General features: G+C 39.6%; 2 protein-coding genes and 2 long non-coding RNA genes across 4 annotated transcripts; 1 reads left to right on the top strand and 3 right to left on the bottom strand.

The window, feature by feature from the left end:
• Nucleotides 1-721: 721 nt before the first annotated feature.
• LOC124279480 (mucin-2-like) lies at nucleotides 722-15,395 on the bottom strand. The gene is made up of 6 exons (XM_046715300.1): nucleotides 15,168-15,395; nucleotides 14,779-14,807; nucleotides 5,342-6,206; nucleotides 4,973-5,063; nucleotides 1,351-1,679; nucleotides 722-799 (listed from the first exon to the last, which is right to left on the bottom strand). The coding sequence occupies exons 1-6, from the start codon at nucleotides 15,393-15,395 to the stop codon at nucleotides 722-724; spliced, it is 1,620 nt and encodes a 539-aa protein (XP_046571256.1).
• A 37,661-nt stretch (nucleotides 15,396-53,056) lies between these two features.
• Nucleotides 53,057-53,786, top strand: LOC124279479 (postacrosomal sheath WW domain-binding protein-like). The gene is made up of 2 exons (XM_046715299.1): nucleotides 53,057-53,393; nucleotides 53,656-53,786. Exons 1-2 carry the CDS (start codon nucleotides 53,057-53,059, stop codon nucleotides 53,784-53,786), a joined length of 468 nt encoding a protein of 155 aa, XP_046571255.1.
• A 7,477-nt stretch (nucleotides 53,787-61,263) lies between these two features.
• LOC124279466 lies at nucleotides 61,264-65,092 on the bottom strand. The gene is made up of 3 exons (XR_006899382.1): nucleotides 64,899-65,092; nucleotides 62,338-62,340; nucleotides 61,264-61,293 (listed from the first exon to the last, which is right to left on the bottom strand). It is a non-coding gene; the product is annotated as an uncharacterized LOC124279466 (long non-coding RNA).
• Nucleotides 65,093-66,179: 1,087 nt separating this feature from the next.
• LOC124279465 lies at nucleotides 66,180-70,008 on the bottom strand. Its single transcript, XR_006899381.1, has 3 exons — nucleotides 69,815-70,008; nucleotides 67,254-67,256; nucleotides 66,180-66,209 (listed from the first exon to the last, which is right to left on the bottom strand). It is a non-coding gene; the product is annotated as an uncharacterized LOC124279465 (long non-coding RNA).
• Between the last annotated feature and the right edge of the window lie 2,081 nt (nucleotides 70,009-72,089).

The following is a 72,089-nucleotide window of genomic DNA, read 5'->3' as shown; positions in this document are numbered from 1 at the left end:
CGCGGTCTATAAATAATCGAGCCTGGAACAGACAATCCAGTGATCAACAGCATGAGCATCGGTCTACGCAAATGAGATGCGATGACATGTGTCAACCAAGTCAACAGGCATGACCATCCGATCCCGTTAGTCGCCTCTTACGACAAGCATGGGTTAGTAAAGTTGAATCGTAACCCGGATCGTAACATAAAGGGACCATCCTCAACTGGGACACTTTTCAGTCTGACGTCTATATGTGACGTCTTTGTCCGTCTGTCCATAGCAGCATTGTTTTTATCACAAGTGAAATTAGGGTTATTGTTACTGACACATTAGTCGTTAGTGTGAGTTCAGTCGCTCACTGTATAAAGCTGATTGTGAGTTTTTTTACATTTAGCAATCATGATTATGAAAAGACAAAATACTGAACTAATACAATAACTTCCTCTTGATAGTTGATACTTCTAAGCAGTATATGAGTGTTACCCTCCTAAATATTCATTGTATATATGCTCAACGGCTGTGTTCCCATTTGTTGTCTTAAGTCTAAGCGTTATAGGAAATGATTGGACTTAAGTGAACAATATGTAATTTATTTTGCCCTCTGCTAATATGATCACTAAAGTTGATATTTATAATAGAATTTGGGTTTTAGAGCATAAAAAGGGGTTTGAATGGAAACTGGATGTGTTAAGGCTAGCAATACTAAGTGGTTACTAAGCCTCACGTATTACAGTTAATATCAAGATGTATCAGATTCATGTGGAACTAAAGCCAAAGGTGATGTTGATGTTGATGTTGATGCTGATGTTGATGTTGATGTTGATGTTTACCACTTTGATGAAACCCACGATCATAGGTGTGGTGCTGACAGCACAGAAGCATATTCAATACCATTTTTATAACATCTTGGAACCCAGACCGACAAAGCGAACTGCAAGGCCATACTCGCAGCCAAACCCTAAACCCACCCAAAGCATCAACACTACCCAAAAACTTGTTCTAGTTCCACATAACACATCATAGGTGTGTTTTAATCGCAGATACATGGCTAACCTTCCATACAATCGCTAACTGAAGGGGCGGTTTAACCCCAGTTAGAGTCCATGCCGGTAGCAAACACACCGTCCCAATGGTCTCTAGCATGGTGATCTACCTTCAGTTGTTGGCCATCTATATCCCGTTTTTATATTTTTGTGGTTTCGTACTAGCTGTAAAAGAAATTTTGTGATATCTAGTGATTTACTGTCTTTCATTGACAGGTATTTTTTTAAATCTAAGTTGGCCTTTATCAATAGATATATATTGTTTATGGCTGACATAACTCACTCACTCACTCACTCACTCACTCACTCATAATAAGTGTGATACAAATAACGCGTGCGTACCATAGTCACCGAAGTCAGGGGAGTCACGACCATAGTCTCCGTAACCATCATTTCCATAGCCTCCATATTGTCGTCGGCCTCCCATTCGGCCGTATCCATTGTCGTAGCCGTCATTACCACCGTCATAACCACCGTCGTAGCCACCGTCGAAACCGTAGCCACCGCGATGTCTACCCATGCCCAGGCGACGAGATCTGAGCATTCCGGGGAGCATCATTGGACGGCGCAGACCGAGGAAGGCGTCACAGGTAGTTATGGCAATAAGACAAAGGGCGACAATCACTGTTGTTTTCATGGTTGATAGTACTTGATCTGAAATAGAAGGTCACAGAAAATGATAGGAGCATATGATTCTAAGATGGATGTGAAGGACGAGATTTCTTTGCCGTTTAACGTCGCATAAGCACAATTCCAGATTTTATGATGGAAGACTGTAAGCCTTATTGATATCCTGAGAATTCATCTACGCAATTTGGATACAATAATATTCATCAAATACGTCAGCGAGCCTGACCACCCGATGGGTTACTGAAGATCAATTCGTTGGCAGGATTAGTCATATTATATAGTTACTGAAAACTTTAAAATGTTGGCATTACCAAGCACATGTCATTACTTAGTGTAAGACTATCAAATAAATTGTAATTCTCATTAATAATATGATATTGACTTCCATATTGAGACAAGAAAATATAATTTGATGTAACTGATCAAAACGATGTCATGAAAAAGTACTATGGGTTTAAATAATTTGTACTAAATAAGATTCTCCATCTAACTAAGCTGCCCCATAATGATTTTCATTCGTCAGCGTGATCGTGAACATACCATATTTTTTTTAAATTGTAACTGGCCAAAATTTGCATAGTCTAAACGTTACTTGGCTGAAAACAACTGGTAAAATCACACTTATTGTAGACATGAGAAAAGTATCATCATTTGGTAACAATTTCTATGTTCTTCATAAGACACCCTCAAAATTTGGCGCATTTGATTGTAGTCATAGGCAAAGGTTTTACGACGGACGAATATTAGGGTCAACGCCTAGGTAAAGCGGAATGGCCACATATTGTTTATGAATAATTAAGGATGATGTGTTTGAGCATAATATCAAGATATTTGGAGGCTCGAAGAACCAAGGCTGATCTTGTACACTGGCTTTAACACAGAGGCATTATTTTCAGCTATTTCCATTGAATGAGGACAATTGTGATCATTTTTCAGTTGTTAGGTTTTACCAAATACCATTTCGGAAACGCTATTCTGCTATAAACATAATATATCCAGTGTCTTCATTCTACTAAATCTGGCTCAGATATCCTTGAAAATTGACACGCAAAGTAACTTTACTGGAATTCACATACTCCTGTAGGTATTACTACCATCAATCTGATTCTACTTACCTTCCGATGTGTGTCTTCAACGAACGAACAGTACAGATATGATGGTATCAGCAAATTTTGCCTTTATTTATACAAGATTTTCACCAGAAATAGGTAACATGATTGTCGTCACAGGTGTCAATAATTGGGAAAGCAATAACTCTCTGAGTGACAGTGTATTGTGTACCTGTGAGATGAACCCGTGTTCCTTGATTGATGACAGTCAGGTGCCCTCAGGCGCCTGGTCACAGACTACCTTATGTGTGACATCATAGCATCCAAGTCACGATAAATAATATTTAGCTTTAGTATGTGTGCCAATCGTATGTAAGATAGACAGACAGACAGACAAAGACATGCCTACAAATGCACATTTCTAAAGTATAGTTGTGTCCATTTTGAATGTCTGGTATATTAAGTGCTAATTAGCATTTAATATCGGCATTTGTGTATTTACGTTTTCGTGTCATCAAATGAAGTGTCGAAGAATCACAACTTAGTGATCCTAAATGGAAAATACAACATTGTCCAAGTCGAAGAAGGTATTACAACGTACGTATATAGTTTATTTCTGTCAAAGAGGCCACAGACCCATAGGACAATACAATTGTAAAATATGTAACATATGTTTTACAAAAGCATCATATAAACACTTGTCCCAAACTTGAATAGACGTATACTGATATATATGTACAAAGCATATTATAAATACATCTTCTTACAACTGTTACAATTACCTATGTAGTGTACCATAAAGTTTAAAGGCAAAATATATATTTACCAAGATTTAAAATAGTTAATTGACAATTTGAGTTCATTAAGTTAGTAAAAGATTCCTGTGATGGATTTACAATATAGTTACATTTAATACCTTTTCCGTTAATCGGTAAATGCTGTACATACCAATAAATTAAGTGAAATTTATTTTCAATATAATGTAATCCGTAACATGAACAGTGAGTACATAATCTACATTTAATATCAATACCAATTCTACGTCCTTCTTCTACCATTAACTTATGGTTATCACATGTAAAACAACTTGGCGATAAACTTGCACCTGTATATTAATGAGATAGGGTTCCACATTTAATAATGACTTGAACATGACGTTGAACCTAGTCTTGAATTAAATAATAGTGCACCACTGTTGCATGTCGATATCCTTGATGCGTTGTTTGACTTCTGATTAAAGTTTTCACGGCTTCCTTCAACATTGTCCGTGTAAGTCGAAGAAAGTATGTTCAACGTACGTGAGGGTTGAAATGTCCTCTGTGCATGCCATACAATATGACGTTACGGGTTGTTTTGTCTATTTTACAAATTAGTGTTTTCTGATTCCATGTCATGACAAAATTAATAATCGACACAGAAATTATTTCATACTTATCCTCCTTACGTTGATTCTTTCTTTTAGCTATACGTTTAATTTGTGGAATTTCTGCTATGTGTATACGGTATACAAGAAGAACATACTCGGATGTTTACCTGTGAATGAAAATCGCTCAAGTTAAATAAACATATGTATTTTATATACAAGTGATTTATTCAGGTGCATACGCATTAAATATGAAAATATCCAGATATTTGTGCTCGTAAAAACTCCTTTACGCAGACAAGATCAACCATTCACCCATCAAGTCTTGGTGTTGAGCAGCGAAAGATGTATGTGTGTGTAGGTAGGTAGGTACGTACTCAGGTACGTACGTATGTATGTTCTTAAGTATTCTGTCGTTTTAGAATGCAGGAAACGGACATGAGACGGACATGAGTAATCCCTTGGGAAAAGCGTAAGTGTCTTCCATCAGAAGAAAACTAAACCACGTGCTCCAATTGCATTTCGTGCCTTACATTTACAAGCAGAACAATGCCAAGTATTGCGAGGTTGTAATGTATTGTTGTTGACTGTGTCACCTGCAGTCAATCGATTACGTTTGTCACCATTGTATTTGTAACAACTGGAATGTGCGATACATGCCTGAGGGACATGTTAACAGGGCTCCCAGCCACCGGCTGCGGGAACCCAGCAAGCGTGTGTTATGTATGTAGAAGGATTTCCGTTTGATGTATGTCTTACTTGCTTATTTGGAGAAGCTGTACAATAGGTGGTGGTGTTGATGGTGGTGTGGATGATGGTGTTGATGGTTTTATTGATGGTGTTGTTGTTTTTGATGTGGATATTAGTGTTGATGGTGGTATGGGTGTTGGTGTGGATAATCGAGCTGATGGTGGTGTTGATGGTGGTGCTGACTGTGGTGTTGGTGTTGATGGTGGTGCTGACTGTGGTGTTGGTGTTGATGGTGGTGCTGACTGTGGTGGTGTTGTTGATGTTGGTGCTGACTGTGGTGTTGATGGTGTTGTTGACGGTGTTGGTGGTGGTGTTGATGGTGTTGATGGTGGTGTTGATGGTATTGTGGATTGTGGAATTGATGGTTGGGCTAATGGTGGTGTGGATGGTTGGTCTGATGGTGGTGTGGATGGTTGGGCTAATGGTGGTGTGGATGGTTGGGCTGATGGTGGTGTGGATGGTTGGGCTGATGGTGGTGTGAATGGTTGGGCTGATGGTGGTGTGGATGGTTGGGCTGGTGGTGCCGTTGATGGTTGGTCTGATGGTGGTGTGGATGGTTGGGCTAATGGTGGTGTGGATGGTTGGGCTAATGGTGGTGTGGATGGTGTGGATGGTTGGTCTGATGGTGGTGTGGATGGTTGGTCTGATGGTGGTGTGTATGGTTGGTCTGATGGTGGTGTGGATGGTTGGTCTGATGGTGGTGTGGATGGTTGGGCTGATGGTGGATGGATGGCTGGGCTGGTGGTGCCGTTGATGGTTGGTCTGATGGTGGTGTGGATGGTTGGAGCTAATGGTGTGTGGATGGTTGGGCTAATGATGGTGGATGGTGTGGATGGTTGGTCTGATGGTGGTGTGGATGGTTGGTCTGATGTTGGTGTGTATGGTTGGTCTGATGGTGGTGTGGATGGTTGGTCTGATGGTGGTGTGGATGGTTGGGCTGATGGTGGTGTGGATGGGCTAATGGTGGTGTGGATGGTTGGGCTGATGGTGGTGTGGATGGTTGGTCTGATGGTGGTGTGGATGGTTGGGCTGATGGTGGTGTGGATGGTTGGGCTGATGGTGGTGAGGCTGGTAATGTGGAAGGTGCTGATGGTGGTGTGGATGGTTGGGCTGATGGTGGTGTGGATGGTTGGTCTGATGGTGGTGTGGATGGTTGGGCTAATGGTGGTGTGGATGGTTGGGCTGATGGTGGTGTGGATGGTTGGGCTGATGGTGGTGTGGATGGTTGGGCTGATGGTGGTGAGGCTGGTAATGTGGAAGGTGCTGATGGTGGTGTAGATGTTGGTGTGAATGTTGGCAACGATTGTAGTGTGAATGGTGATGATGATGATGTTGGTGCTGATGGCGGTGTGTATGATGGTGGTGATGATGGTGGTGTTGATGGTGTCGCTGTAGGCGGTTTAGATGGTGGTGTTGATGGCCGTGTAAATGGTTTCGAGGATGGTGGTGTGGATGGTGGGGAGGATGGTGGTTTAGATCATGGTATTGTTGATAGTAGTGTAGATGGTCTCGAGGATGGTGGTGAGGATGTTGCCATTGATGATACGCTGATGCTGGTGTGGGTGATGGTGTGGGTGATGGCGATGGTGCTGCTTTAGTTGCTGCTGTGAATGACAGTGTGGATTCTGGTGAGTCTACCCGTGAAGGTCCGGGTTAGAATATTGATCTTCAGTAACCCATGCTTGTCGTAAGAGGCGACAAACGGGATCGGGTGGTCAGGCTCGCTGATTTGGTTGACACATGTCATCGGTTCCCAATTGCGCAGATCAATGCTCATGCTGTAGATCACTGGATTGTCTGGATTGTTATATCCGTATTAGGAAGCGAACTAGGGTGACAAATAAGCTGTACTACAAGCTGGCATTTCTATTATGCACTTGAACTCTCTGCACTGAGATGCACCCGAAGCATATAAGCATGCTCGCGTATATTATCTCGTGTGTTATATTATTCGGAGCTGACGCCGTTTAGTTACTATTGCGATGACAATAGAATAAAACAGCAGTTTTATGTCATTCGTAATTTTTATTTCAAAACAAAACGTGTCAATACAAAACAGTGAACTTCCACAAAAATGATTATGAGTGCATCGTTGTTGTTTCGTTAAGAAAATCACTCCAGCATTGTCCGTGCGTACCTGTCACGATGATGATCTGTTGAATAAAGCGGAAAACGTTAATGAACGAAAACGTATATAGGTCGGTGGTTTTTCAAGGTGATTATTGGAATTAGCCTTCATGCTTTGTATTGAATACTCTTTTGGAAACTGGGGCAGTGGGGGTAGCCTAGTGGTTAAAGCGTTTCCTCGTCACGCCGAAGACCAGGGTTCGATTGCCCACATGGGTAAAATGTGTGAAGCCCATGTCTGGTGTTCCCCGCCATGATATTGATGGATCGAGTGAGTTTGGTTTTACGCCGCATTTAGCAAAATTTTACAGCAATATCACGGCGGGGGACACCAGAAATGGTGGGGAATCGAAACCGGGTCTTCGGCGTGACAGGCGAACGCTTTAACCGCCCCAGATATTTCTGGAATATTGCTAAAGTGGCGTCAAACCATACTCACTCACTCCTTTGGAAACATGAGCGGATGGGTATCTAATGCGTAGTGCAGTAACCAGAGGAGTTTAGGCGTTTTTAGACCTGTTGCTTCAAGGACACATTGCATCCCCTCGAAATTACATGTTTTGAGCAACTGGGGATATTGACATCCCTCACCGCCTTCCTCCTACCCATCGTACACAAGTTCATCATTGTATTTGATTATTGAAAAAATCCCTAGGCCTTTTAGCATAATGCTAGTGCTTAGTTCAAGTTCGACTGCGTTAGTGGTCTTTGCACACATTTTTGCACACACTTTTGCGTCAGTGTGCACGTGTATCACGTACAGTTCATGGACGATGTGACATTCCATTGTGATAATATTGAAAACTGCGTTCAGATGCAACGATCCAAAACTTTTCTGAACGACCGTCATATTTATAGGTACATTCAAATCAATAGTCGTCTGTACATAATTCATTAATTATTCAATTTGTTTTGACGCTTGTAAAATAGGCACAAAGCCATCGACTTATAGCACTTACAAACATGTATATAGAGAGCCCAACTGACTATATTCATAATTTGATATAACCTTCCAAACTATTTGGCTAAGATGTTTACATAACATGCAAAATTGGTTACCGTTGTCAGCCTTCATTCTAATATCTGCCATCGTTTCACCACCGCCCTCTGGCAAAGCGACGTCCTAGACCAATGTCATGTCCGGAGCCCGACAAATCTAGACCAGAGTTGTATCCGTTTCGATACCCGAGACGATCGTCATAACTATTGTAACCGTTGTACCCATGACTTCGTCCATGTCCATTCAGATAACTGTTGCCTGTGTACAGATGAGGAACCCGATCTGTGATGGTGTGCCTCCGTCCGTTATGGTAACCTGTTCGCGTGTCATAGTCATAGTGATTGAGGCCGACTCCGTGAGAAACGCGGGCATGAGGATCACCGTGGCGGCCATGGTTGTATCTCGAGTTGTATATTTGACATGTTGCTCCGGCAACAAGGAACGCTAGAGCAAAGGTGACAGTCTTCATATTTTGGTCTGAAAAGAAGGATGATGAAAATAATTATACATGTTTCTACAGTCATTTCCATACTCGTAAATATACACGAAGAACTAAGTTAAGCACCCTCCTGATATACGATTGAATGAGCTGAGATCTTAACCTTTTGCAGCATATGTGGGACATGATTGGTGGTCTGTGTGCAACAAAGGGATCCTGTTGTACAGAACCAGGCTCATGACATTTGCATAAAGCTGCCTCTCCTCATGGCCTGATCGTGCACACATCAGGGTAGATGGTGAGTGAGTAAGTTTAGTTTTACGCCGCACTCAGTAATATTCCAGCTATATGGCGGCGACGGGTAGATGGTTGATGTGCGTGCGTGCGTGCGTGTGTGTGTCTCTCTCTCTCTCTCTGTGTCTGTTTGTGTGTCTGTCAGTGTATCTCTGTGTGTGAATAACATAGTATTTGCAGCTCGAGTGAATAGTTCAGTATATCTAAAATGTAAAACAAAACACAACGCTCAATACTTCCTCAGACATGCCCCTGAATACCTTTTCTCACATGTTTTATTAGTAACGTCGGAGGTTAACGTTGATGGTAAAAATGAGTCAGATTGGCAGAGAGTGAGTGAGTGAGTTTAGTTTTACGCCGTACTCAACAGTATTCCAGCAATAAGGGGGCAGCCTGTAAATAATCAAGTCTGGACCAGGCAATCCAGTGATCAACAGCATGAGCATCAATCTACGCAATTTGGATACGATGACATGTGCCAACCAAGTCAGCGAGCCTGTCCACCCGATCCCGTTATTTGCCTCTTACGACAAGCATGGGTTACTGAAGATCAGTTCTAACCCGGATCTTCACGGGTCTATTGGCAGAGAAACAATAATAATATAATATATAAATATTAATATAGATGTATGAATGCAAGCATATTTAGATGCGACCTTGAAAGAGACACAATAACCTGAGTTAACATTTCCATAGACCCACGGTTTTACAAATGTAAATGAATGACAACATAAATTATTTTTTAAAAAGCATATTGCTACCATAACAACTTAGCGTTATGGAAAGACTATACAACAGTCTTCCTTGTCAAGTACCGATGGTCAAGTTTTTACCTATGGTCAAGCACAGAAATACGTGTTTCCAAAAAACTATTCTGTTGCCATACTTACGTGTGGTTTCTCTGCAGTCCAGTGTCCAACTGAATTGTTTGTGATCATGATGCTATTTATGTTAGAAATTCTGTACATTTACGTGCGTGAGACGTCATTGCTAATGTCAAAATTATCACCGCCGGAGTTTTTGTGACAATTACAAGACAGTAACCAATCTCTGTTGACAAGAGACCTTGGATTTTATTGTAATGGAGTGCTCAGCGTTTAACTATTGACCTGAAAAGCAAGCTCATCAGTCACTATTTTACCGGTGAGTTGCTTCCGCTCAGCATATAAGAAACGGATTGGCAGACAAGACAACGATATATCAGCTAAGGAATTACACGTCAAAACCTACATCAGAAATTAGTGAAAAAAGGTTAGGGTTATTGCCAGTGAATATATTTTGCAAGTTTCATATCTCTGAAGAATTTAGGGAACAAAAATGAAATTACTATATTTAAACCATATGTTTCTTTGTCATCCTTTCGGATTGTATCTGGCAGTGTTGTGTTCTGTGCTGTGCTCAGATGACATTTACAATGATAAGTAAGTACGTAAGTTATGGTGTGTTATGCAATGATAGCTTATGCCCATCATATGCTTTCTCGGTTTGTTTAAAAATGTCTATATCCCCTATTTTCAACCATCTGTCGTAAATACAAAACTACTGTACAATATGCCGGTCATGTACATTGACTTTTCATCATTGAAAGTTGTGTTTATTGATAACCTGCATTCATTTTCTCGAATAAAATTGCATAAAATGTTTTGGTGGAAATTGTCCTCACTATTATAGTAAAAAACCTGGATGGCAATTATCCTAGTTGGCAATTCTCCGGGTGGCAATTGTCAGGGTGCAATTGTCCTGCTCCCATTACACATAACATGGGTCAAAGGGGCTGATTATAATGTTTATATTACAATGTTCAACCAGAGACAAGGAGATTTAGGTGAAGGCACTACAGACCTGTGGAAAACTAGAGGCATCAGTATTCACTACTTGTCACAGCGATACAACGCTTACAACGCTCTTACCGTTTTGTTTTGGGCATATCATATATTTTAGCATTTAAATCTTACAAAAAAAAACTTTCCTATCATTTTCTATACAACATTACGGATGTCCCCCATCCCTATAAAATATAACGTGCAGTGAACATGGACAAAGTACTGTGACTATGTGTCCCAGTCCTCCCAGCTGTGAATGGGTACCTCGTAAGGATGAGAAAGCCACAATAACTCGGTGCGCCTAGTGGCTGCAAGAGTTGTATACTCCCCAGGGAGTTGAGATTGATAATGCGATGTGCCGTTGAGATTGACATCCAATGATCGAGGGAAAAAATACCAGCGCCTTGAGCATGCACTAGTGCGTGGATATGTGCGCTATATAAATATCCAATAATAAAAAATAATAATAATAATAACTCACCTCATACCATCTCAGTTTGAGATCAAAATGAAAGTGTTGACCTGAGCTAAGATGACAGATTCACTTTCTTTATTCGACACATGAATTAGAAGAAGATGACTCAGAAAAAGGAAAATAGAATAAAAAAGGAAGATTCTATTGTGGAACAATTTATCTGCAAAAATAGGAAATTGTAATTCACTATCAAAAATCAAATCGAGCATAAAAACATCCTGTAACTCTGCTCCATTGTACTTTTCCTACGGTATAAGGACATTACTACATACGCAAATACGTCATAGAGCTAGTAGATTAAGTTACGATCTTTACAGAGTAGGGCTAATCACAGATCCATCATGCGCATGTGGTAACCCGTGCGAAAATGCTCATCATTATTACTTAGATTGTTCATTATGCAATCAAAATCGACAGATCATCTTTCAAGCTATTCTTTTGCCGTATCATTGCAGATCTGACAAATAATATTAATGCTCATCAGTATATTCCAGTAGCTTTCTGTACACCTTTTGTATCATAATATTTCCCTTGAGCTGTCAACCTTCCTCTATGTTTGTTTCCTATAATTGCTTGTGCAGAATTTTGTTATTATAAATATCTTTCGAGAGGCTTTCATAATTTTCTAACTTGTCCCAATTCTTTTCACTTTTTGAATAAAATATGTTTTAACTAAACTAAGGACTATGATGAAATACGAGACAAACGTCGAGAAGACGAATCGATACAATAGAGTAAAAGAATAGAAGGAAAAGAAAAGGATGACCAAAAGTAAAAAGGAGGGGGAAAACAATAGAAAGCAGAAATTTGATTTAGTTTGACAGATACATATGTGTCACATTAATGTATTTTCATGTTTAAGTATAAACAGCGAACTCCCTCTAAACCGACATCCCTCTAATCTGACATTACCTCTAAACCGACATATGAATTTGGTCCCGAATTTGTCCCTACATAATATCATATAAGAAACTCCCTCTAATCCGACATCCCTCTATTTCGAATTCCGACACTCAAATCCGGTCCCAAAGCATGTCTTTTGTGCAGATTGACTCTATTTAAACCGACATTGTAATTTCACAAGTTGTATAAGTTGTAAAAAGCGGAAACTGTTCTTAAATGCCCACAGTTGAATGGAAAAGAGGCACGTCAGCATGGAATAGCTCCTGAGCCATTATTGATACAAATGTGTGTAAAGCTAACTGGGTTTTACTGACTTGTTTCGTGAGAATTCATCGAAACATGAATCTTCACAGAACGAGGGCAACGCAGCAGGATCGTCATAAGGTTGACAATTGTTGATCTTCATTCCATTTATGAAGGAAACATTGTGTTTGACGCGGGACGTTACTTAAAATTGATCATGCTGTTATACATGGACTATACTTAAGTATATTCCCATCTTGTACTATTATCCAAATATTTCTCGGAATGTCCGACTTCGAACAGAGACGCATCAGTGACCAAGAACAGAGACGACAGGAAAGGAAAGAACGCGCGAACTCTACCCCCTAGTCTGGTCCAGCCACTGGCATGTCCTGCCCACACTGCAACAGATAATTTCGAGCGAGAATTGGCCTCATAAGCCATCTACACACTCATTCCCAACCCTAGACCATGGTCATCTTCGCCAGTGAAGGACGAACATCATCATCATACTTAAGTATGCACGTCTCAGCATTCCATATCTGAATATAACACACATGTAATAGTAACTACAGATCTATCTTTCAGGGATAATGCAGACGTATCAATCATGGACTATAAACATCTTGAACATGTGTTTTACGTGAACATTATTTGTTATTGCATATGATTTTTGAATGTTTTTCGTTATAAGACATTCTTTTGTCTGGAGCATACAAGTCATTGCACACGTATCATACATGATGCAGTTGTCACAAAAAGTGGTGGCCAAGGGTACACTTACATGTCAATCTCCAAACGTTCAGAGCTTTAGCTTGAATTTATTTTATTCATGAAAGAAAAGGAATGGGTACAAGTTGTCGATCGTTCCCAGCAGTTAAATAAATATTTGCAGTATATAAACACAGGCAAAGAAACAGAAACAGGCAAAGTAGAGACGGTAAAGAATAAAGGGATACTTTACAATCACTTTACAATCAGATAATTATTTAGCTTTGTTTATATATATATGGACACATATATTCTGATTCTCACTGATATAGACACCTGCATTGTCACGTAAAATGAGATTTGGTTTAAGGGTACTCTTTTGGGTGCATGTTCTTTATTACATAGCATCCCTCTATGGAATGTATACTGGACATTCAAAAAATTAATGTACACCATTTTCACGTAAAGAAACACACTGACATTATTCTGTATAAGTCACAGTTAAGGGTGCTGGTCATATGTCTTAGTCTGGTATGAAGACATATAATTTTCTAATACCATTCGCAAAATAAAGTGACACATTTGAGCTTTAAATGCTTTAACAGACCAACAGTTCTTAACCTCAAATGGTATATTGTTCCACAATGTAATTGTTGAAGAAACAAATCGTTCATTATAGAATGCCTTATTCTTGTGGATGGTTGAGAGAGATTATGGGAGTTTTGTAAGTTAATCGTTCAAGGTTGCGTTTCACAAACGGAACTCAGCACTAAGACGAAGCTAACTCCCCTCCTTAAATATAGATTAGCGCTGAGCACTGTCTAGAATGGAATCTTAGCAGAAATGTACAAAACGAAAGGAAATGCCATTAGACGTTTACTGAGAAAATTTTAACTTCCTCATAGATGGCATCTGTGTATAATCAAGACAAAGACATTTAGGCGGACAGTAGGCATCCCCAATTTGACAGCTACTGTACTACTGTCCTTGCCTATGTGCTTCCTTATCAATATCAAGCGAAGCTTTTGCTCGGTTTGATACAATCATAAAGCCTTAATTTGGTCAAGAGTCAATAACATGAGCATCAGGTTTATGCTTGATTTCTTATCGTGCAATACTTTTCAAATAGCAAATTCCCTTCCACTAATTTATCGATATGTGTACTATGCCTGTTAATAATAGAATACTGACATATTATTCTTGAGAATGGCCGTCTCTTGATTAGTTGCTGATACTGACTGTAGCATCCCAACCCAACGTAGTATGATAAAACAATGTTACAGAGCTTGTCATCCAGATCCTTGTCAGGCGTGTCATTTCCACATTGTCTTCGCTATTGCATACATTTGGAGATCCGGAAATTGTACAAGATGTGTCCCAAGTCAATGCTCTCATCAAAGAGTCCGTCTCCGTTGTGAAGTGGTTAGACCGTCCGCCCGGAGAGAAAAAAGATCGCGGGTTCGATCCCGCGTCATACCAAAAGACGTTATGAAACTTGTTGGTCCCTGCCTGGCGCTCAGCATTATTGGGTACAACGAGGACTAGTCGGCTCGGAGTCAGTTTAATGTGTCTGAGTGGGGTATTCATGCGTCACTGAGGCATGGTATCTCAGTGAGCCTGCACTATAAAAACAGCTTAAGTCTTGGCTAGTACAAGCAGTCACATGTACACACGCATGCATGTCGTCATATGAGCGAAATAATTTTGAGTACGACGTGAAACTCCATTTCACCTCACCTCACCATCTAATAAAAGACCTGCTTCCGTGACCTCACTCACTGACTAATAGTGTAGATACAACACAAAGAATAATAGATCCCAAGAATACATATATAGATATATTTATTACTACTCTCACACAGAACCGCATTATTGACACGACCGACCGAATGGGGTACACTTTGCATGAAACGTGTTTCCATCGCATTATTGTGCTTCCTCCTGACTTGGAAACGTGTTCCTCAGGGATGGTGACCTGTAATACAAAATCAATGGCGGATTACACATAGAATATATGACTCCTTTCTGTTCCTATTAACGCATATCAGCTTAATGAAATCTTCGTAAACATGAAGTTAAAAATGCAGAAGATAATTAGTTCCAGTGACAATGTTGTGTAAAACTGATGTAAATACATAGATGGATTGATGTCTTTGTAGATTTAGCGTTGTTCAGCAATGATAGTTCATAATATTGACTAACAGGCGGACAATGTATTATTTGGCATTGACGATTTAAAATTATTACAGTTATTAAGTACTGTACATGCAGAGTGTGAAGCAAAGATGTAGTAAAGATGAATGCGATATTGAAAGTACACTATTGACAAACATACCGTGATCGAAATGATGGCCCATCGAACGCTGATATACTCCAGGACGTGTTTGGACAAACTCGGTGCCGACGTTTCCATGTTCATGTCCATATGCTCCAGAAACACTTCCAAAATGATGACTTCCAATACCATCATGTCCAGCCCCATGTCCGCCAAATCCAGGAGTATGCCCATGACTGTGGTTTTCAATCCCATGTCCACCAAATCTAGGATTAATTTCGTGCCCATGGTTACCAAGACCATGTCCACCAAATCTATGATTAACGCCGTGTCCATGAGTTATCAAGTCCATGTCCGCCAAATCTAGGATTAATTCCGTGTCCAAGGTTACCAACCCCATGTCCGCCAAATCTGGGATTAATTCCGTGTCCAAGGTTACCAACCCTAGATCCGCCAAATCCAGAATTAATTCCGTGTCCATGGTTACCAACCCTAGGTCCCCCATATCCAGAATTAATTCCGTGTCCAAGGTTACCAAGTCCAGGTCCACCAAATCTAGGATTAACTCCATGCCTAAAGTTCCCAACCCCGGGTCCGCCAAATCCCGGACCAATTCCAGATCCATGATTGCCATGTCCAATTCCACCGTGAATTCCATTGCCTGTATAAACATGTGGCACCTTTCTTGTGATAGTGTCGATATGATCGCCGTGTCTGACGTGGGTCACTTCCACGTCTACGTGATTAACACCCACACCAGGGCTGACATTAACCTGTCCAGATCCAGGGCCAGGACCAGGACCATAGTTCATTCCTCGTCCACGGAACCTCCTGTTTCCATATCCACCTCCTGTAAACTGGCATGTAGTGCCGACAACCATGACTGCTAGAATAACGGCGAAATTCCTCATCTTACTGCTGTATAATAGACGAAGTTTAGGATTATGCAACATTTGTAAAACCTAAATAGTAGAAATAACCTCAATTTTTATTTAATGTCTTCAAAATACATGAAAAATGTGAATTGTTGTTTTTCCAAAAGGTACATATTCTTTGAAAATGTAAAATTTCCTTGAAAATATACAATTTACATAAATCAAATGTTATAAATGCCATTATGTCAGCAGTTATCTTTATCAAACACAATTTTCATCAGATTTGTAATAGTTTCAATCTAGCAAATGCTCTGTCGGTCAAATGACTACAACTATATTTTGTTCATTTCTGGGCCACGTGTCCTAATTACTAAAAACATCCTTGTCTTGATATTTCGTTTCACATAGTGACATCCTCTGTACTTCTAATAACCTACAATCAAGTTTTGAACACCTCACTTATACTTCCAGAGTTGTAAACACCTGATATGATCTTCGGGTATTCCCACATACAGCTTGTGCACAGTGATAAACCACCCTGATATAATAATGTTATAATAGGCGTAAAAACCTAACACGGTTCCCACTCTTACGACCAGTATGGAACCTATGATACATGTTTTTCGAATGCATTATGAACACTCTGCTAAAACTCACCTTTTGACAAAATCGTTATTTCGAATGCATCTTCTGTTTGCAACAGCCAGTACTTATATACCCAACAGTTAGCTTGGATATTGCACACGTATAAACGACGTCATTGTCCATTACAACATTACTTCCTGGGGTCAAATACAAGCCAGAAGACCACAATGGTCCTGTCTACAGATTACCCCAGGGTAGTGACACAGCATGAACTGCTAATCTTGCATATATCACTGTGGCTCAGTGTCATCTGTCAATAGGCTACTGTCAATAACGACATAAAGATGAAGTAAACTTATTGCCTGACTATGTCAATGATTGAACAGTGTCAAGGTAAACTTTTCATAAAATTCTTGAACTTGTTTAAAGATTTTAAAAGAACACGTTACACACCAGAATTTGATACACAATGACTACAATAACTTTTTATCAGTGTTTACTGTTACAATTTTATCAGATAACTTATATATTTCATTATAACAATTATCGATTAACAATCTCTAAACAGTAGTTTGTTTTGTTTTATTTTCCTCTGTCTTCGACAAAATTAGTTATTAACAATTGCAAACATTTTGTATTAACATGAGTAACCTCATATGATCGATAAGGCTAAAATTGAATTACAACTCGCTCAGAGATTACACAGGTAAATGATATTTGGTTATTTAGTCATAACCTTATCGTTTGATATAACAGTTAACGACCCCCCTTCGTGGTGTAGTGGTTAGAGCGTCCGCCCGGAGAGCGGAAGGTCGCGGGTTCGATCCCCGACCGCGTCATACCAAAAAGACGTTAAAATATGGTACTTGTTGGTCCCTGCCTGGCGCTCGGCATTAATGGGTACAACAAGGACTGGTCGGCTCGGAGTCAGTATAATGTGTCTGAGTGGGGTATTCATGCTTCACTGCGGCATGGTATCTCAGTGGGCTAGCACTATAAAACCAGCTTCAGTCTTGGCTAGTACAAGCAGCCGCACATACACATACACACGCATGCACGTCGTCATATGAGCGAAATATTCTTAAGTACGACGTTAAACCCAATTTCACCTCACCTCACCTAACAGTTAACGTTTTAGCTGTATACAATGTGATAACGTATTATTCTTTCGGCGTTCATCTCAATTTTTATGTAAAAGAGAGCGCATAAAGTGGAGATGTACAACAAGTTGTGTTGGGAGTTTGTGATTCATTCAGCACATCGTCAATTATGTACCATTTATGTTTCTAAATTATCTAAGGTGATGGCATTTTGAAATTATCCTTGGCCTAGATTTTCAAAGCTCTCTTAGAGCTGAGATAGTCGTAAGTTAATGTTAATGTATGGCTCTTACGACTATCTTAGCCCCAAGAGAGCTTCGAAAATCTAGTCCCTGGATTTATGATAAAAAAGGATGTACCCTTTTTGGACTTGTACCACACGTTCTTGTGTTTGTGCGGGTGTTTGAACAGTTGACTTGCCCTTGCATGTGTATATGATGGACGCCACAACTCGGATGTGTTTAGCTTTCTGAGGGCATCTGCTTTCATAACTAAAGGAACGTGAATAATGAACCCATCCTAATAACATAGTGGCAATCTTGCAACGAAATCATTGCATGGCCCTGTAGCCCACTATTTATTTATACAATTAGCTGTTAGATGTAGCTGGAAACATACAACCTGCATTTCTTGGAGAGTTGTCATGGATGTATACAGTTTTTTGTCGTTTTATTGTAGACAATAAAAAGTATGATACTTTCCCAAAAACTGATACTTTCAACAACAAAAAAGATGAAAAAAGAACACTTAAACACAGTAGGGGTCAAGGTGTACAGCTATAAACAAAGTCGATACAGAAGCTGAAAAAACAGTCGGAGTTTGACAGATCGAGCGTGATATGTGGCATCAAGAATGTCTGCTGTAACATTTCACTCCCTTAACTGCCATATTTCATACAAAAGTCTCCAATCAGAAATATTTTTCGAGGTCATATGAGATTAATGGGAAAACCCAGCAATGCGAGCTACATTTAATGCTCAGAAAGGCAAAAACTTGGAGAAGGTGTTGTATGCTACTTAAACTCCACAATCGATAAAGGACAAAGTTTATGTTGATGTATTTGGTTTAGTCGCAATATATCAAGACGTAACACTCATCAACATGACACAGATATGTTAACGTTCGACCTTCAGGTACTTTTTTCTTACTGCAATTTGTTATATTCCCTTTTACGAAAAACCCTTTGTCGAATTTAAGAAAGATATTCTGGTACATTTAATTATATTCTGCATGGCCAAAACCCTTTGTCGAACTTATGAGACTATTAAATTAAATGTTTTCCACTTAAGAAAGACATGACTTTTCCATATTGTTATACATTCTTCTCATTGTGACTAAACTCGTTTTAAATTATTAATTGCTTACTTCGTTTAGCTTCTTATTGGAATGTATGCAGAGAAAGCCATACATTGGATGTAGCTTTGCTTACAACATAATCACTCTTAAAACGCAATGTGTTATATTTACAGCTGCTGGTTCTACCCTGTTTTTCTTTTGAAGGTTTTCTAGTGCTAACCCACTGCCATCCTATACGTGGATACTCTCTACCACGGTATACTAACGCCTATATAGCTTACCAGCACTTGTTTCCCCCTCATTTGTCCCCTCATTAGAATCATGATGGACCAGGGGATCGAACCACAGACCCTCCTCTACCCGAGTAGACACTCTATCCGTTAGATCACTTCTATATGTACATAAAACAATGAACAAGAGGTTTACAAAAGTGTCATTTTGGATTAAATTCGGTAAACCACAGTCAATACTACTCAAGTGCCACATTGTGTTGTATTTCATTGATTAATTCAATGTGAAGGTTGCAATTCGTTTAACAGATTTAATATCTTCAGTGAACTATATGTAATATGACCTTTATAGAATGCTTCATGGTAGAAATGTAGGGGGTATTTCCATATTATATTCCACATTATACGCATTATTGACCAAAATGATGCCCTATGCAATTCCTTCTTTTGAATTGCTCTGGCATAATTAGTTTTGTTCAAGTGTTTGTCAAGTGAAGACTTGACATGCTTATGCATGTGTTTGTGACAGACACCACCGGTGGAGTTTGATACGCATAAACACAGATGTCATAATCCAAAATGGACCCGGTTTCAAGGTAGCACATGTTACTCGTAGGAATTATACGTATAGCCACCTTCAACATAGTAGCTCGATTGGTATAGAATGTATTTGGTATCAGCTGCAATATGCAATTTCTCTTCACTGCTGACAAGGCGCTACATGTGATATAATCTCGCGTGGCACAATGCAACATTCTATAGCCTTCGGTGCAAACACTCTTCAAAGTCAGTGGCAGATAACAAGCCATAACTGACAAAAATACAGTTAATCGAATCTCCCTCAAAGACCAAGAAACCATGGTTACATTAACGGATAAGGATCAGTAATATCAGGTGTGCTGGGGTTGCCGTCGGGGGATTAGAAACACCTGAGATGATCTTCATACATAATTGTTTTCTAAACAGAATTTTCCTCACTCTTCTTGTTATTGTGCCTTTCTGTGAATCAACCGTTACATTATATGGGATGGCAGTACAAACAACTGTTTACACAAATATAATACACATGTTTGATGTTAAATTATTACACAATGGATATATTTTCAAGTGTCATCGATGCGATGAGTAACGTGCTATACAGATTGTGGAGTAGCCTTGTGGCTAAAGCGTTTGCACACGGGTACAATGTGCGAAGCCCATTTCTGGTGTTCTCAGTCTTGATGTATGCACAGAGAACTTAGTTAAACACCCCTGACATATCTCACGATTGAATGAACCCCGATCTTAACCCCTTGGAGCATATCTGGGACATGGTTGGTCGTCGTGTGCAACAAAGGGATCCTCCTGTACAGAACCTGGCCCCATCGGAAGCTGCTTTACACGTGGAATGGCGTAGACTGCCCCTTCAGAGGATCAGAAGGCTGGCAGGGGCTATGAGGAGGAGAGTGCTGGCTGTCATACAGTCACATGGAGGTTACACTTGAATCGTGTAAGACACGCAAAATGACATTTTGAATGTTCACATTTACCAATAAATTCAACATTAAACATTCCAGGGCCAAACGTGTACAGAGTTGGTTTTGTGTGAAAATCAGTGGGGGATTTCGAAATGAGCAATTATCATCATAAAATCAACATGGGTTCCAATCATGTTGTCGCTTTGTATGAGTCAAAGGATCATACGTGTCAGAAAAACTCGTGTTTTTCCATCGTGGTCACCACGAGAAGTTTTATGTTCATGTTGGAAACCTATAATTGCGAAAATACAGAGGTGCTTAATTAAGCTCTTTGTGTATAGTTAGAATACTGTTACCTCAGTTACGACCTCACTCACTCATACACTGCCAAAAAGATCTAATAATAATGAGCAGGAACAACATTCAATGATTTCCATACAACAACCGTGATGTCTACTTGCACAATGAACTATGGGGTTAAGCACCACAATTACAAGGGTGCTTAATTAAGTTCTTTGTGTATAGTTAGAATATTGCTACCTCAGTTACGATCTCACTCACTCATACACTGCAAAAAAGATCTGATAATAATGAGCAGGAACTGCATTCAATGATTTCCATACAACGACCGTGATGTCTACTTCCACAATGAACTATGGGGTTAAGTACCACAGTTACAAGTAAACTGATGTGGAGAAACTCACACAGCTGCAAAATACCTTTCTCGATGTATTAAGTCATTGTGTATGTTTTAGTGAGTGAGTTTAGTTTAACGCCGCACTCAGCATTATTCCAGCTATATGGCGGCGGTCTGTAAATAATCGAGTCTGGACCATACAATCCAGTGATCAACAGCATGAGCATCGATCTGCGCAATTGGGAAGCGATGACATGTGTCAGCGAACCTGACCACCCGATCCCGTTAGTCGCCTCTTACGACATGGTTTACTGAAGATCAATATTCTAACCCGCAGGTTCTGTATATATGATAAGAAATACGACTAACACAAGTTCATATAAATTATAATTCATTTATTTGTCACCATTGCCATACAACAAAAGACAAAAAAGAAATGGCTGCTTCATGGCTTCATGGGCTTTTTCATCATGACGTAAGGTTTGTTCTCGGCCGTCATTAATGGTTCCCTGCAATGCAATAATAATGCAGTGAAATATAATTCCGTAATACATTTCAATTATAGGTGTAGTTACAAATATCAAAATATGTTATAGAAATATATCTGATATAAATAACTGCATCAAACTATGAAAATGTCAGAACTGGGAGAATAATATTGTTCTAGATAATATGTCCCGTTTTAATTCTGAAACTAATTTCTCCTCGCTGTGACCAGTATCCTTTAGCAGTTTAAAAAAGTGACTTTTCCATGTTTTCATACTAATCCAGTAACACCATTAGTGAAAATATATTTGCGATTTTTCTGGGCAAATATGCTTATAAAATTCAAATCAGACGTGTTAAATTTATGTTTCATAATATACGTCAAACTCTGGGTTTTAGTTTTGTGATATAAGTTCATATTTCTCTTAACAAAACAAACCCTGCGACATCTAGTATAGAGAGGTGCAGGATTAGCATTTATGCAAAACTGATCAAATGTGAATTCTGTAGAGGGGTTTTCCCATTTCAAATGTACATCCCCGACAACCTATGTTTGTCGAAAGAGGGGACTCGGATGGTCAGGCTCAGAAATTTGTGATAGCATATTTATCAACAAACAACAGCAATGCAAACAAAAACAAATGACATGATACTTTACCACATGTGATCAGAAGACAAACATACCGCGAGAGGACTGCCCGGCAGTTGAAAATCATGTTAACCAACGTGATGTATGACACGGGCACCACCAAATCCAAGTCCTTGGCCACCATATCCAAGTCCATGGCCACCATATCCAAGTCCATGGCCACCATACCCATGTCCATGGCCACCATGTCCTCCATTGCCTGCATACACATGGGGAACCTCTCTGGTGATGGTGTCGATATGGTTGCCGTGGGGGACGTGATGTACCTCAACGTCGACGTGGTTAACACCGAACCCAGGACTGATGTTGGCATGACCTGATCCATGACCAGATCCATGACCATAGCCATGACCAAAACTGGGGCCAAATCCAGGGCCAAAGCTAGAACCAATGCCATGACCATAGTGAGATCCAAAGCCTGGACCATAGTTGTACCCACTGGCACCTCCATAAAATTGGCCTGTGGCACCGACAGCCATGACTGCTAAAATAATGGCAATAGTCCTCATCTTATGTCTCTGAAATGAAAAACAACCCACTGTATAATTTATTACTAGGAACGGATCTGGGATGCAACTTGAATCATATCCCTTTGTCATGGACAAATTAATGGTAGAATTCGGGTTTAAACAACAAAATGTAGACCTCATCGCATCACCAGGAGCCTTCATGGATCTCCTTAAAACATATAGCCTCATGTTTGACGTTTTTAATGCCCGAGACCTATATCAATTTGGACCTTCTTCAAACATACATACTCAGATGCCACGCCATGCTATAACTGAAATACTGTTCAAAGCGACTTCCTAACTTCATTCACTTTGAAAACTTCGAACGTATACGGCCAGTGTCGCTCCTGGACCGTAACTGCAATACCAATAACTTGTTCACAAAGTCACGTCTTCAATTACATACACTGTAGGTTTCAAGTAGTTTATATTTCATGAGTAAAACTATTTAGACACATCATCAAGACGTCATTGTCCATTGCGCCATTTCTTCCACAGGTCAAATACAAGCCAGAGGACAATACTGACCATGTTGACAAGTGACCTTGAGCGAGTGCTATGACACATTGTCATTTGCCAAACAAGTTCCATTTTTCATTTGCCCCTGCAAGTGTCATCTGTCAATGAGGTAGACTTTTTTGTAACCATCATTATTGCTTCCGTGAGATAAAAATAACTGTCAGAGTTTTGACAGTTTGTAAGAAGTCTCTTCAAAATATACTTTCTTAGCTTTTGCTGAAAATTCGTGGCTAGCCATGGCTCTCAAGCCGATGTTGAATATCACTACTTTAGTCAACTTAATTATGGAGTTATATTATGTTTGCTTGATGAAAAGTTGGTAAGTGTTTACTCATTACTTTTCATTATAATTAATTGAAATGTAACTCAGAAATTAACGGAGCGATACTTGCTAGTGTTCGAGGGCCAATTCATAGCATTGAACCGTGTTCTCACCATAAGTTATTGACGGAAGAGAGAAGGAAAGTAGCTCGCAACGGCGGACTTCAGGTCCAATCTCTACTATTCCACTAATTGGGAGTGCGTTCTCATTTTTGTGATTTGTCTTTTTACAGTATACTGATTCAAGAAAGAATTAAGATCTATCTCAGGCTGTTCTCTCATAAACTGTATATAATAACAGCAATTGTTCATTTACCTATTTACCTATTTGACATAATATATAAAAAACCCAACAGATAATTTAATTTGTTTTTCTTTCTTCATGGAACATAAAACATAGATATGATAAGTAATAAACGTTTAGATACTACAATCACCAAACATCAAAACATCAACAACAAAATAGAAACAAAAAAGAAATTAAAATCAACATTAGGATAGAACTGGGAACAGTTGACCAGTTTCAATTTGTCTTTATTTTTGTATAAACGTATTAAATGTAAATGAAATGGGTTGTTTCGCCTGTTCTTCATGTTGTAGAAGTAAAAATCGTAATCAACATTTAGCCTTAATGTATCCAAACTGACTGACAAAGTACTAGCAGATTGACAAGTAATTATTTATCCGCAACATCACTATTGTCCACAAGAATTCACTGTGACGTCAACAATACACGGCTATACACTGTTGTGCAATATGTGGCTAACATTGTGCACCCACATGTTCACTATTATGGCATTATGACGTCCTCGGAGTTGTGAATTCATTAACAATTATCCGTGAAGATTCGGGTTAGAATTGGTCTACACCAAATAGACCAATTTGCAGATGCCTTTCTACCAGATAGTGTTTTAGATCCAGTAGAAATGGGATCAACCTATTTGAGAAACTTTATTATACAATGCTTTCTGGAAAGGTGTTTTCAACGTTACAAAGAAAAAGAACAGCTATTGATGTTTCAACTTAATACATTTGGACATTTTCACAAACTGTTATGCTCAAACGGTATGTGAGAGCAAACTGAAAATGCGTTAATGATCTTTTTGAGAAATGATGGCTCATTTCTCAATATTTACAGAATTTGTAGAATTATACCAACTGAAAACTAACTTTGGGGATATATGGGCTTGTTTCACTGCATAAAAGAATAAATTAAAAACAATTCTTTAACAATTCACAAGCAATTCAATATGCCTGATAATCTGAAAATATTATTCCGGACTGCCAAAGGAAGTAAAGAATTCTACATGAGCCTAATAAAACAAAAGTTGTTAGCAAATCAAGTCAAAAGTGAAAAAATGGGAAATTGATATTGGATAAAATATAAGTGAAGAAGAGAGGAAAATATGTAACTTTAATCCGTTTCGAAGCACGGTTAATTGTAAATGAAGATGGTTTCAATATCGCATAATTCTTAGAAGACTTACAACAAACAGAAGTGCCTTTATCTACAACTGCAAGATTCTCCTTTATGTACTTTTTGTATTGGTACAAATGAAACTATTAAACATCTTTTATTTGACTGTGTACATGCGAAAAGCTTGTGGCAACACTTATTGGAATGGATCAAATATAAAACTGGAGTCAATTTAGAAACGATGTACTAAACTTGATTTTTATTGTTGTTACATATATACATGAAAATGCCAGAAACGAACCCCGAACATAAATGGCCTTAAAGTAGTTTTACAAGACTCCTATAAAGTCAGTGAGCAGCTTCTCTTCACAGATTGCAGATATGAAAAATTCGGTCTTCATGCAATAGCATTTTTACATAATTCCGTTTTGTCATACTCTGTCATATTGAAATGCATGCCATAAAACTGAAAATGTCTGTATCTACAATGTACGCTATGTTGAAAATGTACGTTGTACATGTTGTGATACCTAGACAAAAAAAAGAAAGAAATAAAGTGATAAAAAAAGAATCGGTCTACAGCAACCGATGCTTGTCGTAAGAGGTGACTAACGGGATCGGGTGATCAGGATCGCTGACTTGGTTGACACATATCATCGGTTCCCAGTTGTGTATCCTGTTTATACTGGGTTTTCTGGTCCAGACTCGATTATTTACAGACCGCCGAAATATAGGTCGACTATTGCTGAGTGGGGCGTTAAACAGTCAAACAACCAATCAATCATTAACAATTACACAAATGATTGTTGTTTGATAGATTGATTGTTTCATTCAGTTAACACGTGTGGGTAGTGCTAGACGGATTGGTCGAATGAGTGGTCAACAGGTCAACAGTAATATAACACATTCAGCATTTGGTTGTATTTAATGACATGTGTTTCATTTCACATATGGAACCTTTCCGATGAATTATATAACACACGAGCCTTAAAGAAAGTTTTATGGTAAACGTTAGGAGGACATTTCCATAGTTCCTTGAGTGATCAACATGATGTCAGATGCAGTTACCTGCGTATTTCATGTAAATGAAATGGGTTGTTTCTCTTGTTCTTCATGTTGTAGAAGTAAAAATCGTAATCAACATTTAGCCTTAATGTATCCAAACTGACTGACAAAGTACCAGCAGATTGACAAGTAATTAGTTATCCGCAACATCACTACTGTCCAATGTTGAGTGATCAACATGATGTCAGATGCAGTTACCTACATTGACCTGAACCATAATTCACGATCATGAGATTGCAAGCTCTGTTCGATTGGTATTAAACAGTTTGTGTGAAACATGTGTCTAATATTGATTATAAACAGGGTATCGCATGAGTTTAAGCCGAGATATTTCATGATCATTGAAGGTGTTTTGAGGCTTTTATCTGCTTTGAAATATATGCCAAAGATGTTATGAAGGCACTATTTATTTTCGCATGGCACTGATTTTCCATGACAGGCATGCAATAACGTTAACAGTATTTGCATAATCAGTACTGGAGAACCTGGCCAAATTGATAACCTTAAATTTCAGGCACACCTCTTACCTAATATCTTTCTATGAACGGTCAAACACCTAAAGTCTCTTATGCTTATTTACCCACCTTAACCAGACATCACCAACAATCAAACCGCCTCATTTGTTTCATATTTAGATCAGTGTTTAAAGGTAAAGCTCTCTACAAGGCTGAAAGACAAGCGGGATGACTTCAACATCCGAACCGTCCACATTCCAGCAAGTCCAGACTCCTGGAATACGATCGAACACGAAGTTTCTGGGATTTATTTCAAAGTGCCATACGACCCTTGCTTAAAACTTGTGTGTTCATTCATATTTGAACTATAGTGCGAAAGGACAACAATGTGGCTTGTATTCATCCCAAATTCATTGAACGTTTTTCCTGATATTAGATACTTACGACTCGAAAACATACTCAGATAGTAACCTCTATTTTTGCACTGAAATTAGAGTAATTATCAGTCCTGGAGTGATGACAAAGGATACAAAAGTAAAAGATAACAGTTAACTGCGGCAGATCTCTATTAATCTTGTTTGATAGGGATTCTATGATAAATGACCCTCGGAAATCCGGGTTAGAACTGATCTTCAGTAACCCATGCTTAGTAGATCGATGCTCAAGCTGTTGAGTACTGGATTGTCTGGTCCAGACTCAATTATTTACAGACCGCCGCCATATCGCTGGAATATTGCGGCGTAAAACTAAACCACTCACTCACTCAATGATAAATCATCAGGAACCCGATTACTTGTTTGCGACAGCCACAAGCCACATTTCTTCGATCATACCTAGTTTTTCTCATCTTAACCCCTGGTGCGAGACTTATGGTTAGGGTATCTTCCTTGACACCTCTAATGTCAAATGATCGGTCTCATACACAAGACAGTGTTTCAGGCACCTCGACAAGGATTTGAAAAAGCTGTATCTGTACATCATTGAATATAGAACGTGATCAGTGCAATATAATACCCAGCCTTGACTATCCTCGGAAACAAATTCCGTTTGATGTAAATGAAAATATAGCTGTGAACATTATTTGAATGGATAACTGAAAATGAGTGATGACACAAGGTGTAGAAAAGGGCAAGCATGTCCTGCCCCACCGGTAGCATGTCCTGCCCTACCGGTAGCATGTCCTGCCCTACTGGTAGCATGTCCTGCCCTACCGGTAGCATGTCCTGCCCTACAGGTAGCATGTCCTGCCCTACTGGTAGCATGTCTTGCCCTACTGGTAGCATGTCCTGCCCTACTGGTAGCATGTCCTGCCCTACTGGTAGCATGTCCTGCCCTACTGGTAGCATGTCCTGCCCTACTGGTAGCATGTCCTGCCCTACCGGTAGCATGTCCTGCCCTACCGGTAGCATGTCCTGCCCTACCGGTAGCATGTCCTGCCCTACCGGTAGCATGTCCTGCCCTACTGGTAGCATGTCCTGCCCTACCGGTAGCATGTCCTGCCCTACCGGTAGCATGTCCTGCCCTACCGGTAGCATGTCCTGCCCTACCGGTAGCATGTCCTGCCCTACCGGTAGCATGTCCTGCCCTACTGGTAGCATGTCCTGCCCTACTGGTAGCATGTCCTGCCCTACTGGTAGCATGTCCTGCCCTACTGGTAGCATGTCCTGCCCTACTGGTAGCATGTCCTGCCCTACTGGTAGCATGTCCTGCCCTACCGGTAGCATGTCCTGCCCTACCGGTAGCATGTCCTGCCCTACCGGTAGCATGTCCTGCCCTACTGGTAGCATGTCCTGCCCTACCGGTAGCATGTCCTGCCCTACCGGTAGCATGTCTTGCCCTACCGGTAGCATGTCTTGCCCTACCGGTAGCATGTCCTGCCCTACTGGTAGCATGTCCTGCCCTACTGGTAGCATGTCCTGCCCTACTGGTAGCATGTCCTGCCCTACTGGTAGCATGTCCTGCCCTACTGGTAGCATGTCCTGCCCTACTGGTAGCATGTCCTGCCCTACTGGTAGCATGTACTGGTAGCATGTCCTGCCCTACTGGTAGCATGTCCTGCCCTACCGGTAGCATGTCCTGCCCTACCGGTAGCATGTCCTGCCCTACTGGTAGCATGTCCTGCCCTACCGGTAGCATGTCCTGCCCTACCGGTAGCATGTCCTGCCCTACCGGTAGCATGTCCTGCCCTACCGGTAGCATGTGTCTTGCCCTACCGGTAGCATGTCTTGCCCTACCGGTAGCATGTCCTGCCCTACTGGTGGTAGCATGTCCTGCCCTACTGGTAGCATGTCCTGCCCTACCGGTAGCATGTCCTGCCCTACTGGTAGCATGTCCTGCCCTACTGGTAGCATGTCCTGCCCTACTGGTAGCATGTCCTGCCCTACTGGTAGCATGTCCTTGCCCTACTGGTAGCATGTCCTGCCCTACTGGTAGCATGTCCTGCCCTACTGGTAGCATGTCCTGCCCTACTGGTAGCATGTCTTGCCCTACCGGTAGCATGTCCTGCCCTACCGGTAGCATGTCTTGCCCTACCGGTAGCATGTCCTGCCCTACCGGTAGCATGTCCTGCCCTACCGGTAGCATGTCCTGCCCTACCGGTGGCATGTCCTTCCCTACTGGTGCATGTCCTGCCCCTACCGGTAGCATGTCCTGCCCTACTGGTAGCATGTCCTGCCCTACCGGTAGCATGTCCTTCCCTACCGGTGGCATGTCCTTCCCTACTGGTAGCATGTCCTGCCCTACCGGTAGCATGTCCCCTACTGGTAGCATCCCTACCGGTAGCATGTCCTGCCCTACCGGTAGCATGTCCTGCCCTACCGGTGGCATGTCTTGCCCTACCGGTAGCATGTCCTGCCCTACAGGTATGTGCCCTACTGGCAGCATGTCCGGTAGCATGTCCTTGCCCTACTGGTAGCATGTCCTGCCCTACTGGTAGCATGTCCTGCCCTACCGGTAGCATGTCCTGCCCTACCGGTAGCATGTCCTGCCCTACCGGTAGCATGTCCTGCCCTACTGGTAGCATGTCCTGCCCTACCGGTAGCATGTCCTGCCCTACTGGTAGCATGTCCTGCCCTACAGGTAGCATGTCCTGCCCTACTGGTAGCATGTCCTGCCCTACTGGTAGCATGTCTTGCCCTACCGGTAGCATGTCTTGCCCTACCGGTAGCATGTCCTGCCCTACCGGTAGCATGTCCTGCCCTACCGGTAGCATGTCCTGCCCTACTGGTAGCATGTCCTGCCCTACCGGTAGCATGTCCTTCCCTACCGGTAGCACCCGCCATTCACAAAATTGCCTTAACATTGAAATATATTTTGCCTGACGCAACACAGCAGTACTCCAGCAATGTGGCGATGGCTTGTGAAGACACCAGTCAGTCAAGTGATCAAGTAATCTAATTTTATCATTTGGAATTACTACTGCTGTGTAGAAGTACAGAGATTCTGATGCTTATAAGTGAATGTTCGGGAAATACATTTTGTTTACAACACAATGGGGCCAGTTTGAACGTCTCGGACCAAAACCTTTCTTTGAAAGTAGACTCACTATACTTAAATATGCTACTGACTTCAATCCACCAGCAAAACATGGACGAAGTTGAATTAAATAAAGAACTTCAGTGGCACCCCTCGTTTGTAACATTTTCAACTCATTGCAGTAGCTTTACAGCTATATCAACAAAGAAAAGGATTCAGTAATTAATAGCAGTGGCTGCTCTTTGTCCGTCGAATCCTTCGTGACCTTGAATATGTTTCAGGGTTCAGAAGCACCAACATGTTCTCGAATGATTCACCAAGGATATAAACGTTTTACTTATGCATCACTTCTAGATTTCCAGCCATATAGTGATCCGATGTGAATAAAGCATATACTGTTCACTCCATTTTCAACTCCATAGTGCATATAATGAGAACTAAGAAAAACATAATTTGGCACAAAATTTTCACACATTTATTACCATTGTCATACAACAAAAGAAAAGAGGATATGGCTGCTTCATAAGCCTTGTCATCCTGACATCGTGTTTGGTCCAGACGCCATGGCATGCCTGTAATACAAAACATTTTATTTCAGTATTCCTTTAAACACATTTTACAATAACATTATGTACAGGTACTTAAATATTTTGAAGAAATATACATGAGTTAATTACGTCATTAAGATTTTAACAAAATAAATGCTGACAAAATGGATGATATTACACCGCGCGAGAATAAGCATGTAACTTAAAGTATTCACGTCCAGTTTGTATTCTGGAATTAAATTCTCCTCGATGTGACCCGTTACATTCACCATTATAATTGAATGCAGTTTTCATACTAAAACAGCTACAAATAGCAAAAGAGTAACGTTTTAGCAAATGGTTTAAATCTCAGCGATGTGATGTTTCGGGATAAATGCTCTTGTAAAACTAAAACCGGGCGTGTTCATTATATGCTTCGTAATACAAGTTCATATTTATCGTAACGCAATATACAGAATTGGTCACACGTGTTTTCAGGGGTAAGCAACTGAACTCTACAATTTCTTGAAGAGGTTTTAGTGGGTACGAATATAGACCCCATGAGCTCCCGTTTGTCGTAAGGGGAGACTAACTAGACCAGGAATAACTCTTGGTCACTTTGCGTCTGCCTGTCGTCGTGTTTAGAACGCAGAGATCTATGTTGATGATGTCAATCACTGCATTACAGACTCGAATGTTTACAGGTCACAAAACCTAGTCAACAACAATAATTGAAAAGACGCTTTGTCGTTTATGTTCACGAAACTAGTTTACATACCACGTACATTTTGATTGTCTTACAATTCAAAATCCATGTTAGCCAACGTGATGTATGACACTATGGGTGCCAAATCCAAGTCCATGACCACCAAATCCAAGTCCATGGGCACCATATCCAAGTCCATGGCCACCATATCCAAGTCCATGGCCACCATGTCCATGTCCAAATCCACTATGTCCATGTCCAAATCCACCATGCCCTCCATTGCCTGCATACACATGGGGAACCTCTCTGGTGATGGTGTCGATATGGTTGCCGTGGGGGACGTGATGTACCTCAACGTCGACGTGGTTAACACCGAACCCAGGACTGATGTTGGCATGACCTGATCCATGACCATAGCCATGGCCATAGCCATGACCAAAACGAGGACCAATGCTATGACTATAGTGAGAACCAAAGCCTTGACCATAGTTGTACCCATGGGCACCTCCATAAAATTGGCCTGTGGCACCGACAGCCATGACTGCTAAAATAACGGCAATAGTCCTCATCGTATATCTCTGAAATGAAGACAACAACACTGCATCATTCATCACTTTGACAAACAAATATGAAAAAGCTTCATATAAAGGTTGATTCTCTTCTGGAAACATATATCATATAGAAAATCAAAACTATGTCGGGTCAAGCAGAGCGAATTTAGGGACGGATTGTGTTGATCAGGGACGCAACTTGCATCACACCCATTAATGGCAGATAACTAAATGCCAAATTTGAGTTTAAACGGCAAAAGTGTAGACCTCATCGTTGCACCATCAGCCTTCGTGGATTTCCCTAAAATAGATATGCTTATGGGTTTCACCAAAGCGGTAAATTTCTGAGACCTGTATCATTTCGGATTTTTCTCACTCATTCTTGCACAGCTGACACACCGTAGAATAACTGAAATAGTGTTCAAAACGGCTTGAAACCTAACTTACTTACTGTCTAGCAAACTGGGAAACGTTTATAACCAGTGTGGTTTCTGGATTGGTGACCGCAATACCTGAGTGTAACTTACATTGTTCACAAAGTCAAGGCTTCAAATGCATCAAATGTATGCTTCGTGTGGTTTATATATCCATGAGTAAAAGTAATTGGATACGTCATCCAGACGTCATTGTCCATTGTAACATAACCTCCGGATCTCAAATGCAAGCCGGGGGACAAATTGAATCATGTTGACAAGTGACCTTGGGCTAATGTCAATAACTAACCATGGTCTATTGTTCGTTTGCCATTGCTACAAAGTATCATCTGTCGTGGCACTCAAACCGATTTCGGAATATTTTAGTAATCTTGATTATGGAACAACGTATTATATGTTACAGGTATTTTATATTGGATAGATATATGTATGATTCCTATCTATGACAATAAGCACGTGGTTGGAAAGTATTTAGTATAATACTCATTTCTCAGCATTTGAGTAAATCGGAATGAAAAATATAGTTGCAGGCAACGATGAGGTCTCCTTGGCTTTACTTTCTATCTATTGTATCTGAGGGCTAGATATCATCGTCCAAAACGGAGCCAGAACACGTGTTTTGACAGGCGAGCGGATCTCCCAAATACAGCCGGGGTCGCGGGGGTGATGTACCTTTTAAGAAGTTCCGGAGAAGAAATAGTTCCCTCTTTAAAGGCTGTATCTCAGTTGTTCTTGGGTCTACGGTCAAAACAATTAGTGTTTTCGAATCACCAAGACATCATCTACCATACTGGCACTCTGTGTGCAGAATTTGGACATTTTGGGAGCAAACTACACAGATAACTGCTGAAAAACATGGCCAAAAACTGAAAACAAAAATAACTGCCAAACGGTACGTTTTAGCGACTTGAACCGTAGGCAAAATTGTTGGGAATTCGATTGTGCATCTGTACAAGTAATTTGGAAGTGTTGGAACAATTAGTTCTTGAGATATTTGCTGTCAAACGTTGAAATTTTGGAATTAATTTTGAATTATCTCTCTCTTGCTATTGGGCCAAGAGCCTAGAGATTTTTAAGGGGAATATCTACACCTCGGTGCGCATCTGTGTGATTTTTGGTAAGCGATTCGGAGCATTGGTTTAGGAGTTATGTTTGGTAAAAAAATCGGCGGAATAATAAATAATAATAATAATAATAATAATCCGAACGATTACAATAGGTCTCCTGCCTAGAGACAAGGAGCCCTAATTAGATTGTTAAACAGAGGAATATCTTTAGTGGCAGTGCCTAAGTGCCACTTCATAGCATTGGACATTAAATTATTAACTGAACAAACACGATTATTATGGCGACAACATATACTATTTTATAGGCGTCGTATATTATACAAAGGTATATGTATTGTTGCTATCGATAACAATATAAAGCACGAGGTTTGTAAGTATTTCTCTGTTTTAGAATTAATTAAAATGAAGCTTAGAAATTAACAAAGGAATAGCTGTTAACAGTGCCAAGTCATAGCATTGAACCATGTTCCAACCATAAATATTTGAAGGAAGAGAAAAGGAAAATAACTTGCTACGGAGGACATAATGTCCAGTTTATACTGAAATTATTCTCCAGATGTATTGTATACCCATGTTAATAGTTATTGTCACCTCTTATAATAATGCGTTTTAGTATATGGATGACAAGAATTATTTGCAAATTACGGGAACGGTATATTTTCTCCAGTCAATACAATTGACATTTTTTGTCGTCCAGAAAACCTTTCAAAATGTACCCTTTAGCCAACATATTTTCTTTTCCATGAACATTGGTTTGTATGTTGCGTATATGATGCTCCATACAATGGCTTCGATGATGCAATATTCTCCTGCGACGCTTTCCCCGAAGTCAACACAATCGTGCTGTGTGACTTAGTTGACCTCAGGGTATTCGTATGTCATCGCATTAGCATCTGATGCAGGCTTAAGGAAGAATAACAATAGGATCATGGTGATGGTCCATTACTTGCTTCATAACGGTTTTAGAACGTACACCGAAACTTCGTTCTCACTGTAATAAAGAAGTTGTTCATCTATAATTGTTATCCTTTAGAGTGCCAATATGTAAATGTGTCTCAAAAATATTATACACGCTTGCTATGCAACAATTGTCAGTCGTCTCAACACGTTGTTACTCTTCAGTTTCTGAAGCCAAAGATATCTGATAATTGTTTAACATTTCCGTGATCCAGATGCTTCATTTTTTAAAAGAGTGGCACACTACATACTTGAGGATTGTATTTCTCATAGATTTTATATTACTTCAGTCAGTCTTCAGTTATCAAATTGTTTCGTAGTACGGAAGTGAACCGTTGTTTAATAATTATTTACCTTTGTGCAAGATGGTTGGCTTCCAGATATCATTTCATTTTCAAGTGCATTGCGAATTTATCGGTAAATAAAATCTGATTGCCATAAGTTTAAAATATAAAGAAAACTACGCTTCATAACTTTTGGATATTAGACTATATACTTGGCTGGGGTCCACGAAAACTTACAGTGACAAACTGCTATATTACTGAATGTGTACATGTATTTGTATTTATGTATGCGTATGCGCATGTGCATGCGTTCTTGTATTTATATGTGCATTTGTATCTGCATGCGTGTGTGTGTGTGTGTATGTTTACCAGCCTGCACACATATACCTGTAATTGTATGCATATGTGTCTGTGTATGTATGGGCACGCGTCTGTTCATGTGAATGTGTGTTGGAAGTAGAGTACGTATATGTGCGCATATGCGACCGTGTAAACGCATTTAAATGTCTATGAGGGTGTATACGTGTTCTTTAATATATAGCACACAAACGTGAGTGTTCATTGTATAGGTATAAGTACACGCTCAGAAGGTCAGAGAGACGCGTTTGAGGCCAGGCCCCGATTTCTCGAAACAAACTTAAGTCTGAGTTTTGACTTAAGTTCGAATATTTACTCAAATTTGAGAAAACAGGTTCAGCATTTCCCACGTTGAACTCAAACAGGTTCAGCATATATGGGTGAATAGAATACTAAAGGTGTTTGGGCTTTTTATTTTAAAAATGCAGCTGTTAAATATCCAGCCAAATTGTCAAAAAGTTTAAAATGAGTAAAAACTATTTGTTGAAATTCAGGAAGGCAAGAAAACGATCTCTGGTATATGCACCCTCGATTGAATGACATTTGTGTCAATCCGTCATAGTGTAAGGTCTATCCACAAAACCATATTGTATTCACGGAATCAGTCATAACAATGGTGACGTTGGGATGTAATGTAGCTTTGAACCTATTTATCGTTTATGCAAATACATATATTGGTCAGCGATGTGCCAACCGCTCCCCATCACTTCTTGTCAACTGACTGCTGACATTACAGAATTTATTAATAAATCGGTCATTAAGCCATGTGTTATGTTATGTCACAATGCAATTTCGAAAGTGGTCAAATGTAACGTATGTTATATTTGGGATTACACTTTCACAGTAAAGTACAGATTCTAGTACTCAACATCCGAGATTCGAATCCACACTCTCAGAGTCAGGCCCCCAGTCGCCAGCACACAAAGTCAGCCACCTTTTTTGTGTAGCTATCTGACAAGTGTAAAATGGCACGGCTCCCATTGCGAAATCTATGAACACACAATGCCATTTGGAAAGTGATCAAATGTAAGCTATGTTATATTTCGGATTACAACTTGCTCACTCTCGGCCACGGAAGCTACAATAGTAATGGAATTTAATTAGATACAATAGGAAAACTCTGACATCTAATTCGGAAAACAATGTATTCTATAAATTAGGCTTTGTAGTTCCATTTTATAGCATATAAAAATGATTCAACGCCCGAGAAAAAAATCGAAATTGTTATTACACAAATAAAAGCAGTTGTAAAACAATAAAATAGATGAGTGATGAGGAAACACCAGCAGCATACCATGCATGTTTGTTTTTGATGATGATGTGGGGTTAAAACTTTTAATGTACAATGTGTTGGAACCTGCATTCCCGCCGCCCACGCATTGTCGCACGATTGACGGATCTGTACATAACAGCAAGACATCGTTTGTGCCAAGAGCGACAGGACTGGACCCATCGATATCGTTATTGGGCAAACGTTATGTTTTCGGGTGAATGAAGGTTCTTTTTGGGCTTCCTTGACAGGTGCAACAGAGTGTGGCACACGCCGTTAACCTCAGGCAGAATGATCATTTTGGGCGAGGCTTAGTGATGGTGCGGAATGTGATAACTGTGCCTGGCACCTTTACATGTCATTCACGAACCTGTCACTGGGTAGCACAACCGTGACAACATCGTGGGCAAACACATGGTGCCATATGCACATGGACGTCGTTTCGTGTCTCAGGATGACAATGCAGGAGCACAGGCGATGTCTGTTTAAGACTTGATTATTTGCAGTATGACAACTTTCCCTACATTTCGAACAATATTCACACATCTTCCACATTGTCTGTTAACATTTCACATATTTTAAGGTACAATCCATCATGCCCGTTTTACCTAGATTTCAAAGATCTACAAGCGACTCACTCAAGGTTACAACATTCAAGGCCTCCGTAAAGCATTGTGGTAAGCATATGGCGGACATTTCACAATTTGATGCATCAGTGACAAAAATGGTGTCCAATGCCATTTCCTATTTTCACCACACGTTCCTGAATTCCTTCAGCTTAACAACTGACTTGCTTTTGCTTAAGTTTATGACGAGTGCCACCGGTTGGGCAGGATATGTTCACTTTGCATCATCCCTATTTGATAGTCATTCATAAACACACGCTCCATCATCATATCCTAATATGTCTGGACTGTCTGGTCCAGACCGCCGTCATACAACTGACATTTTGGGTTGTTGTTAGGATCAAACGAGCGAACACAATCCTCACAACATTGCACAATCGATTCTGCTTTTAGCAGAAATTTCAGATGAATGTGATAAGGGGTTTGTCGCTTATAAAATTATTTCTAGTCACCCTCAAATTGCTATATGTAATATCATTGGCGATTGGTTGGAATGTCCTTCTTTCTTATTGCGTTTATTTGTGCCTACAGACAACTAAAGTGAGGGAGTTGTCGTTCATATATGGGACACAATTCCAAATGAATTATCTAATTTTCTATCCGTTGTTGTTTGGATACATCTGCATATGGTTATGTTTGTTATATTATGATCTGTACTAACCCAAGTTGAATATCAAATTCAAGGACATTAGATCATGAGTGACGTTTGTTTATCTGCCATTATCAACGTGTTCTATATGGGTTGTCGCTTTCCCTGTCCATTATCGATACATTAGCGCAGGCTAACAAATAACACCTCCGTATATATACTATTCACACTTTGCTAAGGATCAGATCATTGATTCGACAGAAAACTATGATGTTGGGTCTAATTTGGTTTAAATATCTAAGCTTAATTGTAAGCCTGGATCCTAGGTTTCAGCATGTCACTGCATCTTGTGGAACCCATACCTGCTATTGAAAGGTGCTGTGTACTTGTCAATGACGCGTACCATGATTTGCAAAATGGTTGATTGGTGCCATGAAAACCATTTTTATGGGTACTCATGTATCAAGTGCATAAGGTTCGATTACACTGGCTGTTTGCCTAAAGAAGGGTTACCATATTATTATTTATACTTTTTTATATGGATACAATTTCAAATTATAAATCTATGTTTAAGAAAAGTTGGAATTTGTGTGATCCTTAGCAAAGTGTGAGTAGTATATATACCAGTCGTCGTTGTATAATACGCTGACAATTGACGATTATGAACGTACACGTAGGTAAACACGTGGTTAGTTTGCAGTTGCCGAAAATGTTTGATAATTGTTTAACATTTGTGTGATCTAGATGTTTGTGTTTTATGTTAACAAAGGTGGCACAATACATACTTAAGAATTATATTTCTCATAGATTTTATATTACCTCAGTCAGTCTTCAGTTATCAAATTGTCTTGTGGTGTGGAAGTGAACTGTTGTTTGATAATTATTTACCTTTGTGCAAGATGACTGGCTTCCAGATATCATTTTACTTTCACGTGCAATGCTAATTTACAGGTAAATAAAAACGGATTGCTATAAGTTCAAAACATAAAGAAAACTACTCTTCATAACTTTTGGATATTAGACTATATATTTGGCTGGGGTCCACGAAAACTTACAGTGACAAACTGTCATTTTGCTATACCACTGAATGTGTATTTGTATTTATGTATGCGTCTGCGCATGCGTTCTTGTATTTATATGTGCATATGTATCTGCATGCGTATGTGTGTGTGTATGTCAACCAGCCTGCACTCATGTACTTGTAATTGTATGTATATGTGTCTGTGTATGTATGGGTATGTGTCTGTTGGTAGTGGAGTGTTGGTAGTAGAGTATGTATGTGTTCGCATATGAATGTAAACGCATTTGAATGTCTATGAGGGTGTATACGTGTTCTTTAATATATAGCTCACAAACGTACGTGTTCATTGTATAGGTATAAGTACACACTCAGAAGTTCAGAGAGACGCGTTTGAGGCCAGGCCCCGATTTCTCGAAACAAACTTAAGTCTGAGTTTTGACTTAAGTTCGAGTTTTTACTCAAATTTGAGAAAACGCATTTCCCATGTTGAACTGAAATCGATATTAAACTCAAACATAGTAGACAATTTGAGTTTGGTGAATAGAATACTAAAGTTGTTTGGGCTTTTTTATTTTAAAAATGCAGCTGAGTTAAAAATCCAGCTGTTTCAAATTGTCAAACTAAGTTTGAAATTTGAGTAAAAACTTAAGTTTGTTTCGAGAAATTGGGGCCAGGAATGCAAGAAAACGATACCATCCCTGGTATATGCACCCTCGTTTTGAGAATGACATTTGTGTCAATCCGTCATAGTGTAACCGACAGTCTATCCACAAAGCCATATTGTATATCACGGATTGCATCACTCATAACAATGGTCTGACGTTGGGATGTAATGTAGCTTGGAACAAATTAGGCCTCACCTATTTATCGTTTATGTAAATACATATATTGGTCAGCGATGTGCCCACAGTTCCCCATCACTTCTAGTCAACTGACTGCTGACATTACAGAATTTATTAATAAATCGGTCATTAAGCCATGTGTTATGTTATGTCACAATGCAATTTAGAAAGTGGTCAAATGTAACGTATGCTATCTTTGGGATTACACTTTCACAGTAAAGTACAGATTCTAGTACTCAACATCCGAGATTCGAACCCACACTCTCAGAGTCAGGCACCCAGTCGCCAGCACACAAAGTCAGCCATATAACCCAATCAGTCCCCCTTTTGTGTAGCTCTCTGACAAGTGTAAAATGGCACGTCTCCCATTGCGAAATCTATGAACACACAATGCCATTTGGAAAGTGATCAAATGTAAGATATGTTATATTTCGGATTACACCTGCTCACTTTCGGCCACGGAAGCTACAATAGTTATGGAATTTAATTAGATACAGCAGGAAAACTCTGACATCTAATTCGGAAAACAATGTATTCTATAGATTAGGCTTTGTAGTTCCATATTATAGCACCAAAATAAAAATGCTTCAACGCCCGAGAAAAAAATCGAAAATGTTATTGCATAGGGCGTACAAATAAAAGCAGTTGTAAAACAATAAAATAGATGAGTGATGAGGAAACACCAGCAGCATACCATTCTTGCAAGCGCAATATAATGAATAAAACTGAACAGGATTTAACCATTTAATCATGTCCGCATATATTTTCCACATGACCTGCTATAGTCAAATTCAAATATACAGTTTGATCTGGGTATCTAACATTCGTCGTGACTGCGGGTTAGATTAGTTCCCCAGCAATCGGAGACGGAAGGGAAGGGATATGCTCTCTTTCTTTGTTTACGTGGTATCTCACTCACTCAGCAATAATACGGGTATATGTCGGTGGTATGTGATAATCGAGTCTGGACCAGACAATCTATTGATCAACAACATGAGCATCGATAAATACCATCAGATACGATGACATGTGTCAACCAAGTCAGCGAGCCTTATCACCCTATCCCTTTACGAGAAGCATGGGTTGCTGAAGATCAATATTAACCTGGATCTTCACGAGTGAAGGCATATGCAGCTTATTTGGTCGACTGTGTGACATCGTGCAGTGGCATGTCTGGATGCAACCATACAGCTGGAATATTGCCGCGTCAGATAGAAACACGTATACCTTTAAAGTCCTTCAGTTAATTCAATACGCATAGTCACATTAACACATGCATCATCCACCTCCACACACATCCACGACAATGTGCTGAACTATTGCCATATCTATACTTGCACATTTCTGAAGACAGTTTTTGAAGAACTTCATGAGCTTCAAATGTTTCCCCGCTTTTATGTATTTATTTATTTTATTTTTAGTTAGATATTCTGCTGTTTGGCAAAAACGGGTTAATGAATTTGGTCAAGAAGTATACGTTTCAATAGATTTTTTTTAAAACGTGGGTTTTTCCTTCCATTTGATTTAGCTAGAAAAAGGATCAGTGAAAGCGATCACATGTTTCATATTTGGATTAGCGCGTAAGGATTCAAAGCGACCCAAAACATCCCCGAGCTACCATGTCAATACTGATGACTTCGACTTTACAATAGTCAACGTTTCCATTATGCCAAACATTGTTCAAGCAGCTCCAACCTTTGGTGTTTACACTGTACAATAAGATAGTCATCGGGATTGCTGTAACCACATTGACGTCATACGCCTCTGTTGTTTGTCTAGGCTTACACATTCAAGTCCTAAATAACCTTTCAGAGCGTATATGATAAAAATGTGGAAAATAATTCGAAATGTAACGGATTAGTGATTAGGGTGTTGTCTTTTCTGGTTTCTCTGCTTTGGCACCTGAAGTATGTATTCTTCAGGCAAACAAGTGACTTACCTACACATGAGTTTGCGACTAGTAGGTTAGATATGCTCAATACACCTAGTGTCATTACTATTTCAAAGTCATTAATTAATGCATGCATATAGTTGGAATAGTACGATAGAGATTTTCTTCAGGCAACCGAAGTGAGTAAATCTCGTTTTACGCCGCTTTCAGCAGTATTCAGCGGCACCACGTTAGCGAACTTCACAAACATGAAAAATCGAACCCGTGTTTTGTGTTACAAACGAACGATGGGTACTCAGATTCTGTACCGCCCGATTTTGTAAGTAAAACTGCTCATGATCGACACAAGCACACCCAATATATACGCATGATGTTTTGATAGTTTAAATACAGAAAGAACACTCAACTAAAGATCATGATAAATATTTATTTTCATGCACAGTAATCAAAACATCACTCGCACCACTGCATTGTGTAGCATGATAACACCATGCTATAACACGATTAACTGCAGTATCATCCTTTCATAAATGGACCATAAATGCCAGCCGTAAAATAATCGGTTCCTGATTGATAGGCCCGATTGTCGTTTCCTTCCCCATCTAAGACACTGTTCATATCCATTTAGACTGCAATGTAAACAGGTTCGTAGGCAGCACGTCCTACTGGAGCAACAGCAGAAGCGGCAATAGTCGTGGGAGCAGCAGCAGCGTAGGAAGCAGCTACATAGGCGTCGAGATCAACATTATCATGACCTGCAACAGACGACATATAATGAACTACTCTACTACTTGTACTTAGTCTACTCACTACAACTTGTACAAGCACATTTGAAATGTGGCCATGTTTCTTATTCATTTCTTATTTTCATTTTATCAGATGAAGACTAAGACACATACAAAAGAAAGACATCAGCATCGTATTACTCATTTACTATATGCTCATTTCTGTAACGTTTCATCAAGATCAACTATATCGGAATCTGTTGAATTGAAAATGCATCAAAAGGTGGTGTATTACTTTATGCACCTAAAGGATATCAGCATGGATGTCAATGTTGTCAGTGTGTTGTATCATATTGCTCTGATATACATACCATGTCCATTAGACCAAATGGCACCGGCGCCCTTTTTGCCTGTCTGGACTAATCCTTGGTTGACTGATCCGGTGTTGCCGACAGCAAACGGGGAAACACCAAGGCCAGCAGTCGAGATTCCAAGGCCGACAGGGGGGATTCCAAGACCGAGATGAGGAATTCCAAGACCGAAGGGAGACATCCCAAGACCGAAGGGGGGCATCCCAATTCCGAACGGATGCATCCCAAGTCCGAGTGGGCGCATACCAATCCCGCCCAAAGGTGGGAAACCAAATCCAAATCCGTGTGTTGTTGTTATGGCAACAAGACAGAAGATGGTGACAGCAAGGACCTTCATGGTGTATAGGAATCTGGGAAGTAACAGAAAATGTATTAATAACAACCGTGATATTCTTCCTGTGGTCAATCATTTCTTTTTGGGTGATGATTTGCAAACAAATGCAAATGAAATACAAGACAATATAGAGGTGTATCTACTATTTAGTGGGGTTTTGTAATGTCGCCATTGTTATTGTTATAAGAAGTAAAGTCGAAATGATATGTCATAAATATATTATTTCTATTTTGTATCCTTATTTTATTTCACTTACAAAAAGACAAAAGCACATTGTTTTTTTCCATTTTCCCATTACATATATTTGCTATATGATTGAACTTCTATATGATTTTCTCTGGTAGTTTCCTGTTTCATAATATATGATTCAAGCTATCATGAAAAAACTCACTGAGCCCTAATTCATTCTCATCCTTTCGATTCATTTTAGTTTAACCTAATCCATCATTTTATTTGGGGACGTGTTAGTTTACTCTGTGTGCATGGGCATGTATATTGTATTAAAACCAAAGCCTCTGAAAGTCATTGAAAGAACGGGCGCAACTTTGTGGACAGTTATACATGTGAACACGGATATCCGAGCAAGGAAACCCAATTAAGCTTCTGTTTCTCATGCATGTTAACATGTACATTGAAGTCATATAGCAATACTTACTTTTCCAAGGCTTACAAGGGCCGTTCAGATCAGAAAGTGAAGTCTGGAGCAAAAAGTCTGTCTTTTATACGCAAATCTTTAAAGGCACTGATCCACATAAGTTCATAAATGTATACATTTTACAACGATGACAGGTCTTTTCCAAATGAAGTTATAAGGCATGTGAACAACAAAGTGCAAAAAGCAATACTTACTCTTCCAAGGTTTACCAGGACAGTTCGAATAAGAGAGTAAAGTCTGCACCAAAACATCTGACCTTTATACCCAAATCTGTAAAGGCACTGGTCCACGTAGGGTCATAAATTGTAACTGTCGGCTATACGCCGAGTTACCAACGTATTATACAATAATGACAGGCCTTTGTTGAATGTGCTAGGGTGCCGATATTTATTGATCTGGACTCATTGATCGACGACAAAAATGAACAGCAATTTCTGTTATGCAGTGTAAATGCTTATTCAAGACAAGTGAATCTATCGGGTTATTACACTATGGGGCTGAAACTTGTCATCCTGAAGAGGTGTAATATGTGTTTACAATTTACAGTGTCTCATAACATTGCATGACGCACATATACTACACGATGTGTTCCTACATCTAGCTCAGCATTTAGTTTGGCAACGAATATGGGCAATCACATAATCCTTGACATATAATTATGCTTTGCCCTGATGTTATTATACGCATACGAAGTAATTTCCAATAGTGTAATTCACATTCGTAGTTGGTTTAGGAAAACATCTTTCTGTTTCTAATAAGACGAGCTTGGGCTATCTTTTTTTTAAAATCGCAATAACTTTAAGTTACAATTACGATCAATATGAATTATACATGGTTAAACTATTGATTTTGGAGTCGCATCGCATCGAGTTAATCAAATCTTTGAAGGGTTAGTCATGTTCATACCAGTTAGAAATGTGAAAAGGAGATGTATCCCCCAACCAAGAGAACTACGCGAGTTTGAAGATATATAAAAGTTACTGTAGCACTATTGATAATGAATTCAACTTTCAACTTTCAATTTCTAATACTTATAATGCAATGCAGGCAAGATATATGGTCCTCTCATTCAATTTACGTACGTCATGCTATTAAATTACAATAAGACGTATGGACTATTCAGAACAATGTTACAAACAGAAAAGAAAATTGCATTCTTAATTCACGTTTTGATTAACAGACATATTACACATAGAAAGGAATCGATAAAGTCCTTCAAGAAACTATATTTACACAGATATATTTATTATAACACGAAATACCCGTTTGCATGCCATACCCATTCACGAGCTATACCTAAATGCATTTCTCTTTTGATCTGACTCTTATGCGAGAACCTCCCATATTGAGTTTATTTACACCTCTGGAACCCAGTGAAGTAAGCACAGTAGACTATGCTTCACTGTGACACATTTCCCAACACATGTTATAAACTTAGGGGTTTGTTGGTTATATATACAGAGCATTCAACAACACAAGTTCGTGAAAAAATACATTCCCACTTATGGACAAACTTTGAAATCCATGATTTTTTTATACAATTACCGCCAAAACATAAGGTGGCCACAGAGGTTTTACATAACTATAACAAATAGGTTGCATTTATATATATTAATTTTATTAAGTAATATATTTCACGTTTGCAATATCACTCTCGTTGCAAAGCTGATAAGCTGATGTTCTTGATCTATTGGCTGTGGAGTTGACATGTTGATATGTGTTTATTTCGTAAGGGGGTCAAAGGCCCATGATACAGATATTGTGGCACATATATTTGTTGTATACAGAGAGCTGGAAATGATGGCTCGCAATTATAATAGATGTATTTATACATGAGTAGCAGCTTTTACAAAATAAATGCATTAAAAATGTTTATCTAAGAGGGACATCTTTAAAGAACATTTGTCTTTTCTTGGCTGCTAAAAAAAGAAATTGACAGAGATTTCTCAAGATTACACCTTTTGAGAGAAATAATGCTGGCATCTTGTCCGAAGTTGGATATTCCCAGTAATATTTTGGAAGATGTGTATATCTTAAGTTATGATAAAATGACACTTTAAACTAAAAGGTACTCGGATTCAATGTTTGGGACAATACAGAATGGACATAATCTTTCTCATCTGGGAATATTTCACCTCCCGCCCAATTCAATTAATAACTCATGATTTGAACAACAAAATCGGATGAAATTTACAATGTAAACTTAAACTGTTACAGTTTCAAGTATATTTGAATTACTAAACTAATTATTAAGAGTTATGTAGAAATCCAACTTCGCGAAACCCTCTAAATTGGCTGTCGAGTGAAGGCAATATCGGGGCGTGCCGGGAAGGTGCAATCCGAGAAGATACATGTGACAACCAATAATGTAATTGCGTGAATTATATTTGTGTTACCAGAATAGCAGTGAGAATGGGTTGACTTTGTTATGATTTCTACTGCTAATAATGCAATACAGGCAGTCAATTCACTCATCTCATTGCAAAACAAGTAAGCTGATGTTTTCCTCCGATCTAGGTACAATTCATTTTCTTCCATTTTACGTGCATCATGAATGTTTTTGACAATTGTTAGGATGTTAATTAATATTCACACAATCTTTCATGTGCATTGTTATATATACCCATGGAAATGAATAAAGGAACACACGAAAGTCCAAATGTTCCTATACTCTCTTCCGGGTTTCTTGTTATGCTTTATATTGCACTGTGGGTGAAAATCTGAAAATAAATAAAGGAACACTTGTACTTTCATGTTTTCCCTTATTCATTTCTATGAGTATAAAACTAAAACCAGCAAAACACACTGATTGTTATATGTATGAAAAAAGTACGTGATTAAGTGAGTGAGGAGGTATGTGAGTGAATGACGTTACATGCTCCAGTGAACAAAATTTCAGGAAAAACAGAAGATGTTTTCAAATAAATGAGTCTTGGCACGAACAATGGCCAAAAACATCATGAAAACACAGTGAACCAAGCAACAAATGTTGATTAAATGGTACAACATAAGATACTGCGAGCAATTATTGGCCCGGAATCGGCCTGTATACTTAATTCATCTCATTTAAATTGAGGTGACCACATATGCCTAACAGATAATATTTATCGTACAGAACTGTTTTAAAACTCATCTGGTATGCTCACTATTTGATATTGATTCATAAACATTCGCTCTGTCATCGTATCTCATCATATCATTCAACGGTAGTATTGTTGTGTAAGACCAAAACAAACAAACAAACAAACATGTTCCGAACTTGGTCGGAATTGAACAACCGACTCTGCTTTTAGCATAGATATTTTATGGATGTGGAAGGGTTTTATCACTTGTATTTACTTGTCACTGTCATGTTGGTATATATAATACCATTGGCGACTGGTTGAAATGTTCTTCTTTTTCACTGCATTTGGCTAGGCCTTCTGCATATAAACAAGTGCTCAAAAGAAACTGTACTCAGGAAAATATTGCATAAAAGTAAAAATGAAGTGATAAAACCACACTGAGCCATGTACAGACGCATCCAGTCCGGGAACAAACGGCGAAACAAGTTAATATCGCAAAAAATCCAAAACGACTTTTTCTGATGTAACACGAAATACACGTACCTATGCGACACGTAAGCAACACAAAGGTAAAAAGAACACAAAAAATATGCCACGTTTGAGGCAAATCGAAAGAGAGAGAAATGTCGCAATGGCCCAACGAGACGCTAACCACGCCGTGACTGCCAGAACCTTCGGTTGCACCCGAAAAACTGTCATCAGATTAATGCAACGATTAAGACAAACTGGCAATACGTGAGACAGGCCTTGGGGTGGTCGACCAAGTTTGACAACGCCCGGTGATGATCGCCACATCCGGACAATTCATCCGAGAAATCGTTTTGTAACGGCGACTTCAACGGCAGCGACGGCACTAGTACACCGTATCAGTCGACATCCGAATGTTTGGAGCCGGTGGCGTGATGGGTGATGGTGTGTAAGTGAGTGCGTGTGCGTGTAAGAGAGACAGCGTGCGTGCGTGCATGCGCGCGTGCGTGTGTGTGTGTGTGCGTGTGTGTGTGTGCGTGCGTGCGTGCGTGCGTGCGTGTGTGTGTGTGTGTGTGTGTGTGTCTCAAAACGAGACTTGTGATTATTCATGGCAACCTGGATGCTCGAAGATACAGGGATGAAGTTTTGCGACCAGTTGTTTTGCCAACTTGCCATTTATCCAGCCACATTCACGTGGCAGTGTCTACCAACACGATAACGCAAGGCATCATACAGTAAGACTCTAAAACGACTTTCTGCCTAACGTTAAGATCGTTGTTTTGCCGTGGCCAACATGTTCTCCCGACATAAATCCGATAGAACACTTATGGGACTACCTGGATAAGAAGACTGCCAACGCCACCTGTCATCGCTCAACAACTGGAACAATGTCTCCTACAGGAATGGGGGCGGTGGGGTAGCCTAATGGTTAAAGCGTTGGCTCGTCACGCCGAAGACCCGGGTTCGAATCCCCACATGGGTACAATGTGTGAAGCCCATTTCTGGTGTCCTCCGCCGTGATGTTGCTGGAATATTGCTAAAAGCGGCGTAAAACCAAACTCAGTCAGTCAGTCAGTCAGTCCTACAGGAATGTCAACGGATCACGCCTAACGTCATTCGTCGTCTTATCAATGCGTCGAGGTGGTTTTTTAAGCCAGTGGTGGTCACACTCACTATTGATTCAACATCGATGACATTTTACAGAAATACACGCCTTGTTGATGTATGTCAAAGTTCAGATTATGATACCACGTGTCAGTCAAACGGTACTTTCGACTTTGTATGAAAGGAAATTGTAAACAATTGCTGTAGACGTCTTTGATTGGCGTTCTGTAGAATTGAATACTCTATTGAAATTAAACAGATGTTCATTCAGATATGCCTTTCGTTTCATTTCACGTTTGGTCAAATACACTGTATACTTTCTTTTGAGCACTAGTTTATATGAGGGAGTTGTCATTCATATATGGGACATCATTCCAAATGATCAAATGTACATGTACTATCCGTTGTTGTACATAACGTGTTGTTTGTGTTCGTATGATCAGTACTAACCCATGCTGTATATCAGTTTAAAGTACTAGTATATGATACTATGAATGTCACTGTCTTCATCTGGCATTACCAACGTGCTATGCGTGAGTGGTCGTTTCCCCTGTCCCGGCAATGAGCGCAGGTCAACAAATATATATATACCAGTCATGGTCGTACAATACTTCGACAATTGACGAGTATGACTTTATATGTACATATCGATGTTGACGTTCTTGTTTGTACAGATATATACGCATATCCGTAAAACCAGAGTAAGTAAATGATACAATTTTATGAATACATATAGCCAGTCATGACACTATTTGGAACTTTAGGACTGCACCATGCAATTTATATTTGCATGTTATATTTCAAATAGCCACTGCATATCAGTAAACGACAACCTTGCTCTCATATCCAGCTTCCCTATGGACAGACAGACAGACAGACAGTTTATTCAATAAGGAGGCCACTGGCCCATAGTACATACAGATAATAGGTTTTTTTGTGTCTTTCACGTGCACATGTTTCAAGAAGGTATACGTAGCACTCATTTGTTTCTAGAATTTACAATATTGTTAACATGGTACAAAAAACAACAACAACATCTTCCTAAGCGTAAGGCAGCTTTAATAAGCTTTCGGAGACTAAATTATTTTTCTCAAAACTTGTTTCTAATGAGTACCTCTTGTACATTTCACTCCTTGCAATCAGGAGAGGATGAACATTTTCGGTAATGGCTCACAAATTTACAGAAATGACCACATTACTTTATTCTAAAACCGGCATAATAAGGCTCGGCTTACATGTGAATTTGATTGTGTCTTAGTACGTTCAGTATTATGTGTGCACACATTCGTGTTTATTTAGTTTTTAGGGTCAGTTTATCCAGATAGTAAGTTAAATTGAGGTTTGCATAAGTTCCTTTGCTATGGTTATTGGTAACATATTGACAAAATGAAAAGAAACATATGAGAGTGGGTGCGTGCATGCGTGTGTACAGACGAATGAAATTTCCATAATAACCATGTGTACCGTATTGTGTTCTGGTCATGTACGGATTGTAAAGTAAACATACAACGCATGAAAGTACTGTGATGGTGTTTATTAAAAGTTAAGGATAAAAGATATTTAAAAAAACATATACCAGCTTCCCTCGGAACAACAGTATCAAGTAATTCTGACAGGCGACAACCGATCGCTCCCATTTTGTTCCATCGTCATCTAAGACACTGTTCCTTTTTCATTTAAACTGCAATGTAGACGGGTTCATAGGCAGCATGTCCTGCTGGAGCAACAGCATTAGCGGCAATAGTAGTGGGAGCAGCAACACCAGCGTAGTATGCAGCAGCGTCGAGATCAACATGGTCAGGACCTGCAACAGACGGAATATAATGAACTTTGTGACACGTTACTTACTACACTTTCAACAGGCTCCAGGGAAGGACAGCCATGTTTCTTGTTCATTTCTTAAGTCTTTTTATTAAAGTACATATGCACAAGGATGAACCGAAATCATTTAAACAAACACACCTTGAGAAATTCAGCAGAATTCAATAACAAGATGCACCTAGAAATATCAACATGGATGTCCATGTTGTCAATTACAGTTGACGGTTGTATCACATTGCTCTGATATACATACCATGTCCTTGAGAACCAATGGCACTGGCGCCCTGTTGCCCTGTCTGGACTAATCCTTGGTTGACTGATCCGGTATTGGCGACAGCAAGCGGGGAAACACCAAGGCCAGCAGCGGGGATTCCAAGGCTGAGAGGGTGAATTCCAAGACCGAGATGAGGAATTCCAAGACCGAAGGGAGACATCCCAAGGCCGAAGGGGGGCATTCCAAGTCCGAAAGGACGCATCCCAAGGCCGAGTGGGTGCATGCCGAAAGGTGGGAAACCAATTCCAAACCCGTGTGTTGTTGTTATGGCAACAAGGCAGACAATGGTGACAGCAAGGACCTTCATGGTTTACAAAAATCTGGGGAGTAACAGAAAAGGTATTAATGACAACCGTAAGATGCCTATTTTGGTCAGTCATTTCTTATTGGTTGATAATTGCAAACTAATGCAAACAAATGAGGGATATGTAGCGAACTATTATGCTATATCGTTCACTAAGATGTCGTTTTATGCCTGAAACTAGTAATGATTCTATGAATGGCAAAGCCTTGAGATGTCATCCTTTTCCCGTTGAAATATCAACCATACAGAAACGTCAAATCGTTATAATATTTGAAACGAATTAAGTAGGAGACTATTAAATATCCAGTTTCTTATGTGTCCTTTCTAGGTTGGATTTATACTCACATTCATACCAATGAATATTAAAATATGTAATAGATATAAAGGAATGCATTAATTCAATCAATTTATTTTATCAACGCATTTTTCAACAATGACAGGGTCATCGCTTGTTGAATGTGCTAGGGTGTCGTTATTCATTGATCTGGACCCAGTGTGCTTATGACATATTTGGTTAGACAGCATATTATATTGTAAAGGTGGGATACTAGACCGAAATGACATTAGAGCAAAATATATTTTGCCTGTATTGCATTATGGGCATTAGAAATAATAATAAATTTGGACTTATCCTTATTAGTGTTACTGCGTAATTCACATATTCGCAGGTTTCTTGGTTGTTAAAAATATGTTCCTGTTTCCATTCCTAAATGGTAAGGCTATGAACTACATCTGAAACGAGCCGGACTTACTCTTAATACGCTGAGGTAGTGTAGGGCGGTGGGTAGCCTAGTGGTTAAAGCGTTCGCTCGTCATACCGAAGACACGGGTTCGATTCTCCACGTATGTACAATATATAAAGCATATTTCTGGTGTCCCCCGCCATGATGTTGCTGGAATATCGCTAACAGCGGCGTAGAACCAAACTCACTCACTTTAAGATACTGTATTAAAGACGTGTTGATTCTGGCATAAATGTTTTCTTGTTTGCATTAATAACATCTCATCAAAGTTGAACACATTATCAACAGTGCACGGCTACATATCTCCGCACACTCATAGTTCTCTTGGTTGATGAATACATCTTCACTTTTATATTTCTAATTGGTAATCTGTTCTATCCAAAACGATCTTGAGATGGGTCAAAATCAATAGTTATACCGTGAATAATAAATATTTCTCGATATTGTAACTAAAGGTATAATGGTTTCAAAATAGCTTTGGCTCCTCTTTCAGACCAAATAGAAACGGGGAGATATATTCGTCAGCCAAACGAACTACGAACGTATTAAATAAATAACCGCAACACTACTATTGAACATTAGTTTCACTTTGTTATGATTTCTCATACTTACAATGACATGATGTCAGGAAGAAATGTCAAACATTTTATCACATCTCGCTGCAAAACTAAATGCTGACAACATTTTTTGAGCAAAATGTAGCTGCACATCATACAGTTGACCCATATCATGCGATATTTTGAGACAGTGTTTATTGACTTACTCTCTCTCGCACGCGTGCGTAATGAATAAACTTGAATTGAATAACGCATGAATGAAATTTACTGTCCATTGTTGTCGTCGGTGTATGAGTCCAGATCAATAAATAACGACACCGTTACACATTCAACAAAGACCTGTCATCGTTTTATAATACGTTGACAACTCATCGTATTTCAGACAATTACAAGATATGAACCTATGTCAACCAGTGCCATTGACAGTCCATGTATATAAGGAAGATATTTTGGCGCAGACTTCAGTTTCCAGTATTGTTAAACCTTGGAAAAGTAAGTATTTGTTATTGCAGTATAACTTTCGACTATACACGTGTTCACACGAAGAATGGATATCAGTTGTCACGTGTATATTTGTTTATACCCTAAATACTTCTAATATGTGCATGATAAAAATAACTGTATGAAGAATGGTTGATATCATTCACAAAAACGTAATATTGACATGCACATGTCGCTAGTTTCCAGTCACGTGACATTTTATCACATTTATCTATACTGAAACGGCAAAAATGGATAAGCTTGAGTACAGACTCACAAAGTTTTGGGTATTCGAAGGCCACCCGGCGAAGCACACAGGGGTACTCGTACTCGTACTGCTGTCAATCGCTCTTTAATTTGAAGTATTTTAGGCTCAAACATTTTGATAGCCCCTCGTATAATTGCGCCCGCTCTTCAAACACGTAACACATGTCTTTACATTTTCGTGTTTATTAATATGCAGTGGTATGCATGTAAGAATTACCATACTGGTATCTTCAAAGAACGTTATCAAGCAGTACCAATGGACGATCTGTTTACCCATATGATTCTAAGGTTAAAATCATTAAGTTAGAAAACTTTTTATAGATTTGATTAACAAATAACAAGTTTCAAATAAAGGTTAAACAGAATTGGAATAGGGCTCAACGGGATTTTTTTCATGATAATGTTTGATGAAAGAAGAAAAAGGAGAAACTACATATAGCCGCGAGCCGATAATGAAAGTTCAGTCACATAGCAAATATAGTAATGGGGAAAATGAATTACCATCAATACGAAATCTTTGACCCAAGTATATATCTCAGGGGTGTCATTAATAATTTTCTGTTTTTTCCAGATTCTGGTAAATCATGAAGGTCTTAGCTGTCACCATCGTTTGTCTTGTTGCCATAACAACAACACACGGGTTTGGATTTGGTTTCCCACCTATCGGCGGCATCGGTATGCACCCACTCGGCCTTGGAATGCATCCTTTTGGACTTGGGATGTCCCGATTCGGATTTGGAATTCCTCATCTCGGTCTTGGAATTCCTCATCTCGGTTTTGGAATCCCCCCTCTCGGCCTTGGAAACCCCGCTGCTGGCCTTGGTGTTTCCCCGCTTGCTGTCGGTAACACCGGATCAGTCAACCAAGGATTAGTGCAGACAGGCAAACAGAGCGCCGGTGCCATTGGTTCTAATGGACATGGTATGTATATCAGTGCAATACAATACAACACGTTGACAACATGGGCATCCATATTGATATGTTTGGGTGCGTTAAGTAATACACAGCCGCACAATTTATTTTCTGTTCGACAGATTCCGATATTGTCGATCTTGAAGTACTTTATCAAGTCTCTTCAACGACCAGGCTACCCCACTGCCCCAAAATTAAATAAGAAACGTGACTATATTCATAATGATCTTGTACAAATTGTAGTCTGTCATATAGTCTGTTTTTGTTGCAGGTGCTGACCATATTGATCTCGACGCTTATGCAGCTGCTTCCTACGCCGCTGCTGCTCCCACGACAATTGCCGCTTCAGCTGTTGCTCCAGTAGGACATGCTGCCTACGAACCTGTTTACATTGCAGTGTAAATGGATAGGAACATTGTCTTAGATGGGATTGGAAAAGACAATCTGTTGTCTCGAAGGAAGCTGACATTTGTTTTGTGTGAAAGATATTTCAGGTGTTACAGTCATTGTATAAAGTAAATAAACACTATTACAGTATCAGTATGTGTGTGTTGTATGTTTACTTTGTCAGTTCCAGTCCATACATGAACATTACACAACATGGCTACACGTGCTCACTCGTATGTACATATTTATATGATGTGTACTTCCAATCATATATTAACATTATAAAAAGTATCGCAACACTCCATATTTGTGATAGTGTCAATACGTTACCATAAAATCATAGCCAGGAAGCTGATCGAAACGTCAGTTTATCAGTGGTATTGTTCCGGGCTTAAGATCAGGAAATTATGTCCGTTCATTTGTGTGACATTACGAAACTGTACGAAGTGAAATGTACAAGAGGTACTCATTAGATATAATGTTTTGTATGAACAGTTCCCATGTCCCGGGAAGTCCAAGCCGACCAGTCCTTGTTGTACCCATTAATGCCGAGCACCAGGCAGGGACCAACAAGTACCATATTTTAATGTATTTCGGTATGACGCGGTCAGGGATCGAACCTGCGATCTTCCGCTCTCCGGGCGGACGCTCTAACCACTACACCACGGAGGCGGCCTGCTTCCGTAGAATGTCAGAGACTAAAGGGTTTCTTGTGGGAGAGTGAATTTGGTTTTAAGGTGCTTCCATAACAATGTCATATACAAATAGAACATGAGGAATGGACTTCATATCTTGTAACCAGACAATACAACAAACGCTTTAATTTACATGGTTAGATACACCTGTCTCTATTTTTGTCGATTATTTGTTTACAACCATTATGTTATTGCCTGACGAAATCTGCACGTACGCTTGCATATTTAAAAACGGTATATGTGCTACTGCCATCTGTTCAACCCTCATACATACATATGTTTCTTACATATCCGTTTGAGGTAACCGATTCGTAATGATTGTGTCAGATCGAATTCGACACCTAATTCATTGTTCCGTTGTTAACCTGAGGTCAGGTTATGTAGCAATACTTTGCTGATAATGCTTCATTGATACTTTTCTCGTGCTTCTGCCGAATTCGCCGACGTCCGCGTTGAAGCATTAAATATAATTGTTTTGAGTGTAAAATAATCGGTGACGTTGGTGAAGGGAACGACGTGACGTTGAACTGGTCTTTTGGCAAAAAGTCTAGCTTCCCATAGCCAATTACGCACTGTCTGGTCGGAGATTCGGCGCAGTACAGGGATTTGGATTGTTATGGATGATGCGGCCGTGGTGTTTGAAGGAAGATGTCTCAACCGGATGTAGCGATCCTGGGTGGCGGTGGTAGCTCTTGGTCGGCCTGACCCAGGTCTGTCATTAACACTCCTAGTATTGTTGTATTGAGTACATAGGTTTGAGATGGTCCGTGTGGACACGCTGAAGTGCCTTGCCACTTCATGCTGCGAAGTCCGTCCTTGTAAACAGCCGATGGCATTGTGTCGTTGAGCTTCTGTCAGTCTTTTCATTCTCTTGTCGTCTATAGCGGCTTAAAGCAATGCATGTGGAGTACCATTGATGTGGCTTTTTAAAGCATACAGTCATTGACTTCAGCTCAGGGTGATGCATAATACAGACGTGAGTGTAACGTAACGTTTTTGTTCAACGTTTCTTTTTTCAAACGCACCATTCCCCAACATGTTGGGATTCAGCATGGAACTCAATTTTTCCACGTATAGTGTGTGTTTTTTTAAGAGTATATAACCAATGTACATTGCCATTCGAAATCATCTAGTAAGCATTATCATTAGAAAACATATATTATGTCGTTTTCGTACCACCCTTCATGTATGCGTTAATAAGGACATAATTTTGGCCCACACATATGCATATACTTTATATGATTGTCCGTCTCATGTTGCATGAACGGACTGAAATGAAAATAACACATGAGGCCACATTGTGTTACCTACCCAGTCAGCCGTTTGTAATGACCAGCTAGCCTCGACAATGTGAAGCATTGTGCATGCCAAGCTCTTATTTTAATGTCGTCCTCAATGCGGTTGACTGGGGCGTAATTCTTGAATACTCACTATTTCAAGCATACAATTATAAAATTGATGCAAAATGCAGCACACTTACGACATTGAAAGAAGATAGCTTTAACAATTATAAAATGGGATTTTAGCAGTAATATTTCAGCAGTATCACGGCATGGGTTTCTCACAGTGTACCCTTGCGGAACGAGAAAATGCTTTACCCAAGAGGCTATTAAATCCGCCCCAAGATTTCCCTCTTTTATTTTATGTGAAAACCGAGTTTTGTTCTGTTGTGAATATGGTGCGCGGAGCGATTAATAGTTGAACTTACTTTTCAATGGTTTTGAACAGAAAATATAAGGAGGCATTATTTAATCAGCTCCTATCAAGAAATGCAATAGACAATTTCTCCACATACAACAGTGTACTACCACTACATTTGCAATCAAATATCACAATTGCCTTCGTGGGAGACCTTGTGTAAATAGCAGTGTATATCCGTAAATCATTCATATAGAACATAAATAAACATTTGTGTGTCATTGCAAATACTTTTATTAACATCACCACATACCTTGTTTACGTTTATAGACGATGTTGCTTGATGTACTTCTCGACATTCATGTCTAATTTCTATCCCTTATAAAACGTTGAATGTATGGACGTAAAGTTAGCATTTTACGAAAAATGTACAAAGGAAATACAGAGTCCACCTGTTTTGAGTTCACGCTGCTGTAATTCATTGATTAGTCAGTCGTACAGACCCTGAAATATTTCCAAGAAAACCCACGCAAGTGTAGAAAATGTGGCAAGTCTCTGAAAATGAAGAAAGTCCCTGGGCTCCTTTTTATTGTATTTACAATTTTGATTTAAAAACTTCTGTTAAATATGTTCATTTCAGAGACTAGTTGTTAGTCTATTCATAGATATATCGCACTGTTTATGATGCAGTGTTAACCTGTTCTATCACTCGATGATAGAATATGAGAAATTAGATCTGTACACTGGGATGTAGTGCACTGAGAGAATTGAACTGGAAGAACGTCAGAAACATCGAAATGGTGATCTAATTCATTGTTCGTTGTTATTGTGCAACGTAATCACTGGCCAATACATCACGCATCAATCACCTGTCCGGTGAACACAGCCATCGTTGTTCTGTAACACCTAGTCGCCGAGGGTCATTTTCAAGACATATTTACAATTTACAACCCGCTTTGTACCCGTGTCCAGCATGTTGGTATAAAACAAGGACCCTGCAGTTGAGACTTCACTTTCTGAAGTCAGTCAGACCCTGTACACCTCAACAGAAAAGTAAGTGTTTGTTCCTCAGTGTCATGTCTTTTTGAAATGTTCATTCTATGTTTTGAACATTTCTATGTCTGATATTTCAGTAGCGTGTAATTATAAACCTTACTATAGTGGTTCTCTCACTCTTAATTTAACTTTCCCGAGATGTTTTCCAACATGGACATATCACTTACTTTGTCACAATTTCCAGGATTACAAATATTATTAAATGTTTCTAAGGCAAATACATAGTAATGAATAGAAGCAGTTCAGTGTGTGTCTATAGTGTATGTCTTCTCGTTAAAAGTATGGATAAAATGGATATACATAGACACAGAACGAAGATAACACACTCTGTGAATTTGATTTTCACTTACACATGAACTGTTATCAAATGCATAACGTCAGTTCCTTCTATTTCCACAGATTTAAGAAAGATGAAGCTTCTTGCTCTTGCCGCTGTCTGCTTTGTTGCCATAACAACAACACATGGTCTTGCAATTGGTATCCCTCCCATCGGCAGGATTGGTATTCCTCCATTCGGCGCAGGAATCCACCCATTTGGCTTTGGAATGCATCCATTCGGGCTTCGCATTCCCCCGTTCGGCCTTTCAGTCCCTCTTGGCGTCGGCGCAGGACTCCACAACCAAGGATATGTCAATGGAGGTTTACATGGCGTCGGAGACATTCATTCAAATGGTTATGGTAAGCGACGTTTTGAAATGTGAGAGCCGTGTAGGTCCGGGTTAGAATTGATCTTCAGTAACCCATGCTTGTAGTAAGAGACAACTAACGGGATCGGGTGGTCAGGCACGACTTGGTTGACCCACATGTCATCGTATCCCAATTGCGTAGATAGATGCTCATCCTGTTGATCACTGGATTGTCTGGTCCAGACTCGATTATTTACAGATCGCCGCCATATAGCTGGAATTTTGTTAAGTGCGGCTTGAAACTAAACTCACTCACTCACGTTGTAATGTTAAAGTATATAAACCGTCTGTGCAAAACAGCATCCGGTCTCGACTTTCCTCATAGACAGATTCCATAAATGTGAAAAGAGGTAAATATCGGTGACAATGTTATAATTGGATCACCGAAAATCAGTGATGCTTGTAAAAGCATGTCCTAACTTCGGGTGGCACCCACCATTTACACTATTTGCGAAACACACAAACAAGAAACAAATGCATGCATGAATCAAAACGTGCATGAACATAAAACAGCAATTTTTTGTACTGACATAAGTGTATATTGTATCAAGTAACATTTCTGTTGTCATGTATTGTATTACAGGTCATGATTACATTGGTGATCTGGATGGATCAGCGGGCCTCTGCTGCTGCTGCCCCGCCACTGGTGCCGCTTCTGTAGGTGCTCCATCAGGAACCGCTTATGGCCCGGCTTACATGGGATTCTAAGCGACCTGTTCCAGTCCATTGTGGTCAATATACTTGACATGTATAATAAAGATGCTAATGCGTTTAGTCCTCTTGTAGCAGAGTGTTGTCATGCTACACTAAAAGGCGTGGGTGATGTCTAAATCGCTGTTGTTTTGTACTGAAATAAACCAATTATTTATTATAATCTTTAGTTTTGTGATCCTTCTATACTCATACTACCAGTTCAGCATGCATGTATATTAAGTATCCAGTGAAGATCTTGGTTATAATTGATCTTCAGCAACCAATGCTTGTCGTAAGAGGCGACTAACTGGATCGGGTGGTCAGGCTCACTGATTTCGTTGACACATTTCATCGTATCCCAATTCCGTAGATCGATGCTCATGATGTTGATCACTGGATTGTCTGATCCAGACTCGATTATTTACAGACCGTCGTCACTTAACTGAAATATTGCTGAGTATGGCGTTAAACAAACAAACAATGCATATTAAGTGGCTTTATTACGATGTTGAGTAGTTTCGTGAACAAGAATGCTCTCTCGAGCATTTTTTCGTTAAACAACCTTCATGATTAATTTTCTCTTAATATAACGGACATCTAATTTGGTTACAGCAATAACGCTATGCCGAGAATGAGCAGTCAGGTGAATCTCGTGCCCACCATGACCATTGTGTCAGGTGTTTGAGACACAACTGTTCACAACGCTCTGCAGCAAAATATGAAGTTCCACGTTATTCCATATTGACTTGAAATATAAAACAACAAGTTTTGAAGTACATTTCCAAATTACCTGCTTTGCATGAGTAAGCGAATTTAGTTTTACGCCGCTTTTAGCAATATTCCAGCAATATCACGGCGGGAGACTAGAGAATTGGGCTTCACACATTGTACCTATGTGGGGAATCGAACCCGGGCCTTCGACGTGACGACCGTACGCTTTAACCACTTGGCTACACCACCGCCCCCGCTTTGCATGAATTTAACGTTAGTACTTTATTGTACGCATTGGAAAAATACACTTTTGAAATATACAGCTTAATAGCGACGAATGTCAGTAGCTGTGTGTGTGAGTGAGAAAGTTAAGATACTGTGTTGATGACAACGTCTTCATTGAGTATGCGGCGTTTCGGTATAGATTCTTATTCCGTGGTAAGACAACTCTCAACTTCTGATCTGGTACAAAAATGGGCATATGACACTTCAGACGTGGCCACTCAGACACTCTGTGTTACATAAGTATAAGTCTGATTATATAAATTGAAATTCGCTTATTTCGGGCCAGAGGGTTCTCTGTAAAATCGTCGAGATAACATGACTTATAAGGAACAATTTCACTTTGATGTAATACCTGCACTCCCTCTCGCACCGACCCGATCAAACAATGTTGCACTTAAAATATATAGAATAGCTGCATGCTTTCATATAATTACAGCTTGTTCAGCTTGACCTGATCAAGTGAATAATAATGAATTACGTGACCGTACCACAGCTGGTTGGGTCTATTGTTGTGAAGGGGTGCACCTTTGTCAGATGATTGGTGTAAACGAGGGGACTGGTTGCTTTTCCCATGTTGAAAATTGGAAAGCGACTACTGGTGCAGAAATATAGCAGTTGAACATGAAATAGAAAAAGTGATAATTGAACTGGGTGTAGAGTGAGTGAGTGAGGTTAGTTTTACGTCGCACTCAGCAATATTCCAGCTTTATGGCGGCGGTCTGCAAATAATCGAGTCTGGACCAGACAATCCAGTGATCAACAGCAGGAGCATCGATCTGCGCAATTGGGAACCGATGACACGTGTCAACCAAGTCAGAGAGCCTGACCACTCGAACTGGGTGTAGAGAGTGATAGCGAGAATGAATCGGATTGTGAAAGTAACTGACGTCTGTAAGTCGTAAAGTTAGCAAACCAAACTAGATAGCATATGACTGTATAAACAATTCAATGACTGTATAAGCAATTCAATTAATACATGACATGATTGTTTATTTTCAGAGGTGTTTTTTTCGGGACAAGTTCTGTAACGAATCTATGTATGCATGCTTCTGCACCCCTATTTGATGAAGATAACCCGATCTGCCGTTTGTGCTATTTGACCTCCCGGGTCATGCATATGTAGAGTAGCTCAGGTCAAGCTGAAACTTGCCAAACTCTTATTTTAATGCCGTCCTCAATGCGGTTGACTGGGGCGTAATTCTTAAATACTCACTATTTCAAGCAGACAATTATATAATTGATGCAAAATGCAGCACACATACGACATTGAAAGAAGATAGCTTTAACAATTATAAAATGGGATTTTAGCAGTAATATTTCAGCAGTATCACGGCATTGGTTTCTCACAGTGTACCCTTGCGGAACGAGAAAATGCTTTACCCAACAGGCTACCAAATCCGCCCCAAGATTTCCCTCTTTTATTTTATGTGAAAACCGAGTTTTGTTCTGTTCTGAATATGGTGCGCGGGCAATTAATAGTTGAACTTACTTTTCAATGGTTTTGAACAGAAAATATAAGGAGGCATTATTTAATCAGCTCCTATCAAGAAATGCAATAGACAATTTCTCCACATACAACAATGTACTACCACTACATTTGCAATCAAATATCACCATTGCCTTCGTGGGAGACCTTGTGTAAATAGCAGTGTATATCCGTAAATCATTCATATAGAACATAAATAAACATTTGTGTGTCATTGCAAATACTTTTATTAATATCACCACATACCTTGTTTACGTTTATAGACGATGTTGCTTGATGTACTTCTCGACATTCATGTCTAATTTCTATCCCTTATAAAACGTTGAATGTATGGACGTAAAGTTAGCATTTTTACGAAAGGTGTACAAAGGAAATACAGAGTCCACCTGTTTTTGAGTTCACGCTGCTGTAATTCATTGGTTAGTCTGTCGTACAGACCCTGAAGCAAATATATCCAAGAAAACCCACGCAAGTCTAGAAAATGTGGCAAGTCTCTGAAAATGAAGAAAGTCCCTGGGCTCCTTTTTATTGTATTTACAATTTTGATTTAAAAACTTTTATTTTCTGTTAAATATGTTCATTTCAGAGACTAGTTGTTAGTCTATTCATAGATATATCGCACTGTTTATGATGCAGTGTTAACCTGTTCTATCACTCGATGATAGAATATGAGAAATTAGATCTGTACACTGGGATGTAGTGCACTGAGAGAATTGAACTGATAAGAACGTCAGAAACATCGAAATGGTGATCTAATTCATTGTTCGTTGTTATTGTGCAACGTAATCACTGGCCAATACATCACGCATCAATCACCTGTCCGGTGAACATAGCCATCGTTGTTCTGTAACGCCTAGTCGCCGAGGGTCATTTTCAAGACATATTTACAATTTACAACCCGCTTTGTACCCGTGTCCAGCATGTTGGTATAAAACAAGGACCCTGCAGTTGAGACTTCAGTCAGTCAGACCCTGTACACCGCAACAAAAAAGTAAGTGTTTGTTCCTCAGTGTCATATCTTTTTGAAATGTTCAGTGTATGTTTTGAAAATTTCTATGTCTGATATTTCAGTAGCGTGTAATTATGAACCTTACTATAGTGGTTCTCTCACTCTTAATTTAACTTTTCCGAGATGTTTTCCAACATGGACATAACACTTACTTTGTCACAATTTCCAGGTTTACAAATATTATTAAACTTTTCTAAGGCAAATACATAGTAATGAATAGAAGCAGTTCAGTGTGTGTCTATAGTGTATGTCTTCTCGTTAAAAGTATGGATAAAATGGATATACATAGACACAGAACGAAGATAACACACTCTGTGAATTTGATTTTCACTTACACATGAACTGTTATAAAATGCATAACGTCAGTTCCTTCTATTTCCACAGATTTAAGAAAGATGAAGCTTCTTGCTCTTGCCGCTGTCTGCCTTGTTGCCATAACAACAACACATGGTCTTGCAATTGGTATCCCTCCCATCGGCAGGATTGGTATTCCTCCATTCGGCGCAGGAATCCACCCATTTGGCTTTGGAATGCATCCATTCGGGCTTCGCATTCCCCCGTTCGGCCTTTCAGTCCCTCTTGGCGTCGGCGCAGGACTCCACAACCAAGGATATGTCAATGGAGGATTACATGGCGTCGGAGACATTCATTCAAATGGTTATGGTAAGCGACGTTTTGAAATGTGAGAGCCGTGTAGGTCCGGGTTAGAATTGATCTTCAGTAACCCATGCTTGTAGTAAGAGACAACTAACGGGATCGGGTGGTCAGGCACGACTTGGTTGACCCACATGTCATCGTATCCCAATTGCGTAGATAGATGCTCATCCTGTTGATCACTGGATTGTCTGGTCCAGACTCGATTATTTACAGATCGCCGCCATGTAGCTGGAATTTTGTTGAGTGCGGCTTGAAACTAAACTCACTCACGTTGTAATGTTAAAGTATATATAAACCGTCTGTGCAAAACAGCATCCGGTCTCGATTTTCCTCATAGACAGATTCCATAAATGTGAAAAGAGGTAAATATCGGTGACAATGTTATAATTGGATCACCGAAAATCAGTGATGCTTGTAAAAGCATGTCCTAACTTCCGGGTGGCACCCACCATTTACACTATTTGCGAAACACACAAACAAGAAACAAATGCATGCATGAATCAAAACGTGCATGAACATAAAACAGCAATTTTTTGTACTGACATAAGTGTATATTGTATCAAGTAACATTTCTGTTGTCATGTATTGTATTACAGGTCATGATTACATTGGTGATCTGGATGCTCAGCGGGCCTCTGCTGCTGCTGCCCCCGCCACTGGTGCCGCTTCTGTAGGTGCTCCATCAGGAACCGCTTATGTCCCGGCTTACATGGGATTCTAAGCGACCTGTTCCAGTCCATTGTGGTCAATATACTTGACATGTATAATAAAGATGCTAATGCGTTTAGTCCTCTTGTAGCAGAGTGTTGTCATGCTACACTAAAAGGCGTGGGTGATGTCTAAATCGCTGTTGTTTTGTACTGAAATAAACCAATTATTTATTATAATCTTTAGTTTTGTGATCCTTCTATACTCATACTACCAGTTCAGCATGCATGTATATTAAGTATCCAGTGAAGATCTTGGTTATAATTGATCTTCAGCAACCAATGCTTGTCGTAAGAGGCGACTAACTGGATCGGGTGGTCAGGCTCACTGATTTCGTTGACACATTTCATCGTATCCCAATTCCGTAGATCGATGCTCATGATGTTGATCACTGGATTGTCTGATCCAGACTCGATTATTTACAGACCGTCGTCCCCTAACTGAAATATTGCTGAGTATGGCGTTAAACAAACAAACAATGCATATTAAGTGGCTTTATTACGATGTTGAGTAGTTTCGTGAACAAGAATGCTCCCTCGAGCATTTTTTCGTTAAACAACCTTCATGATTAATTTTCTCTACAATGTAGAGTAAAAAGTTAGTTTGGTTTAACGTATTCTATATCTTGCTTAAAGAGTCGTTGACATATAACGGACATCTAATTTGGTTACAGCACTAACGCTATGCCGAGAATGAGCAGTCAGGTGAATCTCGTGCCCACCATGACCATTGTGTCAGGTGTTTGAGACACAACTGTTCACAACGCTCTGCAGCAAAATATGAAGTTCCACGTTATTCCATATTGACTTGAAATATAAAACAAAAAGTTTTGAAGTACATTTCTACATTACCTGCTTTGCATGAGTAAGCGAATTTAGTTTTACGCCGCTTTTAGCAATATTCCAGCAATATCACGGCGGGAGACTAGAGAATTGGGCTTCACACATTGTACCCATGTGGGGAATCGAACCCGGGCCTTCGACGTGACGACCGTACGCTTTAACCACTTGGCTACACCACCGCCCCCGCTTTGCATGAATTTAACGTTAGTACTTTATTGTACTCATTGGAAAAATACACTTTTGAAATATACAGCTTAATAGCGACGAATGTCAGTAGCTGTGTGTGTGAGAAAGTTAAGATACTGTGTTGATGACAACGTCTTCATTGAGTATGCGGCGTTTCGGTATAGATTCTTATTCCGTGGTAAGACAACTCTCAACTTCTGATCTGGTACAAAAATGGGCATATGACACTTCAGACGTGGCCACTCAGACACTCTGTGTTACATAAGTATAAGTCTGATTATATAAATTGAAATTCGCTTATTTCGGGCCAGACGTTCTCTGTAAAATCGTCGAGATAACATGACTTATAAGGAACAATTTCACTTTGATTTAATACCTGCACTCCCTCTCGCACCGACCCGATCAAACAATGTTGCACTTAAAATATATAGAATAGCTGCATGCTTTCATATAATTACAGCTTGTTCAGCTTGACCTGATCAAGTGAATAATAATGAATTACGTGACCGTACCACAGCTGGTTGGGTCTATTGTTGTGAAGGGGTGCACCTTTGTCAGATGATTGGTGTAAACGAGTGGACTGGTTGCTTTGCCCATGTTGAAAATTGGAAAGCGACTACTGGTGCAGAAATATAGCAGTTGAACATGAAATAGAAAAAGTGATAATTGAACTGGGTGTAGAGTGAGTGAGTGAGGTTAGTTTTACGTCGCACTCAGCAATATTCCAGCTTTATGGCGGCGGTCTGCAAATAATCGAGTCTGGACCAGACAATCCAGTGATCAACAGCAGGAGCATCGATCTGCGCAATTGGGAACCGATGACATGTGTCAACCAAGTCAGAGAGCCTGACCACTCGAACTGGGTGTAGAGAGTGATAGCGAGAATGAATCGGATTGTGAAAGTAACTGACGTCTGTAAGTCGTAAAGTTAGCAAACCAAACTAGATAGCATATGACTGTATAAACAATTCAATGACTGTATAAGCAATTCAATTAATACATGACATGATTGTTTATTTTCAGAGGTGTTTTTTTTTTCGGGACAAGTTCTGTAACGAATCTATGTATGCATGCTTCTGCACCCCTATTTGATGAAGATAACCCGATCTGCCGTTTGTGCTATTTGACCTCCCGGGTCATGCATATGTAGAGTAGCTCAGGTCAAGCTGAAACTTGCCAAACTCTTATTTTAATGCCGTCCTCAATGCGGTTGACTGGGGCGTAATTCTTAAATACTCACTATTTCAAGCAGACAATTATATAATTGATGCAAAATGCAGCACACATACGACATTGAAAGAAGATAGCTTTAACAATTATAAAATGGGATTTTAGCAGTAATATTTCAGCAGTATCACGGCATTGGTTTCTCACAGTGTACCCTTGCGGAACGAGAAAATGCTTTACCCAACAGGCTACCAAATCCGCCCCAAGATTTCCCTCTTTTATTTTATGTGAAAACCGAGTTTTGTTCTGTTCTGAATATGGTGCGCGGAGCGATTAATAGTTGAACTTACTTTTCAATGGTTTTGAACAGAAAATATAAGGAGGCATTATTTAATCAGCTCCTATCAAGAAATGCAATAGACAATTTCTCCACATACAACAATGTACTACCACTACATTTGCAATCAAATATCACCATTGCCTTCGTGGGAGACCTTGTGTAAATAGCAGTGTATATCCGTAAATCATTCATATAGAACATAAATAAACATTTGTGTGTCATTGCAAATACTTTTATTAATATCACCACATACCTTGTTTACGTTTATAGACGATGTTGCTTGATGTACTTCTCGACATTCATGTCTAATTTCTATCCCTTATAAAACGTTGAATGTATGGACGTAAAGTTAGCATTTTTACGAAAGGTGTACAAAGGAAATACAGAGTCCACCTGTTTTTGAGTTCACGCTGCTGTAATTCATTGGTTAGTCTGTCGTACAGACCCTGAAGCAAATATATCCCAGAAAACCCACGCAAGTCTAGAAAATGTGGCAAGTCTCTGAAAATGAAGAAAGTCCCTGGGCTCCTTTTTATTGTATTTACAATTTTGATTTAAAAACTTTTATTTTCTGTTAAATATGTTCATTTCAGAGACTAGTTGTTAGTCTATTCATAGATATATCGCACTGTTTATGATGCAGTGTTAACCTGTTCTATCACTCGATGATAGAATATGAGAAATTAGATCTGTACACTGGGATGTAGTGCACTGAGAGAATTGAACTGATAAGAACGTCAGAAACATCGAAATGGTGATCTAATTCATTGTTCGTTGTTATTGTGCAACGTAATCACTGGCCAATACATCACGCATCAATCACCTGTCCGGTGAACACAGCCATCGTTGTTCTGTAACGCCTAGTCGCCGAGGGTCATTTTCAAGACATATTTACAATTTACAACCCGCTTTGTACCCGTGTCCAGCATGTTGGTATAAAACAAGGACCCTGCAGTTGAGACTTCAGTCAGTCAGACCCTGTACACCGCAACAAAAAAGTAAGTGTTTGTTCCTCAGTGTCATATCTTTTTGAAATGTTCAGTGTATGTTTTGAAAATTTCTATGTCTGATATTTCAGTAGCGTGTAATTATGAACCTTACTATAGTGGTTCTCTCACTCTTAATTTAACTTTTCCGAGATGTTTTCCAACATGGACATAACACTTACTTTGTCACAATTTCCAGGTTTACAAATATTATTAAACTTTTCTAAGGCAAATACATAGTAATGAATAGAAGCAGTTCAGTGTGTGTCTATAGTGTATGTCTTCTCGTTAAAAGTATGGATAAAATGGATATACATAGACACAGAACGAAGATAACACACTCTGTGAATTTGATTTTCACTTACACATGAACTGTTATAAAATGCATAACGTCAGTTCCTTCTATTTCCACAGATTTAAGAAAGATGAAGCTTCTTGCTCTTGCCGCTGTCTGCCTTGTTGCCATAACAACAACACATGGTCTTGCAATTGGTATCCCTCCCATCGGCAGGATTGGTATTCCTCCATTCGGCGCAGGAATCCACCCATTTGGCTTTGGAATGCATCCATTCGGGCTTCGCATTCCCCCCGTTCGGCCTTTCAGTCCCTCTTGGCGTCGGCGCAGGACTCCACAACCAAGGATATGTCAATGGAGGATTACATGGCGTCGGAGACATTCATTCAAATGGTTATGGTAAGCGACGTTTTGAAATGTGAGAGCCGTGTAGGTCCGGGTTAGAATTGATCTTCAGTAACCCATGCTTGTAGTAAGAGACAACTAACGGGATCGGGTGGTCAGGCACGACTTGGTTGACCCACATGTCATCGTATCCCAATTGCGTAGATAGATGCTCATCCTGTTGATCACTGGATTGTCTGGTCCAGACTCGATTATTTACAGATCGCCGCCATGTAGCTGGAATTTTGTTGAGTGCGGCTTGAAACTAAACTCACTCACGTTGTAATGTTAAAGTATATAAACCGTCTGTGCAAAACAGCATCCGGTCTCGATTTTCCTCATAGACAGATTCCATAAATGTGAAAAGAGGTAAATATCGGTGACAATGTTATAATTGGATCACCGAAAATCAGTGATGCTTGTAAAAGCATGTCCTAACTTCCGGGTGGCACCCACCATTTACACTATTTGCGAAACACACAAACAAGAAACAAATGCATGCATGAATCAAAACGTGCATGAACATAAAACAGCAATTTTTTGTACTGACATAAGTGTATATTGTATCAAGTAACATTTCTGTTGTCATGTATTGTATTACAGGTCATGATTACATTGGTGATCTGGATGCTCAGCGGGCCTCTGCTGCTGCTGCCCCCGCCACTGGTGCCGCTTCTGTAGGTGCTCCATCAGGAACCGCTTATGTCCCGGCTTACATGGGATTCTAAGCGACCTGTTCCAGTCCATTGTGGTCAATATACTTGACATGTATAATAAAGATGCTAATGCGTTTAGTCATCTTGTAGCAGAGTGTTGTCATGCTACACTAAAAGGCGTGGGTGATGTCTAAATCGCTGTTGTTTTGTACTGAAATAAACCAATTATTTATTATAATCTTTAGTTTTGTGATCCTTCTATACTCATACTACCAGTTCAGCATGCATGTATATTAAGTATCCAGTGAAGATCTTGGTTATAATTGATCTTCAGCAACCAATGCTTGTCGTAAGAGGCGACTAACTGGATCGGGTGGTCAGGCTCACTGATTTCGTTGACACATTTCATCGTATCCCAATTCCGTAGATCGATGCTCATGATGTTGATCACTGGATTGTCTGATCCAGACTCGATTATTTACAGACCGTCGTCACTTAACTGAAATATTGCTGAGTATGGCGTTAAACAAACAAACAATGCATATTAAGTGGCTTTATTACGATGTTGAGTAGTTTCGTGAACAAGAATGCTCCCTCGAGCATTTTTTTCGTTAAACAACCTTCATGATTAATTTTCTCTACAATGTAGAGTAAAAAGTTAGTTTGGTTTAACGTATTCTATATCTTGCTTAAAGAGTCGTTGACATATAACGGACATCTAATTTGGTTACAGCAATAACGCTATGCCGAGAATGAGCAGTCAGGTGAATCTCGTGCCCACCATGACCATTGTGTCAGGTGTTTGAGACACAACTGTTCACAACGCTCTGCAGCAAAATATGAAGTTCCACGTTATTCCATATTGACTTGAAATATAAAACAACAAGTTTTGAAGTACATTTCTACATTACCTGCTTTGCATGAGTAAGCGAATTTAGTTTTACGCCGCTTTTAGCAATATTCCAACAATATCACGGCGGGAGACTAGAGAATTGGGCTTCACACATTGTACCTATGTGGGGAATCGAACCCGGGCCTTCGACGTGACGACCGTACGCTTTAACCACTTGGCTACACCACCGCCCCGCTTTGCATGAATTTAACGTTAGTACTTTATTGTACTCATTGGAAAAATACACTTTTGAAATATACAGCTTAATAGCGACGAATGCCAGTAGTTCTGTGTGTGAGAAAGTTAAGATACTGTGTTGATGACAACGTCTTCATTGAGTATGCGGCGTTTCGGTATAGATTCTTATTCCGTGGTAAGACAACTCTCAACTTCTGATCTGGTACAAAAATGGGCATATGACACTTCAGACGTGGCCACTCAGACACTCTGTGTTACATAAGTATAAGTCTGATTATATAAATTGAAATTCGCTTATTTCGGGCCAGAGCGTTCTCTGTAAAATCGTCGAGATAACATGACTTATAAGGAACAATTTCACTTTGATTTAATACCTGCACTCCCTCTCGCACCGACCCGATCAAACAATGTTGCACTTAAAATATATAGAATAGCTGCATGCTTTCATATAATTACAGCTTGTTCAGCTTGACCTGATCAAGTGAATAATAATGAATTACGTGACCGTACCACAGCTGGTTGGGTCTATTGTTGTGAAGGGGTGCACCTTTGTCAGATGATTGGTGTAAACGAGTGGACTGGTTGCTTTGCCCATGTTGAAAATTGGAAAGCGACTACTGGTGCAGAAATATAGCAGTTGAACATGAAATAGAAAAAGTGATAATTGAACTGGGTGTAGAGTGAGTGAGTGAGGTTAGTTTTACGTCGCACTCAGCAATATTCCAGCTTTATGGCGGCGGTCTGCAAATAATCGAGTCTGGACCAGACAATCCAGTGATCAACAGCAGGAGCATCGATCTGCGCAATTGGGAACCGATGACATGTGTCAACCAAGTCAGAGAGCCTGACCACTCGAACTGGGTGTAGAGAGTGATAGCGAGAATGAATCGGATTGTGAAAGTAACTGACGTCTGTAAGTCGTAAAGTTAGCAAACCAAACTAGATAGCATATGACTGTATAAACAATTCAATGACTGTATAAACAATTCAATTAATACATGACATGATTGTTTATTTTCAGAGGTGTTTTTTTCGGGACAAGTTCTGTAACGAATCTATGTATGCATGCTTCTGCACCCCTATTTGATGAAGATAACCCGATCTGCCGTTTGTGCTATTTGACCTCTCGGGTCATGCATATGTAGAGTAGCTCAGGTCAAGCTGAACAAGCTTTACATGACACGCACACATAAACAATAGGTAACTTGTTTGAGTGGCATTTAGAAGCTGGTGTGATAAACAACGAGGAGAGTTCTATGGATAACACTGTTAATGCTTATCATGAGCTTGATAACGGTGTCAGTAGCTACACCGAAACGTCGCCAGTTGTATATCCATAGAACTCTCCTCGTTGTACATACAACAGGGTTTGAGTGTTGATTAAGGGGATTAAACTGCCCCAGAGTGGATTAGGTCACTGTTTTTTATTTTGGCGATTAGGCGCCTCGCTCTATGCACGTGGGCCAGAATCCCGTATGGGACGCAACCCGAACAAGTACTTCAATTTAAAATTTACGAAGAAACTGTAGTCCCAAATATAACATAAATTAAACTTGAACCGTGCGCATTGATGTATAGGTATAAGTAAAAGTCATGAATATTGATTATATTTCACAGTTCCCACAATGGTCGTCATCAATTCAGCTAACGCTGCAGCATGCCTTGTTGCTGAAGCAACAGCCCGGGCTGTATTCCTTTATCCATTTCCCTTTGGTAATCCTCCAACATAGCAAATAAATACACCAAAACTATTGTTTCATTGCTATGCATCTTCTCGAGTCCACTAGCATGTATCAAAGATTTGTTTCTACTAGGGCTGGCTAAGTTGTCGATAATCGGAAATATCACCGATAGGAAAAAATATTAGATTATCGATATAAAATTGTGCTATCGATGATATCGTATATTAACTTTTGGGATCGAACATTTTTTTAATTTTCTCTAAATATATACAAATGTAGGACTTTATTCATGTTCTGCTTATAAATTATGTTCAGGAAGCTGTTAATAACAAGCAAATACATTTCAACCACTCACCATGTATGTGAAATATATTATTCATTTCTGTCAGACATATTTGGCTTTTTTGCTCAAAGATACGTCTCCGATATTTATCTATAATCGATCTATATTAGTTAACGATTATCGATGTATATGGTCTATACCGATAGTCAGCCCTAGTTTCTACCCTTGCTGTTTCAATTTTACAGTAAGCCTTTTTTTGTTGCTATTATGTTGCTAGTCCGTGAAGATGATAGGTTGTGTCTCCATATATCCAGTTAAATAGGAAAATGGATTCACAAAGAAGGCTTCTACCATAGATCGATCAGATAGCGTTAAGACATATGACGTTTCTGCTTCAATATTGAGGTATTTGGAAGAATTGATTGAAAACAAATAACAACTTCCAAAAGATTTGTGTTTCCTTGATTTTTAAAATACATAATTATAGCGCAAGTGCTAATGGTGACGGCTATTACCATATAAAAGACAACATTTTCGGAACTCGAATGTTGATGCTGAAAAATTTTCCCAGGCTGGAATATCGATATGCGATATTCCTCTAATGTATATTAACACACATTAGTAGACTTGGCAAGGATCAAAGTAGTCTTGGATATGGACTAGTGGACACTCTTGCTATGGGGCTATGTTTGTATTACGTATATAGTCTGGGGAGTTTTGAATTTATGAAATACATTTGACGAACAGCTAATTGATTTAATAGTCAGGTTTGGCGATTTGGTT

Source organism: Haliotis rubra, unplaced genomic scaffold (assembly GCF_003918875.1).
Source record: "Haliotis rubra isolate DU_JTF1 unplaced genomic scaffold, ASM391887v1 Scf250, whole genome shotgun sequence".
NCBI lineage: Eukaryota > Metazoa > Mollusca > Gastropoda > Lepetellida > Haliotidae > Haliotis > Haliotis rubra.
This window is presented reverse-complemented; position numbering and strand designations above follow the sequence as displayed.

What these genes read in the sequence shown, in the direction of transcription:
- LOC124279479 (XM_046715299.1), top strand. Translation starts at nt 53,057, where the DNA reads ATGAAGGTCTTAGCTGTCACCATCGTTTGTCTTGTTGCCATAACAACA. An exon ending in CATTGGTTCTAATGGACATG is followed by an intron (nt 53,394 to 53,655) that starts GTATGTATATCA and finishes TTTTTGTTGCAG; the next exon opens with GTGCTGACCATATTGATCTC.
- LOC124279480 (XM_046715300.1), bottom strand. Translation starts at nt 15,395, where the DNA reads ATGGGCACGAAATTAATCCTAGATTTGGTGGACATGGGATTGAAAACC. An exon ending in CCTGAGGAACACGTTTCCAA is followed by an intron (nt 6,207 to 14,778) that starts GTCAGGAGGAAG and finishes AACCGCCTACAG; the next exon opens with CGACACCATCAACACCACCA. An exon ending in ATGGTACGCACGCGTTATTT is followed by an intron (nt 800 to 1,350) that starts GTATCACACTTA and finishes TAAACATCAACA; the next exon opens with TCAACATCAACATCAGCATC.